This window comes from Labrus bergylta, chromosome 15 (genome assembly GCF_963930695.1).
Source record: "Labrus bergylta chromosome 15, fLabBer1.1, whole genome shotgun sequence".
In the NCBI taxonomy this organism is placed as follows: domain Eukaryota; kingdom Metazoa; phylum Chordata; class Actinopteri; order Labriformes; family Labridae; genus Labrus; species Labrus bergylta.
Window position 1 is genome coordinate 22,019,392 of NC_089209.1, and position 56,559 is coordinate 22,075,950.

Consider the following 56,559-nt stretch of genomic DNA (forward strand, 5'->3'; position numbering starts at 1 on the left):
GCGTTCTAACCTCTCTCCATTTTTCGAAAGCATCTCTAATATTTATCCTAATTTTTGCTCGTGTAGTTTATTCGAAAAAATGCAGATTATTTTTAGGTCAAGTATAATCACTTCTATCTGAACCAGTTCTCTGGCTCGCTTCCATTGTTGCAACACCTGTTGGTTTGCCGTTTGCCCTTTGTTTGCATCAAAACAAATACAGACCATTAACCACCTGAATCTTAACTTAGAAAGACATACTGTCTGCTGCATTGTTGTCAGAGAAGCCAGCACTTCAACATATCATGATTCCCTAATGTCTGATGATATAGTAAGGTAATGTTATGATCTTACATATTGGAACATTAATTCAGACAAAACTAACACAATCAGAACATGATGAGAGGGGTGTATGATCTGATCTGATGAGAATGTGAGTGTGTGCAGTTTAAGAACCTCTGGTCCAGATGTGGATCTGTGACACTGATTTAGATTGAATAAGTTAATGAGCAGACGAGAGCCCATAGAGTTCCTTTTATTAGATTAAATCACAACACAGGGAGTAGTGCAGCCATGTCGTCAGGGACACAATACATGCTACAAAAGAACCCTTGTACACGGTTGCCTTTGCTTACATTTGGTATCTTGATAGCAATAATAGTAATAACATAGTTGGAATTAGAAACATTGTCTGGCCAAAGACGTTCATGTAAAGAAGTTCAGATTACAAAGTGACGGTGAAAAGCCACGCTGCAGGGCGATGACGATGGACTGGCATGCTCAATCTTTATTGCAATACTGATTACTCGTTACGTCTCCTTTAGCCTCCTTTAGCTCTTCAAACACTGGTAGCATTAATGCAGGTCGTTAAAGCGTCCGCGGTGCTTTCAGACAGGACCAGGTGAACTCATTTGAAGTTACAGGTGGGCTAAGAGGTCAAACTTAAAGTCGTGTTTCGGGGGGGGGGGGGGGGGGGGGGCGCACCACACTCCGCTGAACTTCTCTACATTTCCAATGCGTCAGGACGTGAACAATGTGTGAGAGAGGGGAGTAAAAAAGTACAAAAAGATTGACTGATTGGTAGGAGAGAAATACTTGTGAGGGTTAAGGGCGAATTGTATTTAACCTACTAAACACACGTCTCTACATAAGGGCTGTCCTCTACTAGTTACAGTGTTTAATGAAACGCCATTCACTACTGCTCCTCTCACCACTTTAGCACTCAATTACTTCCACTGAAAAAGACAGACGAGAAAGTTAAAATGCTGCGCGGGCCTTATTTGTTCTCCTCATTGACGCTCAGTCTCAAATACACTCCTCTGACTTGAATAGAATGATATGCAACCTGCAGGCTAACTGGAAAAAAGTGGTTCTGATGGTGAAACATACTGAAGGTTCTAACTTAGTCTGATAACAATGTTCTACAACTATAGAATAATATTTTGTTCTTATTTATAATCTCATTTATGTTCAGCTAAGGGACCTTTTCTTTCTTTCTCGAGAGTCTTCTTGTAAATGTTTGATCTCACTCGCCTCCAATGCCAATGTATCTCTTTATTTCCGATTCTGTATTCCTCCATAATCAACTTCTGCTAATTGTGTCATCATGAGATAGTATGTGTAAATGCAAAGGGGGCGGGGATTAAGTTCTTAGCAACATATACTACAGCTACTCTACAAGGAAACATGCTCCCACATTAAAGCAGTCAAAAGAAAAAACGTTTTCGACAGATCACAAAAAAAAAAATCACATCCCATACGACAACACTTGTAGAAGGACTCACTGTTAAGATGATTTTTTTTCTCCCTTATGCGCTTAAAATCTTTTTTTCTCACGGCTTCTCCCGGACGAGCGTCACCGCCACTTGCTATGATAAGGCTTTCCGTCTGCAATCACAGGATGCAAAATGGGGAGATTTTTTAAGGCAGAACCTAAAGGCATGCAAATTAACTACGTTTACATTGTCGTTACTGACAGTACAAGCATGTTTCTTGGAAGGAAAAGTTGGACAAATGCTAATCCATCTCTTCTAGCTAATAGTCAAGACGATGGATACTGTGTCTTCTCGGAGGCAGATACATTTTCATAGGAATTTGGTTCGACATTACTCAGTATTATGAAACACATACAGCTAGCGTCAGTAAACTTGGAACAATAAATAGAGTAGCGGCAAATTGAACGTAGCACATCACTGATGCGCAAGCTCCAGTGGAATGAAACCTTATGGAAAATACTTTGCACACTTCACATTTTGGCAGTTGATCTTTGAATAATTTAAATATATATATTCATATTTATATACTGTATCTATATATATCATTTGTGCAAGGTGTTTATATGTAGTGAGAGGCGTGTGTGTGTCTGAGTGTGTGTGTGTGTGTGTGTGTGTGTGTGTGAATGTGTCTGTGGTGTGAGTGTGCACCTGCACTCTTGTACCAGCACACTGTCGTATGTTGTGTGTAGATCTTTTTATAGCAAGTAACATTCTCATGCACACGAGTGTTTCAAACACAAGAAGCAGATCCATTGAAAGGTAGTCCAAGCATAATTTTTTTTTTTTCAGTGGAAATAGCTGCAAACTGAATGGAACATGAAATTCTTTCTGTGCAGTCCGTGGTGGCTGGTGGAGCGCTCCGCTCGCTCGCCCTCCGGCCTATTTCTGGAGGTCACACTGCAGCAGTAATACGATGGACGGGTCGCTCTTGGCCGCTTCTTTGAACTCCTCCAGAGAGATCTGGTCGTCGTTGTTCTTATCCATCTTGGAGAAGATCCTGTCCACCCGCTGCTCAGGCGTCAGGCCGTCCTCGTTCATTTTCATCATGATCACCGTGCCGACCATCTTGTAGATCGCCTGCAGGGGGAGAAAGAGAGCAGGAAAACGACTATAAATCTCTTAATATACTGAGGTTTCCTTCACTTCAGTCTTTTTCCAAGTGATGCGCTGAAAACTAGGGCCCCACCAAAATGGGATTTTTGGGTCAGATAGCGATATCGACATTAGAGAGAGAAAAAATCTGATACCGATATATCGGCCGATATCTTTCTAAGATCTACAATATGTAGAGATAGATAGATATAGAAATACACATTTAGAGTGTTGATCCCTCAAATGCAGTTATCAAACACTTGTGGAAAAGATATATAACAAAGATAAGATGGTCTCTTAAATGGAGAGTAACTGCACATGTAGGCGTATCACCGCTAGACACTCTGGAGAGTGATAATGCCTGCTGTAATCCATATAGCGCCCTCTGCTGGTGAAAGAGAACTGCTAGTGTAATAAAATGAAAGTCAATTAAATGCAATTTGACTGGTGAATGAATCTAGTAATATCAGCACATATCTGCGATAGAATTAGCTGATACTGACAGTCACTGTGTAAGTGAACATTGTCCGTTATTATCGGCTGACTGATCAATCGGTCTGGCTGTATTGAAAACAGATGAGAAGGGAGGACTTAAAGAAAATGGCTGTGTGTTATAATGAGGTGTCCTCTCCTCATGTGACAGCAGAGCAGATGGAGCACAGCTGGATTGCCTGTCAGTGGGTTTCAGCTACACTCAAGCATCTTTTTATACCTCAGTGAGTATTATCTAATTATTCAGTATGCCCTGCGCTGTCAAAATACACAGCACGGGACGTGATTTGACAGGGAAGAAATATAAAGGAACAATCTGCTGTTTAAATCTTCTGCATTGAGAACACAGTGACACAGCTAACAGTAATAGTGACTGCAATCGGGGACTGGTGATATAGTGACCAGTTAAACAAAACAACCAGAAGAAGGTCTTCAACAGGAGGGGTCACACCACCACGAGTAGAAGAGGAACAATCCCAGAAAACTCTCCCCTTAGTCTGCGTGTGTTTGTGAGCAGAGCACATGATTGTCAGTCGACTTTGCTTTAACAGCAGAGTGAACAGGTATGTGAGGCGAGGGGAGAGAGAAGGGAGAAAGAGGGGAGAGAGAGGGGAGAGCGATCAATCCTGGGTGGCTTTTCTCTCTTGGCTGCTTGGATATTTCACATGTAAGATACTCACTATCAATCCAAGTTATAATAAAAATATCTTAAAACTTGTGGGAATAATGTCTAAAGATATGTTTACGGAATAACAGTACACTCTTCCTTCCACCAGATCATAATATCATGTATGAGATGGAGAAAAAGATGCCCAAACACCTGATAACATGCAATAAAGCTGCTCTTTTGCTTCTTGTTTATAGTTTCACATTATTCCTGTATTCAGATAATAAGTCTTCTGTCTGTCCCTTTAGACTCAAACCTCAGCTGTTAGGAAACATTTTACTAATTACAAACAATAGAAATTTCTGTTAACTAGGGATGCACCATCGGTTCAACATCGGTATCGGATGATGTTGGCCCTAATGACAGACATCGGCAAACCATGTTGCATGAAGCGATGTCAGCAGCTGATGTTTATTTGTTGTGCCAAATTAGTTTAGTTCTGACATCTAGTACACCTAACGACTGATTCAGAGAAGAGGTTTTTTATTGGGCAGATTAAGTCACCTGTTGAACAAACTCTAAATTGTTTTCATTGTCAAACATGAGAGAAGTTGGTGGCATTATGGGAGATTTACACCAAAAGAAGGCAGGAAACAAACATCGGTATCAGAATCAGCTATCGGCTAAATTGTTATTCAAACATCGGTATCTGTTTCAGTCCTGATTTTCCCAATCGGTGCATCTGTACTCTTAACCACACAGAGCTAGGGGAAGTGTAGTTCATGCTTGCCAATTAAGAACCTAAAAGAAGTAGTTGAAATTTACTTAATAATCTTTTTTGCTGAGTTAGATGTGAAGATTTATATAAGATTGATAAGCTATTCAAAAGATTCTTTTGAGGTTATTCTTTGCTGTGTTACCTCGATGATCTCCAGCATCTCCACCCGTGTGATCTTGCCGTCTCCGTCCAGGTCATACATGTTGAAGGCCCAGTTGAGTTTCTGCTCGAAGCTGCCTCGAGATGTGATGGACAGCGCACAGATGAACTCTCTGAAGTCGATGGTGCCATCGCTGTTCTTGTCGAAGGTCCTGAAGGCGTGCTGAGCAAACTTGGAAGCATCGCCGTAGGGGAAGAACTAAAATGAATTTTTAAAAAAGAAGAGAGAACAGAGGAAGACAAAAATAATGATCAGTAATTTTTCCTTTGCGTGATCAAGTGTTTCAAATTTAGCTTGTTCAATAAAACTCTCAAAAAATGGATGAACCTGTGTGATGATGTCAGTCATGGTGGGATGTTTAGTCTCTCACTCTGCAACTTCAAAATGATGTTAAAATCAAAAACACTTTTAGAATCCTAAGCTTGACTCCCCTGCAAACAGAACTTACAAGGAACAGATACATTTGCCCGTTCAGCTCAGACACACAGCAAATGTAATTCAGTGATGATTAGAGGCTCAGATCTCTGTTGTTGTAAAATGATGCAGGTCATGTTTTTGCGTATACAAACTTTGTCACAATAAGACCAATGTCAGATTTTGCAGGATCATGCGATGTAATTGCAATAAAAGTGCGTATCAAATACAGCTAGACCATTTGATTTTCCAGCTGATAATATCGGCCGATATTAGCATATCAAGTGGCTCTAGGTATCGGCTAATTAAATCGGAGATACGTGCCGACATTTCATTTGAGTTTCATTGTATAACACTCGCAGTTCTCTTTCAACAGCAGAGGGCGCTATATTGATCACAACAATCATCATCGCTCTCCAGAGTGTCAAACGGTGACGCACGTACATGTGCAGTTACTTTCCAGTTGAGTGACCATCTTGTCATAATAATAAATATTTTATATTATATATAATATTAACTGTATATTAACTGTATACATGTGTATATTTATATCTATCTATCTCACCAGATCAAACATAGATCTTATAAAGATATCGTCTGATTTATCGGTATCTAATTTTTCCTCTCCCAAATATCGATATCGGCCCCAAAAATCCCACATCATTCAGGCCCTAGTATCAATGACAACAATGCTATTGGAAATCATCTAAAACTGACAGCTTTCAAATCAATGGCTGGTACTTTTCCAAGGAAGCTGGACAGGGAGCTTGAAAAACGGGACAGGTCCTGTCAAATTGAGACGTATGGTCAGTCCACCTAGCTGTACAGCCAATCTCTTTAAAACTTTAACACAGAATATGCATCGTGACACGTGACTGAGTCCTCTTCCTCACAAATACACTTTGCAGTAGTAAATCCCGATGTTTCAGTGTCAGTGATATTTAGTCTGAAACAACCTGAAACCTGCTAAACCAAAGAATTTTAGCACTGTCATTTTTGAATGTTAGCATGCTGATGTTAGCTTAGAGCTAATAGCACCAGCTTTCACGTGCTAACAAGGCTAGAGACATATTTTTCTAATTCACGTCAAAAAAGAAAAAATGTGCCAGATATCCACAAAAGAGATGACAAAGTACAATTTTGTCTTCAAGTAAATTTCAACAACAATACCAGGACTTAACAAGGCAACCGTAATAGAGAATGAATAATCCTATATCCGGCTCGTCAGCCGACAAACTATCAGAGATTTCAGAGTAACAGTGAAAAGGTTAAAGGGAAAACATGTTCTAATGATTAAAATGTTTCTTTGTGTCAGATATAAAATGATTTTTGCTTGAATGTATTAGTGTTGACAAAAACATATTGCCGTAACTGATGCTGAAAGCTAAAACCCTAAGACTGTACTGTACATGATTAAGTAAATACTATGGATCAGCTCTGTGCTCAGTCAGTATTTTCCTAATCTTAAGCCCCTCAGCCTGTTAGCAGTCCATGTCATCACTGCATCCTCACCAGCTCAGAGGTTAATGCAGTAACGCAGTGGATGACCGCAGAGCCCCCGCTCTGCTCGTCATCTTCCGTGGACCATGAGCCCCGTGGGTAGCTGTGAGAAGCTGAGCGATTCATTAGTTACAACCTTTCACTTGACCTCTTTGGTGAAAACTCTCCGAGCTGATGGGCAATCTAAGCCGAGCGGGGTGGCTCTATGAGGACGCGTGTACACAAAAGAGAGCCGGTGATGCGGCAGCAACAGCATTCATCAAGGAAATGAGAAAACTAGAAAAAACAAATCTGTTTGAATAAATTAAGTCAAGATGATTTTACATGAATAGAAACTATAAAACAACATCTTCACAAACCACGGAACGGAAGCAAAGGAATCACTGGAGGAGGAGTCACTCCTCTGCACTTAGATCTTCTCAGTTGATTTAATAAATCAACTTAAAAGCTTTCTCTCAGTACTCTACATCATGTTATTATTCAATTTGTCATTTCAGGTCTGTAGATTCTGTTGGTCCTTTCTTTGAGCTCTATGATTACAGGAAGTGTAGGATGTAGGAGGCAGGAGAAAGTCAAGTCAGTGAGTAAGACGGGCTTAAAAAAAGGTTTCAACCGCAACAACTGATTTCATCACAAATAATTGCAAAATTTCAGTATTTTTTTCATCAAATGTTTGAAATACTTTTTTTGTACTGTCTTAACCTGAGAGTACCTAGCTTTCTGTTTGAATTTAACCCTGCTTTTATTTTGAAAAAAGTAAGAACCATCCATGGTTATGACATTAACTTAACATTAACCACAGAAAGGAACTCATTACAGATCAAAAACAAAATGAAAACAGCTCAAAGGAACAGCAACAAAGGTAAATGTGTGATGTCATAAAGTGGATATTACTTTGGACTCGTCAGCTGAGCTGTTTGAGAGTTTAAAGTGAAATGAGACATTCAAAGATGCAATAGTGTCCTTCTCAATCACCGTGACTACAGGGAGACACTGAGGAGGCTTATCTACGGTGCGCCTAAAGGGACAAAATAGCATGTGATTAATCTTGATTTAAAAATGAATTAATTAATCAGATACCTTAATTAATTGTTATTAACTAGTTAATGCTGACAACCCTAATAATCACTTTTGAGGTTGATTAGGGAAATAATTGGCACAAAGTTGCTGATTTACAAATTAAGCAGCAGTCAAGAAGCAAAAAGATCATTTATTTAATGATGTGTTATTGGACACCTGATGAAGGATTGGTTTAATGTGATTTTATGACAATCAAATCCCTGTTACAATGTTCAACATTTGATTCAAGATTCTGTCTTATTTCTGAGGTGTGGCTCGGTGGTTCAGTCAGTCGTCTATCAACCAGAAGTTGGGGTTCGATCCCCAGCTACTGCAAGCAAATGTTGAAGTGTCCTTAAGCAAGACACTGAACTTTAAATTGCTCCTGCTGCTACGCTAACAGTGCGTAAATGGAAAAGTACTGATGGCTAGTTGGGTCAGAAGACTATTCAAGTCAAAAAAACTATTCAAATCCATTTATCATTCATGGACAGTTCATAAAATATTAGTGTCATCGTGACCAAATTGGCCAGAATGCTAGTTAACTTATGTAATGCACTGCCAAAGTACTACAGATATAAAAACACCTTTTAAAACAGTAGCTATGATGTCAAGCATATATTTAGCTATGATTTTATTCGACATCTATTCCTGGCTCCTCCTTGGATGAGAACTCCTCCACAGTGTTAACAAACTGTGTTTTAAATGTTTCTGTGTGCTAAAAACTTCTGTCAGGTCGAGGGGAACTGCAGAATAAGGTGACGATTTCACCATGGAAAGAGATCCACTTATCCATTTATCCATAATGACTCAAAATATGAATACTTGAGCAGCTTTTATCGCCCCAAAAAAAGCCAATGCTTTAAAAGAGGTTCAGAAAAAATTGACCACAATCTCATGCAGCAAGCAATCACTTCAGGTAGTGACTTCAAGTGTCACTTCAAGTGTTCTACATGTTGTCTTTGCTTTTGTACGAAGCAGACGCTCTCGTTATACAGGGGCAATGAATGCTGCCATAGCCTGTAATAACAATAACCCCCCCCAGCATGCACAAAGTGTCTGCAGTCACAGCAGGGGGAAGACGAGTCCCTGAATCCTTCAGCGAGAAAGAAAGAGGGGAGGGGCAGAAAGTGGAAGAGAAAGAAGAGGAGGATGAATAAGACAGGGTTAGACAGTGGGAGTCAGTTTGGGTTGTAAAGCTGCCCATCTGCACCAAGGTCCCACCCAAGTAAATTCTGCTGCAGCAGCAAACCGATCAGACTGCAGTGAGAAGTTAACAGACAGAAAAGAACGAGGGGGGGGTGGGTTGTTTGGGGCGGAGAGAGAGGAATGTCAATGAGCTAAAAGATGAGAGACAGAGGAATGAAAACAGAGAAGATGAAGCAGGAGACTTAAGTGAGTGTGACAGAGCAAGTGGTAGAGAGAGTGTAACCGCGATGGAGCTCGGTACAGGTTCCTATCTGCCCCTCGGCTGTGCAGAAGCCAAACTAATTTGAGGAAGGAAGCCCCCTCGAGATGCATGAGGGGGTGCTGGAGCAAAGCGGGCAAAGGACCAACGGGACGCTGCCTGATGGTTCCTGCACAAATTGAACGTGGCTCCCCTCCTACGAGCCCTGCCTCCTGTCCCCACACGGCCTCGCTTCAGCTCGACCCCGCGGGGCCCGGGAGGGAGAGGCGGCGGCACATGGACGGCCGGGGACAATGTGGCGAGGAAGAGTCGATGGGGCGGGAGAGACGGGGAGAATGAGGGAGAGGAGGGAAAAGGTGTCAGAGAAGTGATGAGGGAGAGATGTGGATGAGGGAGGGGGAGAGAACGGCACTGCGGCTCTTCGACAATCTGGCAAGTTATGAAACACTTTGTTATGTAAAAAAGAGAGCGAGAGAGAAGGAAAGTGGGGCAGAGTGGTGAGACTGTGAAATTCTACCATCTGAGTTTCTTTAGTTAATCTTTCTTGCATGTAAAAGCAGATGACGGGGAAATAGATAGCAGCTGTCTTGGGCGAGAAACAATTCCCATCACTAGATGGCACAAAATGACCGTTTAACGATCTGTAAAATGACCAAGTCAGGACCTGAAACGCCCGTTTCCTCGTCTTTACAGCCGTGGATATAAAGCTGTTAACCTATTCCTCTCTTGATTTTGCCGTCCGTTCACTGTTACGGCTGTTTGATACGGCTGTTTGCAATCGGCCATCAAAGGACCGGCTGAACGCCAGATCGCTTTTGTCCACTCAGGGAAGAGCCAGGCGGACAGGCACAGCTGGCTTAATAAAAGGCTAATGTGGCCGTGTTCTTGTGTGACAATGAGCGTGTGGCAAAGCCTATTCTGTGAAACAGATACCCTACCTTCCCCCCCCCCCCCCACACACACACACACACACACACGACCCAAAACATGCTGCTGTTAAATGGAACATTAAAGCCTTCATAATCAGCAGGCAAGCTGTCACTGGTGTTGATCCAAGGGCTGTGAGAGGGAAAGCCAGAGAGGCGGGGAGGAAGGAAGGGGAAAAAAAAGGGAAAGGAGAGTGACAGAAACACAGGGAAAGAGTGAGAGAAATAGCATGGAATATAAAGACACACTCTCACAAGTCACACTTAAATCTAGGCTTTTTCACACCAGGAACAGCGGCTGACTGAGATCAGAGAACAGATGAATAATACAGCTCCAAACACAGAGAAGTGATTCAACAGCAAATGAGACGCTCGTCAGTGAGAAGCAACAAAGGACTCGGTTTTAAAATAACTTCATAATTAAGTAACGGCAATGTTCATTCCAGATTTTTTTGTGTTTCCTTGGCCTGTTTTCGTTGCCAACTCTTCAGATGACAGCTTAGCTGGACGGACATCTTGTAGCTTTAAAGCTTCCAGTGATGAGCTTGTAAGGGTTCGGGCTTTAAATGCTGTAAAGATTTCTTTACTTTATAGATATACAGTTTGGAAAGCTGCAGATTGCATTCACCTGGCTAATACAGATAGAACATGTGTTAGACAAAAAGGTCACTAGCTGATGCAACCTACAGTAAGTCAGAAGTTTTGCTTCTGCAGTGTTTTCTTGAGTTTGAGCTGCAGAGACTTCCTGCTATCACAAGGCAATATGAATCAGAATCATTGACTATGAATTACTTACACTGTTATTTTATCTCTGCATGATTTTTATCATTGGTTTTTATTTTTTATTTTGTCATAAAATGTCACATCAAAGCACAGCCGTAAGGTTGATGGAGAAACGTATTATTTTGATCAGCGGCCAAAACCTCTAAACGTCGATTTAATAGCTTTTTTAGCGCCCCTCAACCACAACTTAACTTCTGTCTAATAGAGACAGCATCCTCCAAGTGGGCACTGAGGAACACTGATGGACATGTTTCAATACTTTGCACAGCTATTAAGCGGACGTAGAGTCAAGGATTCTGTCAAAAGTCAGTTTAAAAGGTCAAGTTCAAAGGAGCAATATTTAAGATATCTACTGAGTTAAATCATAAAATGACTTTACTATATTATCGGATATTATAGAAACAATGCAGCAGCCAGTATTTCCTCTTCATATGTTTCAATTCCAATCTTGAATAGTCTGTTTTTGTTTTGACCAGAGAAGGTAGGTGGTTTTAAGGCACCCCCACCGGCCGTTTTGGAAGCCCCTCAGTTTGCCTGATAAACAGCAAACCAAAAGGTTTTGCAGTGATGGAAGAAGGCATTATGGTTCAGATAGAACTGATTCTACCCGACCTAAAATGCCTCAGCTTTTTTCTAATAAGCTCCACGAGCAGATACGTGGTAAAACTAGGATAAATATTGGAGATGTTTGTAAAAAAAAAAAGAGAGAGAGGTTAGAACGCAGAAAGGTTTACAGACTGATGCAGACTTGGCTAAACGCTGAAGCTTCAGTGTCCGCAACATGACAACCTGTGAGTGTGCATCCACTCTAGAGAGGAGGGGGCAGGGGTAGACTGCGCTCTCCAATGTTTTTTTTAATTTGGACAGCAGTACCCATTTTAAACAACAGGTGTCAGAGTTACATATTGCTCCTTTAACCAATTGTTTAAAAAGCTTTTTTTTTTAATAACGGAAAAATGTATTAAAGCTGAAACCATGAAAGTTTACCATACAGCATTACGTTACTTTATTCTGGTAGTATACCTTGAACTTTCATTCCCATTTCATGTGTACAGACCACTGGGTGGTCTCGAGCAGCTACCCTGCCAAGAATGTGATTGAAGAGAAGCAACTCATCTACTTGTTGACTGTGCAGTCAAACAACCTGAAGTTAACATGTTGACAAAGTCTTGGTGGTCTCAATGTCTAAATACGGCACCATGCATAGTTAGTCTGATTTTGATTGTCTTCACAGTATGTGTTAGCTGTGTATTATATTCCTCCTTCCTATTAAATGCTTGTTATACAAGCCCTGTGATTGACAGGTGATCAGTCCAGGGTGTACCCCGCCTCTCGCCCAATGACAGCTGGGATCAGCCCCCCGTGACCCTGAACGGTAAATTGGTATCGATAATGGATGAATGGATGGACCAACTATAGAATTCTGATTGATTGATTCTGTCTTTGTCACACAATACAATAACGAGCCAAATGTGTTCTGTATTGCCTGCTGTAATATATCACAGACAACAGAGAATAAAGACAGAAAGCTGACATGCTGCAGGCCTTTCAGAAACAGACCTCCCCCCCGTCCGTCCTATCTCCCAGAAGATGACCCAATAGGTGATCATTCATGCGCACACTGTCCCATAATGCCTGCGCTGGACGGCTGCCATGGTGATGCCACACTCAGTCTATTTTCCACTGAGAGTGTGTGAAGCCAAATCCAGCCCACTCCATATCTTTCTGTCCTCCTTGCTGCTTCAACAGGCCAGCATGTACCCCCATTTTGGGAGCCTCTGAGCTCATTTGTGCCAGATTTCCTCTCCCTCAGCAATATGGAAGCTTGAGCATCATTTAGCCCCGTGGTTTAATTTTATCATTACCTTCAGGGCTTGTGCCTACAGAAAAATGAGCCCTCACTGCGACTGCTCAATGACCACTCATCATCTGAGAATAAACATAGAGTGGAATATAATAGATCTGATCCGTACATCTTTTAATACTTAAGTTTCTTAAGCCTATTAATATTTCGGCTCAGCTTTTCATGAAGCTTACAAGGTCATCTCTCCTCGCTCAACGGTGCTACAGACACAGCCTCTAATGTTATCAACGATATGTAGCAGGTTTGCCATTGGCCGTTCGTCTCCCAGTGTACCAGCGCAGGCTTTAGAGGTCAGTCTGAGACTGTAATTTGCCCTTCAAGCACTCGAGGTCTGCATTTTCCCCTGTCGTTACACGCTTAAAAATGAGGCTTTAGCTAGGACTGGCTTCCTACAGTTCCACTTTGGCACAAGAGGGCTGCGTAAATAACGCCTTATGTTTCATGCATCCCTTCGCTAACATTGTCAGATGCAGTCAAGCCTATTTGGAGAAACACACAGGCAGGACCTTGGCTTGACAGCGCTGGCTGTCTCTGCATATGGCTGTTTACATTGCTTTATCAAAGAATCGCTTAGAAGCTACTTCACAGAAGCGAATGCAGCCGCTTCGAGAGGGAGAGGGAATACATGCATAATCCATTGCCGGGGTATTTACAATGTGTGTGCGTGTGTGTGTGCGTGTCTGCGTGAGAGAGACGGAACCTGTGTGTGCTCTTACATAAACCCTCAGTGACATGCCAGGCAGCAACAGAAACTTAGCCAGCACGCTGCTGTAGCTGCTACTGCTTCCAAGCCTCCAGGGTCTACACAATAGAGAAAACACACACACATACATACACACACAAATAGACACACACACGCACACAATTCCCTCTGCTCTGCGAAATTCATTTTTAATCATCCTCTTGTTCCCCTCAGATGGGTGTCTGCTGTGATATCAGTGTCATGGAGGGTAAACAGGCTAGCGGCAATTCATCCCTGAGTGTATTTTTAACAATAACTCCTAAAATAATCACTTCACTTTGTTCTAACCTTCTTAAAATAAGAATTCTCAATCAAAACCTCGTTTTTGAAAGTATTTATGGTGTCATTCAGTGTGCTTCTACTCTGTAATTAACTCAAGCCGTTTTCACAAATACACTCCTGAAAATACCTAGATAACTTCAGGAGGACTGTTCTGGATGTTCTCCTGACCTGGCTGTTCACATTATGCTCGTCACAGCAGGAGACTATCCCTGTCAGACAGGATGGGGGGGGGGGGTCTGCAGAGGTAAGACGTGATGTAAAAAAAGGCGTGGAAGTAGCGGACAGAGCAACAAAGTCTGCTATATGATGCTATAATGAGAATATTTGCCTTCATGTCAATGCTACATGTGGTTCGGCGCAATCACAATGTCAACAAAACAACAACATACTGACGTACAGAAAACACAATGCAGCCGTTTAATTACGTACGCGGAGATCGTAGTGGTCGTGGACAGACAGTCAATGCACTGACTCCAGACAAAGTATATAAACATCTCCCCCCCCCACATTGGCTCGAGCTGAATTGTCTTTTTCTTTTTAACAACAGGAATGTGTTTGGTTGCTCTGTAAACTGACACAGTGGTTACCACGAGTTCTAAAATACCTAGATAAGAGTGTTTACCAATTTCAAGTACTTACACAAATAACAGTGGAGGTATATCATACTGTTGGTTTGCTAAAACCCTGCAGATATCCCCAGCAGCATGACATTTTCCATCAGACCGGACAGGAAGGGGGGGGTGATGTGAAAAAGATTTGCTGAAGTCCAAGAGGGCCCAGGAAGAGATACAGTCCAACCCTATAACGACAGTCTTTTACTGTAATATAAATGCTACTTGTCTACTGGCGAGATTAAAAGACTATGAAGCTGCTTTGTAATGTCTAATGGGTCTTATCAGTCTCCTCGCCTGCTTACCCGGGAATTTTAAAGAATATTATATCCTGGGTAGAGTAGGGGTGAAATATTGGGACGTGTGCTTTCACACATGAAGCTCAGCATGAAAACTTTCTGAAATTTTTCAAGAAGTTTTGTGCATGTGTGAAAACCTTTTTGCCGATGTTACTCTCCTAGAAGTTAATTGTTGTTGCTTTCATTGCATAGTCAACTACCTTAGTCTAAATATGGCATGCATCCATTTGCACCTACTGCGGAGTCACCTGACTGCATTAACACGCATGTGACCGTTTGTTAATTCAAGTTCTTTAAGACTGCTTTGGTCTTGAGGGATGAGCCTTTGACTCCATGAGACAACAGGCTTTCAGGAAGAGAGGCCACTTGGTTAAAATATAAACCACCAGTGATAAGTGTAATGAGAACTGGTTTTGTGTCTGTGTTGGAGGTTGGGAGCAGATACTGAAGGGCGGGAGTCCAGACCCTTGCTCTGAATGGCCCAATAGGGATCTCTGCTGTTCAGAGTGGTTGTGGTTGTACGCCAACGAATCAGCCACTGATTCCTGGACTTCAAATAATCATCGACTTAAGAGGAATTTGGAGCAGTCCAGGGATCTGACCCGGGTTTATCTGTTGTTACCAAACATCCATCTGGCAGCATTAACACTGCTTTAGGAGTGTCAATAACAGCAGATGGCACTATTGAGCTTGGCAACTGATTTCACCACTTCGGGCAGTTAGGGGGAAAATTATTGGCATTGAAAAAAAAAGACAAAGACAAAAATGAGCAGGAAGGCTTCATTGAGAGAGATACTGTATATGTTAGACTCACTGCATACAATATTCCTTATCAAAACCCTGAGATCAACTACTTTCCATTCTGGTGTAAACCTGGGCCAGAAAACCATGAATTTATCAATGACAAGAAATGTCAGGCAAAGGGTTTTCCGCTGGTGCTATTTCTGCTTTTATGATACCGACTCTGTTAAATCAGATACAGGAAGCAACCAAGCGAGGCAAGAAGCCGAGTGTGACTCACTGCTGGCTGCCAGGTTCTGCAGGTACACCTGAGGTTATCCTCTACTCTTTGTGATGCAACTAAAAGCGAGACAAAGTTTCAGAGAAAAGAGGGAGCCTCTTTTTTTTTATCTTTGCTGGCTAGTGGTGTGTCTAGAATGGCTGATCTCTAAAGTGCTGGGGAAGATAAATCCACAGCAGCTTTTACCGTTTGAAAGCCCACCTTTTAAAGAAGCTCATAATCAGCAAGCAAACTTTTCCGGCTGAGCAAAGTCAAAAGACAGCGCCAGAGAGAAAGACAAGAAAAAGAAAGGGAAGAGTGAGAGGAGAGAACATCTTACACAGAAACACGACTCTTAATTGCACAGCATGAATGTGTTGCATTAATATAAATGCACCAACCTTTTCCTGTCATTGTCACAGTGAGCACTGTCCACTCTCTAGTGACAGGCTGAGTTTGCCTGAAGGCCCATTAAGTTTGTTTATCACAAAATCATGGACTGTAAATACATGGACATAGACTCAGTGACATCACCTATAGGTTTCTGAAGCAGACTTTTGAAGCCCATTGATGTCGTTTGCAATATTGGAGATTCTGTCTGAAAGAAAACCTTCTGACAATCAAGAAACAACCGAAGAGCTCAAGCTCAGGTGGGCTTTAAGCTTCCTGACAAACAGCTACAACGCTACAATGTTGTTATTTTATGGCCTTGTCTCGACAGTAGAAGCCAGGCTCTCAAGTAGAGACGAGCTCCCCCAACCTCCAGCAAGGTGATTTGGCACTACTACCACCCGAAGTCCCTGACACCCAGCCACTACCAACGGACCGCGTCGTCCCAACCACCACCCGACGCCCATCCTCCATTATCGGACTGTGTCATCCCAACCACCGGCCGATGCTCAGCCTCCACCATCGGACTGTGTCGTCTCCAACCACAGCCGTCCTCATTCATGCACGGCCTGCCTCGACCTCCACTTCAGCAGCAAGGAAGTGTGGACAACAGGAATGCGAGGAATACAAAGGAGAAACCCTGCCTGCACAGTATCCTATATGCTTTTTTGTAAAGCGTCTTGAGCAATGAAACGTTATGAATAGGCGCTATACAAATAATGATTGACTGATTGATTGATAAACAAGTAAAAAATGATTGAGTTGAGTTTGCCACTGGAACAAATTGCTCACTTACCGGTAATAACCACTATGTCTCTTTTACTTTTAGTTTTTGGGGACAAAAAAAAGTTTAACCAAAAGCTTCCCTTTTGCCCCAATCATGCAGTGTTGGCATTAACCTCACACATTTATGGATACATTTACTGATCAAAGTGACAATGTAGGTCAATCTGTACTTTGGTATAGTCATTACATTTTGAATGACTTGAAAGCCTCCCAGAGGTTGAATCCCTCTCATGAGCAAGTCGTCCAAAATTTCTGTTTGCCCATTACTGTGGTTTCTGACCAAATATCTGCAAAACTATTGATGTTCTCCTCAATGCAGAACATTTAAAGTTCATTTTGAAACTATTGGCATTAGACTAGACACTTCCTGGTTGGCTTACAGTTTTAACAACAGTCAGCAATAACAGCCTTAAAAACAACATAATATTACTTCTGAAATAAACATCACCACCAATTAAAAGGCAAGTAACTGTTACATTCATTATATTTATCCCAGTTTTTAGTCATTGGGGTCGTGTTAAATTAGGCTGTATAACTCTATTCTGGAAATCTTACAGCGATATAATCTGATAAACTATGGGGGAGGAAATACAGATGATTAATGATTTCCTACATAACTAGATTTATAGAGCTTTTACTTCACTGTTTATTCAGCTGTTAATACAAATATGACATTATCTAAACCACATCAGAAGCTATAAAGTTGTTGCTTTAGCCCTCATCACGCTAATGGTTTTACTTTGAGGTCTACTTCTGTGACTGCAGTAATGAGAGCAGTTGTTGTTTCAATTAAATATTAACGGCTTAACTGAGTTGTTTTCATGTTAGAGGCGTCTCCCTGAATGTGTCTTAGTGTAAAAGCTTCTTGGCTTTTAACCCGCCTGATGGTTCAAACTAGAATGACTTCCTGACTCCAAAAAGAAAGTTGGCAATGGAAAAGGGAGAATGTGTGAAACTTCACTTTAAAGCTAAACAGACAAGATCAGAGTCAGAGGGCCTTTGACAATCCCGAGGCATAAAGGTAAAAGGAAAGGACCCCATTGCTGAGCCCTGAGGAACACCACTATCAGTCAGGTGTGTAACTACTTAGAATCGAAATTGAATATTGTAGAATCTATGTGATACCAGTTAACAAGTTAATGCTGTAATACCTTTTTAGAAGCCATCATAACTCTAGGCCAGTAGTCTAAATCCATTTAGGGTAGATTTTCAATGTTTAGCTTTTTTTTATTATTCATTTTCGCTGATAAAAATACTTTGATGTTAACCTTGCTTACCCAAGCATCTTGATTGAAGCCTATAAACCAAAACTTAACAGACATTCGTTTTTACATTTGAAAGTTGTCAATAACTAATGAAATGGGATTTAACCTGTTTTTTATTGAACAGAACCAGGTTAGCTTTTGCCCATATGGTTTAAGTTTTTATGCTACACTTAGCAAACATAGCCTAGCTGTAGATCCAGATTTAGCGAAAGTGGTATTGATTTCTTACTTGGCTACAAAGCAATGAGCTTTCATCCAGAATGTGAGACTATCCCTTTAACCATCAATACCTTTGACCAACACTAATATTAAGAAAGACTGAGAGAAAACAAGTATAAGGAAGAACACAAGGCAAGGACAATGTTTACAAATGGAAAGACCAAGACAGGGAAACAAAGACTAAAATTAGACATGATGCTATGAGGACAGTATGAAAACAACCAAATGGAAAGCAAGGCCCCTAACCTAATATTGGGCTACTTCAAAGCACTACCAGCTGGCAAGACGAGGGCCACTCCATTTATTAACAAGGACAATTTTATTTACTGGGTACTCTGTAGAACGCAGGACCTGACCTGACCTGACCTGACCTGACCTGAAGTACATATTTAAAATGAGCATCTAATCGTTTGTGTTCAACCTCCATTAGTTTAGATACTAACAATATCCTATTCTGAGAGATTTTGAAGCTTCTTGTGTAAAAAAACATTATTGATCTGTTATAATGTTTAAAATCCATACTTGAAATAAAAATGTTATGTAACTGGACATCAAATTCCTTTAACAGCTGTTTTCTCTTTGCCTGTGTTCCTCCCCACCGAGGTCAGAGGTCAAACAGATGGAGATTCAGCATTGGTCTCATGGGTAGATACCTTTTAACACGGTGGCTTGTTACCAACTGAAGGTCATTCTCACTACTATCCCGCTGCACTAAGGGATTAAAACCTAATAGTTTTTTGTCCTCTAGTTTTCCCCATTCAACCCTGTTAACTGATTTATTCTTGCAGAGGATGTGCTAATGATTATAAACAGCTCAAACTGAATATGATTTCCCAACAGAACTATTATCTGACTTTGTGTATGATAAAAACGCTCCCCAACTTCCCTTTACCTCTTCTCACCCTGCAACAATGGTGAGACTTGCTAAAATGCTGAATAATTAAATTACAACCTCTAGGTTCTTGCCAAGAGGCCTGAGAGAGGCTGATAGGTGAAAAGCATTTCATTATCAAGAATCCAACCATGGCAGTGTCCCTTTGTTCAAGAGCCTGACCGATTAATCAGCAAGCCAATAATATCGGCCGATATAGCATATCAAGTGGCTATCGGTATTGGCTAATTTTATCACAGATATGCGCTTATATTACTAGATTATTTATTCACCAGTCAAATAGCATTTCACTTGAGTTTCATTGTACTTCGCTAGCAGTTCTCTGTCACTAGGAGAGTGTGCTATATGGATTACAACAAGCGTTACTCTCTAGAGTGTCAACTGTTTGATAACTGCAACTGAGGGATAAATGCAATAAATGTGTATATCTATATCTAAAGATCGAATGTAGATCAAAGAAAGTTATCGACTGATATATCTTATCGGATTTCTCTCTTGCTAATATCAATATCAATATCGGCCCCAACAATCCCATATTGGTCGGGACCTACTTTGTTCCCAGCATTTTTGCATCTATATTGGTCTGTCTTCCTGTTTTCCTTTCTGCCTCTCTGACTCAATTCATGTGTCTGTTTCCTTCATTACCGCTCATTTCAGCTGCATCTCATCTGCAAACACTGACACAGACACTTGCAACAATTAACACCAATTTTCTGTCCTGAAAGACTGAGGAAAACTTGCAGCGTTTGTCTTGTGAAAATTACAGTCTGTTAATTCAGTGTTAGATCCCCTCCCCTCTGTGCTTTCTAAACATTGCAAACGACTCACTGTCATAATGAGTGAGTCATTACGTCTGGAGTTTATTCTTACTATTTGTCTGACTAGAATATTCTGAGCTCTGAATGAAGAGTCTGCGCTGTTTGTATGTTGGAGTAACGGGTAACTTTTCAAGTCTTTTCAAGTATACAAGTCTTTCATGCTGCTAAACCACATAAACAGACTTTCTTGTGCAGTTTGTGTGTGTGTGTGTGTGGGGGGGGGGGGGGGGGGGGGGGGGGGGGAGTGTGTTGTTACAGCGATTGAGAATGGCATGAGAGAGCTTGTGAGATGACAAAAGCTATTTTTGGTGCAAGGCAGCCACAGGCCCACTTGGACGGAGAGGAAGAGAGGTGAGAGAGGAAGTGGGGGTAAAGAGAAAAAGAGAGTGAGGGATGAAAAAGGAGGTTTAAAGGAAGAGAAGCGACAGAGTTATACATAGAGGAGGGAGAGCATCGTCTGATGTTATGTAATTTTATGGGAGAATAAGGGGTTTGACAAGCTTTGTAATGCATACACACACACACACACACACACACACACACACACACACACACACACACACACACACACACACACACACACACACACACACACACACACACACACACACACACACACACACACACACACACACATACACACACCATTAGCTATGGTGTTTGTGTGGACGGGGAGAGGGTGCAAGGTTGCTGGTGTGAACAGACAACAAAACATCAACTTGATCTAATTTTAGTTTTGAAAAAAAAAGAGCCCAAAAATTTACAAGAGCCTCTTTTCAGATTAAATGATCATTGATCTCCTTTCAGCTCTGTTTCAAAGTACCATGATTTTAACACATTTAACACAACATTTTAACAGTTTTTGACACAGATAATCTCTGATTTAATATAAGTCACATCAATTGATGTAGCCGTATGTACAGTATATTAAAGGTCACATATAATGTAAAATACACTTTACCATGTTTTTCTGACACTAGAATGTGTCTCTAGTCTGTCTACAAACCCCCCCAATTATGAGAAAAGTCCATCCTCTCCGTCTTTTGCCTGCTCCACTTTTCAAAAAATGTGTGCTCAAACAGGACATTTGGAGATTTTTCCTTCATGACATCACAAAGGGCAGTAACCCCTCCCCCAGGTGGGTGACACTCCCACAGCTAGGTGTTTGATCTGCCCTCTGAGTCTGTCTCTCACGGTAAACAATAGGGCATGGAGCGAAAGAGCCAAAGCCACTCAACCCTTTCCAGAGAGGGGGCGTGGTCAGACACAGCTCATTTAAATTTAAAGGTACAGACACAGAAACAGCCTGTTCTGAGCAGGGCTGAAATAGAGTTTATAGGCATTATACAATACAGGATTAGAGAGGATTTATATCAAGAAACTTCACAGACAAGTTTTGGGGAGCTCTGAGACGTATTTACAATTACAGAAGAGGAGGATAATATGTGACCTTTAAGAACAGTCTAACTTTGATATCATAAAGGTATGTTTATTTCTATGAACTTTATTTTCTCTAATGAAGGAACATGTGCAACTCCGCCATACAAAGCACGGCTCAAAGCAGACTTCTTTTCTTTTTAAAGTACATGAATTAAAATGTGTTTGTTAAAATATATCTGACATCAAGTTATTTATTGTTGTATTATTATTTTATTGTACAAAAGTGAACCACTGTTTTAATACTCAATGATTTTTTAAGTAATAATATAACTATTGTGATATTGACATGTGCTATATTTTCCATCTGTTGCGTGCATTTGTCTGGGAGTCAATATATTACACTGCATTAGTGAACATAAGCATGCTCACCACACTATGTCATCACTGGCTGCCTCTACAGAGGCTTAGCTCCACTGTGTTTTATCTTTCCAAATTATTACTGAAGGATTTTCCAAATAACTCCTCCTGGAAAAAGGCGAGCTTTACAGCTCATCCTCCACGCCATGCTAGAAACGCATCTTTATCTTTCCTGTCTTTTTGTCTCCTGTGATCAGGCGACATATGTTTCCACACAGTAACAGGCTGTCAGCCAGATGATGTCACTGTCTGTCTGTCGCTCCATTTACCATCCTATCATTCTGCCCGACGAACTGTCTGTCTATCTGGGGAGGGCGAGGGGAGTCTCACAGTCAGCGCTACTAAATGGTGGAAACACACACACACACACACACACACACACACACACACACACACACACACACACACACACACACACACACACACACACTACACAACCGTCAACAGCAAAAGCCTTGAGGCTATGCAAGCGAGACGCAACAGAGCGGAATCCATCCATCCATACATCTACATTCAGGTCAGCATGTGTGTGTGTGTTTGTGTCAGTGTGTGTGTGTGTAAGAGTGGGCTTGTGTCACAACAATGCTTCCAATTTACAGTCAGGCCTTCTCTCTTTATCATTTCACTTCTCATCTGAAGCGACAGAGAAGAGTTTAGTGTTCATACTTTTCTTCCAAAACGCTCTTCTTTTATCCTTTGGTCGATGCATTACTATAAATGCTGCCTGTCTTAGCCAGGACGCTCTTGAAAAGGAGATTTTTACTCTTTCTTTCCCGGTTAAATAAAATAAAATAAAAATACTATTTATTTAGATGTTACAAAATACATTTTCAGAAAGGTCCAGTATGTAAGATATCTACTGAATGAAATCCTAAAATGACGTTACTATATCATCAGATATTAAAGAAACATGCTATTAAAGAAGTGTTAATAAAGATATTAAAGAAGTGCTGGCTTCTGTGACAACAATGCAGCAGCCAGTATGTCCTCCTTCTGAGTTTTGATTCTGGACGAGATAGGCGGTTTTACAGCACCGCCATGCGGTCGTTTCGGTCGCCCCCTCGGTTTGCCAGGCAAACAGCTAATCAACAGGTGTTGCAGCGATGGAAGCGGGCAAGAGAAGTGGTTCAGATATAAATGATTCTACCCGGCCTAAAAAGCCTCAGCATGTTGCTTCACGAGCAGAAACGTGCTCAAACTAAGATCAATATTGGAGATATTGCGCCTCGACTCTCGGCAGTAGGGGGTGGGTGGAGACAGATCTCTCCAATGTTTTCAATATTGACTGCAGTACCAGTTTTAAACACTATGTGTCAGAGTTACATATTGCTCCTTTAACTATTTGTGCCTTCACAGACATAACAGAAGCAATGAAAGCAGCTACAAGACTACAAGCTTGCTGCTCTTTGTTTGTAAATCAGGACATGTTTCCTCTGTAGAAATAACAGAGTAATATGAGTGGAAGAGACAGGGACAGATAGCTGCTGTGTGTAGCAGAAACCAGAAAGTCCATTATAGCCTACTGACGTTGAAATGCTAGTTCATCACAACAACAAAAACAGAACATCAACTGGAAGGTGACCAACAATATTGATGCTTATTTGATGTCACTATAAACCATCACACTAACAAAGACTGACCTGCAACAAGTAGACCAGGTCTTATCAAACGCTCCCTGTAATTCTATTTTAAAAGTGTTTTCCTGTTGAGAACAAAAGAATGAGTAGTGTTGGTAATGTTCATGGGTCACTGTTAAATGTTTGTGTGTGTTTGTAGATATCTGTGCGTGTGGCTGCTGTCTCTGCATGCATCAAGTGCAGGAGGGAAAAAAAAAATACTTCTAGCGACAAAATCTATCACCTTAACATCTCAGGGAGCGTCGTTATCCTGTTACAAATGGCTCCCAGAGCGGCAGGCGTGTCAAGGATGAGAAATTTCACACACTGAGGCATACAAGCACTGGAGTGTGAATTGTCAACGAAGCCTCTCTTCCATTTTTACATCACTGTCTGGCATCGGCAATGCCAGTTAAAGTGGAAATCCACTGGGAAACAAAATAAAACATAATTTGATTCTACGATGTTCAGCCAAGATTTATAAATAGGTGACAACCATGACAGGAGCAATGAGACTGTAAAGAATGTGAGGTCATGTTCTGAATTCAGTATTATGTTTTAAAGCTCCTGTGAGGAGTTTTTAGCTGACTATAATATTAATGACCTTCATAAGGAGACGATCATTAGAGGAAAGATGAATACTGTAGTTATTGTGTACGCCTGTAGCCCTGCTGAGTAAAGGTGTCACATGATGGGATTAGCAGCGTTCTATCCGAAACAGCCTTTAGAGTTGCCAGAGTTGCACATGAGACATTTAAAATAAATAAAAAAGATAAGATTTGTTTTTGTCAGAAAGTAGTATACATACATTATGTAAATGACAAGATCAGCCCAGTGACATACTGTCCTGCTTTGTCCGCAGGAGTCACCAAAATCAACCAAATATGAAAGTTCCTCATTGGAGCTTTAAATATAGGCAAGTGATAAATGGACTTGAGCTTGTATAGAGCTTTTCTAGTCTTCTGACTACTCAAAGTGCTTTTACACTGCAGGTCACACCTATACATTCACACACTGATGACAGAGGCTGCTGAGTAAAGTGTCCATCAGTATTAACTAATCACATTCAAACACATTCATATGCCGCAGATGAAGCACCAGGAGAAACTTGGGGTTAAGTGTCACATCGGACATGTAGCTGCAGGAGCTAGGGATCGAACCCGATAGGTTGAGAGACGACCGACTCTACAAGCTGAGCCACAGCCGCCTCGAGGTCTGCTCAGACTCTAGGAACTGAACATTCTATCTTCAGCTAATTATCAAGATAATAGCAAACGTTTTGTGGCTCATAGTTATTAGCAGAATATATGAATGTCTGAATATTGAGTTTTCGATGTGACTGAATAGCTTTGTTTCCCCTTACAATGAATAATCCAGAGAACAAACTACCCACTGCTGAGCTACAGCCAGAGAGCCGCACTGTTATTGATAAGCACTTAAATGTTTCTGGTTGATTGGTGTGCTAATGGTTAGCATGTCAGCTACATGAGTTAACCAAGCAGCTGTGTTGGTGGTGAACATCCCACCAGGTCTCCATCGAGGTCTTCTACATGGATGCAGTGTTGAACTCTGCTGTGAGAGCGAGTTGATTATGACGTGACAGAATACGTGCTACATTGAGTAAAATAACAGCAGATTTGTAAAATGAAGCTCCAATGAAAAGTCTTCAGTTTCTAACTTCTAACCACATCTGTCTTTCTATTCATTGCCATCTTCCTTTTCTTCCCTTTTTCATCAGGAAATATGAGAAGAACTGAGTGTTTCAATGAAAAATATGCATTTAAATGAGCTCATTCATTTGAATGGACATTGAAATCACACTATTATCACTTGGGAACCATTTCAACTACGTCCTATCACACAATCTTAATGCATATAGCTTTTTTACATTTACTTATTTTTTTTCAATTTACATTTGAATCCAGCAGGAATTAATTCAAAACTCTTTGAGATTGGGATTGCTTTTGGAGAAGTTTTATAATGACATACTAAGAAATCAATGACCCCCCTCATCCAGATCCACTGAGAGTGTAAGAAGGATAAAGCTGGTGACAGTATACAGAGAAGAACCGCAGATTATATGCTGCGCCACTGCATTGACTGTGAATATCACACACCGCCCTGAGATACATACACCTATTATTTCCAGCCGACATGCCTCACCTGCTTTCTCTCCCTCTGCCTGATCCTTTCTCTCCTCCACTTTTTTAATGCCTCAGCCTCTTAACTCGCCCTCTTCATCACGTTTTCTCTCTCTCTCTCTCTCTCTCTCTTTTAAAAGCCTGAAAGATTACCTCCACATAGGCAGATAGAATTAAACGAGCAAGAGAGAGCGAGAGAGAGAGAGAGAGAGCACAGATGGAAACAAAAATTAAAAGAAGCCAGAGAACAGTGTGTCTTCTTTGAAACGAAAAAAGGTACATGAAGTCCAGACAGGCGACCGAGTGGAGGAAACAACCCTCATCAAGGGTCTCAGGTGCAGGTTTGTGCGGATGTCTGCGATCTGAAGGGGCAGGGATGATTGAAGGAAGTGTAGAGACATTAAGATGTGAGTGCACAGGTGTAAGTGGAGCCCTGCCTATGTCTCATGCATGTATGAGTGAGGTCACAGGCTCACACGTCCACATACGACTCTTCCCGTTCATTTCTCAGGTCTCTGTTGCATGACTCCATCGCAGCTAATGACTAATGAATAATGTATATGCGCACTTTCTTCCTTTCACTTGCTTACTCTTCTCATCTCTGTTTCTCGCTTTCAACCGACGCAAACACTCTGTTCTGTCTCCCTCTCCCACCCACTAAACATATGACCCCCCCTCCCACAGCAGCAGAAACACACACTTACACACACACACACACACACACACACACACACACACACACACACACACACACACACACACACACACACACACACACACACACACACACACACACACACACACACACACACACACACACACACACACACACACACACACACAGACTCACTCTTCACAGGAACAATCTGTCCTGTTAATGTGAGGTCGCAGCAGACCGTTTTTCCACTTATCAGCTCTCTGGATTTAAATAAAGCCCTATCACTGATACACAGTTGCCTGGAAACACAATAGGATGCATCAATAACAGGATTTACCCAGAAGCCTACAAGACCCCTTTAGATGTGAGATGTGTTGCCCCCTTTAGCGCGGCTGCCTCTCATATATTGTGCTGTAAAGAGATTTTCAGGGATATCTCTATTGTGTGTTTGTATCCCTCTATCAGAGCTGCCAACTTTCTCTTATTTCCCAGGAGCCCGGGTTATCTTTGCGATTCGATTTGAAATGATTTTCAGCAGGTTTTAATGGAACAAATTGGTCCGAATGGAGAATGTCATTCCCACCGGTGACAGGTGCCCTTTAGTTCTGATTTATCTTGAAACCTTGGCAGCCGTACCTTCACTTCTTTCTGATGTTTTTTTTTTTTTTTTTTTTTTTTTCACTTTCTTTTCTGATCTCAGCTGATGCATGAGCTCTGACGGCATTTAGAGGAAGTGCACCCATGACCTTAGAGTCCAGGCGTGTCTTACATAACTGCAGCCCCCCCCTGGTTATGAGGCATTTCCTGGCACCAGCGATAAAAAACAATGAATGCATCTTCTTACTCTACTAAGAGCACTTTCTTCAATGAGGACTCCTAGGATTTTAAAGAAGACCATACAAGAGGATGCGGGATGCTGAGATTAGCCTGATGTAATCGCACAATGAGATAAGAGTTGTTTTTTAACTGACTGAAGAAACATAACAGCACAGAAAGTATGCTGTTTTTCTGTTATTATAAGGAGGCCGTCAAAACGTCCATCTCCATTTTACTCAAAACAAACAACAGGAACAATAGGGGGGGTGGGACACAAAAATTGACATGGAAATATATTGTCACCCTGATACATTGTCATGTGATACAATTACTAAACCGCTGGTGCCGAATCTTGATATTTTATTTCAAAATCTCATGATGGTCTCAACCGATTTCTCATCCATTTAGACTCATCGTGAACTACTTCATGTTTTCTCACGGTGGCTCTTATGACATACACGATGCTAAAGTGAATAGAAGTTAAATGGCCAAAGAAGAATTGAAATTTGGATACAAGAAGAAGATAAAGTCACCGGGATATAGTAGGACAACAGTGAAAAGTGAGTTTAAAGTTAAAGGATGAAGCATGAAGCATGAGAAGAGATGATAGTGACTTTTACTGAATCAACATATGAATCCTGCACCTTCACTCTTTCGTGTTAACTTTATATTCTTCAGTTAATCAGATGCTGTAATGTATCATAACACGAGTGTCTTGCAGTCTATATTGTGATGTCTCGTGATGATTCAATCTGCTTGTCTGTGTCTGCTCTACTGTGCTGCATAGTCTGTTTTACAGTGTTGTTTGTATCATGTGTGTGATTTCCTAAAAGCCTAACAAGGGAAAATAATTGAAAATTAGCCATGGCTAGAAGTCCTACTTATGTTGCACTTTAACTAGATGTAACAAAGCTGACCCAAATGACAAATACACTGATACATAAATAAATAGAATTATTGTTAATAATATCAATTATTATAACAAATCGTAATGTATTGTATATATTTAATGGTATCATTTCATATCATACTGTATCATATCATATGTATTGTATTGTATGGCATCATATCGCATACCATGGTATCATAGTGTAGTGTATGGTATTGTATCTTATTGTATCGTACTGCATCCTATCATAACGTATCATATTATATTGTATCCTATTTTATCATATGAGCCATCCTGCAATATCCATCCCAATAATATCTAAATAAAAGTTGAATCCAGGGAATCTTAGAGGTCAATTATTATAACTATTCTCAGGTTGTGTTTCGTATGAGTATTCATTTTAATTTACAACATAAATAAAAAGGTCTCAGTAGGTCACAGCTGAGGTGGAACAGTTACCTTATTTGGACAGAAGACCAGAAATCAATTTCTCACTGTTAGAGCTCATTCTTTCATGTATGTTAACAGGAAGAAAAACCTTTTTTATCTGCTAGAAGACCTACAGAACAGATTTGTTCATGTAAAAATGGGTTTATTCTGATTTGATTATTCATGATTGTTTCCATGAGAGTGTGTCTCTGTTTTATAAAACTAAATGAATAAATCATGGATTAAATTCACACAGCTCTGTAAGAGGTAATGAGATACGCTAGGTTACATATTAGCATTAGAAGATAATCATCTGAGCGCCTCTGATATCTGCCTCTCTGTTGGTTTTCTGCCCAGATACAGGAGAGGCAAATAGGAAGATGGCAGGATGCCTGCACAAATCTAGCAGGGTGTATAATGGGAGTGAAATTTCCCTTGGTGGTCTTCCTGGTCTTTCAGAATGTGTTCATGTCAAACCAACCAGCCCTGTTCATATGAATAGAGGGGAAAACCCCACTGAGAATGTATTGGTTGTTTTTAATAATGAAAATACAGTTAACAGTAATGTCTCTGCTAATGATGCCATAATGCTATTAATAACACTTCTGATGCACCTGTGCTACTTTGACTCTGTTTATAAAGGCGGCTGCTACAGGACAGGAGCCCCCTTCTCATACAGACTTTGAGTTTAATTTCTTCTTAAATGATCCCTGCATTAACCTAAAAGCTGACATTATTACCAATTTAAAGCTAGATTGCAAAAAATCATGCAAATAATGGATGTTTTGATTATGTCATCGAGTCATTGTTATGTCCGATCATTAGAAAAACCATGAAAAAATAAGGCCTCCTGGCTGACATTAGTACCCTCTATCTGGCTCTCATCAGAAACAAGTTTGTTAACAAGTACTTGTTGGGGTTAAAGTTCCTATCCAGCTCCATCCTTTTCTTCTAATTTCTTTTCTGGGGTCTTTAATTTGTGCAGGTCCTGGAATGGCTATGCTGATTGGCGACATAACTGGCATGAAAGTTAAGTTCACTGCCAAGGCGTTGGCATTTTAAGAAGAGGGGGGTTTCCATTTTCAAACAGGCTACAAGTTACTGAAACAACAAAAAATAAAATTGGCGTTTTTGTCACTTTGAAGAGGTTAGGGTGAACATTAGGTCTAAAATAAATCATGTTCATTGTTGCTTAAAAATTGGGATGGACCCATGTTACTTTATGTAAACCTCCATGGTCCGGCCCCACGTGATTGGGCCCCAGAAAGCTTTCGCCTTCATCCCCTTATGGGCGGCCTTACCTACACCTAGAAAACCAGTCAACATTTGCTAAGCTGAGGCAGTTTTAGAAAGATTGTTGTTTGGGTTAAAATACTTAAAGGAACGTTTTAGAAGAACGAGGCATGTTATTTGACTCAAACAATCCCACCTTGGATCACACACAGAACATCAGCGGGGGTTTCCTGTGTTGGTGTGTGTGTGTGTGTGTGTGTGTGTGTGTGTGTGTGTGTGTGTGTGTGTGTGTGTGTGTGTGTGTGTGTGTGTGTGTGTGTGTGTGTGTGTGTGTGTGCTTGGTGAGCAATGCAAATGAGTGTGAGTATTGAAGCGAACAAGATTTGCATAATCCATCACGTAAAAGTGAGTCATGGAGTCTTACCTTGACATAGAGCTGCTGGAACTCCTCCAGGTTGAGGCGGCCGGTGGGGCAGTCCTTCAGGAAACCCTTGTACCACTGCTTGAGCTCATGTTCGTTAAACTCTGTGTTCTTCACCAGGTCCTCCATCACTTCAGGGGTCAGCTTGCTGTTCTGTTTCCCCATTTTGCCTGAAAACAGGAAAGAAACACAGACACATCAAGAATGATGTTTTTAATCATCTTACAATTTATAGACGGCCTTCTTTGTTAGGTACCTGTTGTCAACTCTCATGAACATATGTCATCACGTCATCAAGTCATCGCATCATCACCCAACTATCCAGTATCACAACATCATCACGTCGTAAAACTGGATAGTTGTGGGTTTTATTGAACTGACTCTGAATAGTTGCGTCTGCCTGAATTTCAAGTAAACACTCGACCACTGCATCAGACCAACATGAACCCTTTGCTGCTATCGTTTAAAATGATTGTAGCATCAATTAGGCTAGATGTGAAGTGTGCTTGGGCTTAGTCTGAAAGCAGTTTTCAAACAGGGATTCAAATGGGAAAAACCAAATCTCAATTTCAACATAAACTTTAAAAATGTCATGTGAGGACTTGGAATATGTTCACATGGCTGAAAATAAGTCCTGTAACACCAGTTCTTCTTGGATATTTGGGTCAGTTTGTAAGACATGCAACTTGTCTTTTTTTGGCGCCCTTTGAGCAGCTGCTCGCCCTAGTTTAGCTCGTTTGTTGTTGAGTCACTTTCAGAAGAGCTTTGAACCCTTAAAATACTTCATGAGGATTAGCATTACACTGTATGTTATGATTGTTATTTTGTTATAATATAGATTGAATGATACATGTCTACAGCTGTACTTCATATTGTTCTTTTTTAATATGTAAAAACCTTTCATCTCTGAAAAGAAGCAAACAAAAACGTCCCCATTTGGCATCAGATTCTTCAAATGTTTTTCAAAAAGGTTTGGTCTTCCCTCTGTTCAAGCCCTTAGCTCATTTCTTTCCAGATGGTGTGTATCTTACCTTTTCAATAATGCTCTTTAGATTTGCAAAAATGGTAATAATAACATTTTAAATCCATTGACCAGATGTGGCTATTTTAGAGAAACTTAAGTGTGCTTTGGTGTTTAATGACCCTTCATTTCTCCACTGGAGCTGTTCGCATCCAGCTGCCTCTGCAGATCGCTGATGTGTCTGCACAGTGCTGATGCTACCACTTTACGGCCTTGATTAGTTCATTAAACAACCTGTAATTATGATAATTTGGAAAAGATGTTAAGAGTTTTTGGAGCCTTCCTTCTCTTACTCTCTGCTGAGATGTTTTATTAGACCTCTTTTAGCTTGAAAAGACCAAGAGAGATACGAGGCAGCAACAGCATGTGTGGTGCCAATCTGTCTCTGTGTGCACAGTGTGAGGCGAGGAGACTCAGGCAGGCATCCAAAGAGGTGCTGCAGTCATATACCGAGCGCCTGCCATGCTGCACCGCTTTTTGGAAAGGTCCCTTTAAAGGTGCTTCTCTAAGATGACTATGTTTTGAAAGGACACTATAAGTTTGGGAGATTGATTTTGTGCCTTCAAGGTTGAAACTGGATTCAATTTATTTCAATATGCTTTGAATCTCAACAATGCAGGGACCTGAGGCTCACCTGGAACATATAATGCATCACTTTCCTGCCCTTTTTCGTTGGCAGAGTTCCATTTTCTGTGGTGAAGTAATGTGATTGTGAGCAGGGACTTTTTCAATTCTCTTCATTAAAAAACTCAACATGTAGCTCTGAGGTTGACAGCCAGATAGAAACATTTTCACTGCATTCCATTTTTTTCAAAGCATTGTGCATGTATGCTGAATTTTCATTATCAGGGCTCGATCACGTCATGAAGTTGCTCAAGAATCTAACTTGCAGCAACCAACAGTCGTGTCCCCAATGTCAGATGATATTGAACACAACGCCATGTAATTTTTCCAAAATGGTAGCGACTGAATAAGTACAGTTCAATAATGTAAAAACACAATAAAAGAAAGTACACAGGCAGTGTTTCTCTCCTTCATCATTTAGCATGTGAGGGATTAGTCGATTAAGCAATTACCTCGACTCACACTGCTAGTCAGCACAAGTACTAGTTACTAGTTGCTTACACTAATTATTAATATTTTGATGAATTCAGGCCTGCAATACCAGTCAAATGATGTGTGTGAGCTGTAACGCAGCAGCCCGCCACAAGCAGGGGCAGTAGCTCCTGTTATTGGCTGCTGCCATACTGCTCTACTTCCTGCACAGTGGCATCCCGTAGTGGTTTGGCAGTATTTTGAGCAAACGGAAATCAGTAAATGAAGGTTGACTTGCAAGAAGGATGTTAGCAACACATTTGGTTAACGTTAGCCAATTTGACACTGTTTGCTGCTGTGATCCTGTGTTAACCATGTTTAACTAATTGTGCTCAGGGTTTTCTGAGTGTCGTCTTAACTTTGAACTATTTGTGTAGTCTGAATTTATATTTGAGAGGGAAATTAATCGCTAGGAACATCCCTACTCTATATACAACTAGTTTTTTTGCTTTTAGCTTAGCATAAAAACAGCGAACAGGAAACAATGGTTTAGTTTGAAGGACTTGTTTGAAGTTAGAGAACAACATGTTTACTTCTAGTGTGGGCTTAGGTAAGCTGGCTTCTTGTAACAGCTTCATCCATAATGTGCAGACAAGACAATGGTAGCAATCCATTTATCATGGGCAAGAATGAAAGTTAACTTTTCTAAATGCAAATAAACTTTTCTTAGAGTGTGTGTGTGTGTGTGTGTGTGTGTGGTAGCTGATCTAATTTGGATTTCTAGTGGGAAGAGTGACCTAAAAAAATCAAAATAATTCATCTTCCTAAAAATGCCCTTCAGAACTTTCCCCCGCAGATGATACAGTGCTTACATTATCATTTGGAAACTATTGGTCTGAGGCAGATGAATTTACTTTGCCCTGAAATCACATTTTCCCTCAGCTTGACCGCAGTTTATTAAGAGATTCATGATGTACAAAATCAAGTTAGGACTATAGCCAGGCTTCTACTGCCAGTCAATTAAATGGAAAATACAGCAAATAAATAGTCATTTATAACCAATTAAGTCACTGCAGGTATGTCAAAGGCTACAGTTTATTGTCTGTGAGGGAGCCTGGGATAAAAAGGGACAAGAGATGCTGTATCTCATCCCTCTGGACCTGAAGTCAGGCCTCTTGCACATTTCTGATGACTTCAGGGATGAGCAGTGTTTTAGATCTGTGTTCGTCTGAAAGAGATCCCAGACTCCTATTGTTTATTTTTAAAAGGCTATTTGATCACGTGCTTTTTTTTTTTTTGTTGCTTTGTGACTTTAAAATACATAAAAATATAAACCTCTCAGCTCAGGGAGCCTTGGTTATAAACGCGACATCACATAGAGCTGATATAATGGTGTCTGAGCTACCATGTAAGGGTCTTTAATTGATTTGAGACACTTTGATCCATAAAGCCAAAGAGCTATAACATCCCATGATTCCACAGACCTTCCTCTTCCTTTCCATGAACAGTTAGTCACATTGAGCAAGGACTCAACGGTGATCAGGCAATATGAGCACATAACAGAGTTCAGATAAAAACCCTGTGTTAGTCAAATAGGGCCTTTTCAGGAGTAGAGAAAAGCAGCCTTGTATAAATGTGACCCGCAGGGCTTTTTAAGTGAATTCGTTTTCTTGTGAAAAGCGGAGCAAGTTGTCAGTTTTCTTATTCATAACTGACCCTCTTATCCTTCAACTGCAGTTCACAAGTCTAGAAATGTTTACAGAGATTTCCAATAGTGGCAATAATCATGAAGCCGGAGTGGATCAGCACAGCAGCAAAACTCAAGCTGACAAAATGTCCTTTGTTGAGTTTTTTTTTTTTCCAGTCAAAAATAAAATCGTGTGACTCATAAGCATTCAAAAATGTCTCGTTGATACTAAAAAAGTGACGCTGCAGCATTCACTGAAGGGATGATAACTCTGACAGGCCCTTGAACAAATTCCTTCGATTCAATATTTTTTCTTCAGCCAACATTAGTGGATGACAGTTTGAATTTTGGTTTGTGATTTCTGTTTTTAGAGGTATCTGACTTGGACTTGTTAAAAGGGTACTACAGTTTTTTAGCACTTCATGTTCCATAATGTTGGAGGACTCAAGAGATCTTGACTTTTAGTCACTCTTAGGAGTCAAGATCAGTAGGCAACCTCAGGGCTAGCAAATTGAAGTGCAGAAACGTAAGTGGCTGCTAAAGTGAGTCGGTCCTTAGAACACACGGTCAACCTCTGATATTGAAAAATGAAGTAAATGTGGAAGTGCAAAATCCTGCAGTTCTTCGGGTGTTCGCTTGAGGTTGGCTCCAGGAGCCCTGGAAGTCACATGCACACCACATTCAACAAAGCCAGTTTTTACACAGAAAGTAACTTACAGCCTGGTACAAATAGACAATATAGGTCTGATTAGTTATTGTCCACATGGGCACACACTGTGCAATGCGAGTTATGCATAGTTAGGCAAGAGGCTGACATGATTGACAGGTGGGCCAAGGTAACGGTTTGTCAAGAGGCTCAAAACCCGTCTCAGCTCCAGCTCTCAGCCTGTCGTTAGGTTGACTGATAGCTAGGCTGAGACAGCATTACCAGCATGGCGGCTGCTGCCGATGAGCCTCCAGGGCCCCCTGCAGTAACAGGTGGGTGACATCACTCAGGCTTTGTCCGTTAATATTTACAGTCTATGTTAGATCCCCCATAAAACACATAGCTCTACAGCAGAAATGACTGTGTTTACAGCCTGGTGGGAAAAAAAGGTCTTTAGCTGTATCTTGATTCATCATAACCATTCAGATTGTTTCTCTTTAAATAATTTATATCTATATCATGACATCAATACAGTGAGAAAGAAGTTGGTTCCCAAAAGGAGATTGGGAAGGGATGCCAAAGTTTGGGAGGGGGGGGGGGCTTAGCTTGTTTGATACAAGTGGAGGCTGGGCTCTGATGAAAAAGGTTGGTAACCTCTGACAGAGTGACAAGTGTGTGCTGCTTATTGTCTACAGTTGTCAAATCAGTTAATTTCAGCTGCTGAACTAGAAATCTAAGCTGTGTCAGTGCCGTTGGTGCCTTTTGCAAAATGTATCAAATGAATATTGGACAAACACAGTATAGCGCTTGCTTTTGCAGTTATAGTGTATTATAATAAACCTCCCAAGAATCCTGTGCTCCAGCTGTTTATGAAGAGTTATATTAGAATACTAATTGAATATGTGCTAATAAGCAGCAATCTATGTCCAAGCTGTCCATACCTGCATTGTTAACGTGCTCATTGTGTCTAATACATTTATGTCTGGAAGACAGTGTTTGAAAAGTCAGGATTCCAGTTGGCTTTGGCAACATCAAAGACAGCAGACTTTTTAATGTTCAAGTCATTTTGGTCCATTGATCCCTCCTGCTGTCCCAGCAGACATCTGTGTGACTGTGAAGCAAGTTTTCTGCATTTAAAGTAGTCTAAACATCTGCTTCATTATCATAATAAAATGTCACTCTGTGGTAAACACTGTGATTAACTAACTAATCTGCCAGACAAATGAACAGTCTAGGACTGTATAAATTCATATTTATTTAGCGTTAGACAACCGCTTGATACTTGATGGAACACATCCCCAAAGTACGCCCCCTTTACCCCATAATGCACAAAACACACGAGCCAGCTAGACGTTATGAGTTGTCTAGTCCCTTCCCTAGCTTTTAGTTCTAAAAGGAAACACACGTGCAGGAATACATTGCCTTCTGCTAGCCATTTCATGGGAACATTTTTTTTACAAAAGTGAATGCAAGAGTAACGTTCTTTAAAAGCACCCCCTTCTAATAACAATCAAAACAAGATTGTGTAAAGGATTAAACTGGCCCTGATTCGGATTCTGAATCAGTTCATGCTTCAGGACCAGAAGTTTGCGCTTTGCTGTAATGGTGTGTAGAAGTCATTCCCCCGTTAATCCAGAGTCCTGACACCAATACCTGCTAATAGAAGTCACCAAAAATAAGGAGCACCAACTTCTTGGATGGCCTCTTATACTTGGCCATACAAGAAGCCATATTATGTATCCAACATTTGCAAGTTAAAATCTTTAAAAAGGCACCACAACACAACGGTTTTATGGAGGTTGCCTCTTGACACTGACCAGATTCTTCTATGTAAGTAGAGAGACTCTGCAGCAATCCTTATGGGTTCAAAACAAATAGGTCTAAATGTGACAATGAAGACCTGGCCCCCTCCTCTATCTAAATGGGGTTGAAAACATCCTGTTACATGAGAGAAGACTCTCTAAGTGCTGCAGTGAAACTGAGGAGGCAGTGCGCTTCCACAGCAAGTTGCCAACACTTTAATGTTACAATCCTGGCTGTCAGAGAAGATGGGCTGTGCCTGAAGACTGAAGCTGCAGCAGGAGACTGATGTGTCTCAGGAGAGATGTGAGCACAAGGCGGATAACAGCCTCTGCATTACATCACTGTGCAGATGTGTGTGCATGTGTGTGTGTGCTGTAGACTGTGCATGAATGGAAAGGTTACAGTTGTGTATCTCATACAAGTCAAAATATGCAGCAAGCACATGCACTTTGACTCTGTGTCTGTGATGTTTCTGAATCTGTGAACACATTGCATTCCAGGACAGCAGAAATCATTAAGAATTAAGCTGCATTTCAAGGCCCTAAAAGCACATTTTGAGCAAACTGTCTGTGCATGTGGTGTCGAAGTGGACACACATAGAAACCTCTGAGGAGTTCATGCATCTTGTGGAAAGCCTCTCATATGGTACTAAATGTTGATGCACTAACTGGTACGTTCACAGCATGCACACACCACATCAAAATGCAACTGTTACACATGTCTCGGTCTTCTTTCCTGCATGCAACAAGACAGAGCTGCACCTCGTCTGACTCTGTACATCCAGAGCACCTTTTCCACATCATACAGGTCCAACCCTTGTTTAAACTGACAAAACTATCTTATTTATTAAGAAGCAAATACTTCAACTCATTGTGAAAGAATGTATCTTAAGTGTTGAATTCATGGTGTGAAAACAAGCAAAGCGACACTTAAATAAGTCACACGTTTTTTTAACACCCGCACCCCCGCAGCTCACTCTATATAAAACATGCAACTGCACAACCTTTAAAGTGACGCAAGTCAAAACAAGGTGCGGCAGGGCAGTTTTATATCCTCTTCCTACACAGTTTTTTTACACATTTGAAAGATAGTTACCTTGTGCCTTACAGAGTTGAAAGAGGGTTACTATGGCCGCATGCCAGGAAGGATTCTTTGTTTTCATTTCCATGCCTTCAACAACTTTCATTTCTCAGAGCTGTGTAAGAGCTCCTCTTATCTGCTCTGCTCACGGTCAGCCTTGTACTGGAACCAATGAGACGTAGGATAAAGAAAAAACTATCTGTATGTGTTAAACAACTAAATGTCTCTCCACACGGCAATCTTATTGATTGCGATAATTGTGAAATTCCTTCGACATTCTTCAGCTCACTCGGTTACATTTTACGGCCCCTGCAACAGGAGGGAAAGTGCATCAGACGAATGTAAGACCGGAAAAGGGATAAATTCAAGGAAAGTGATGTGAGAGTAATCAGGGTGTGATTTGAGAACGGTGTAAAAGAATGACACTCTTGTTAGTACAAAACAGTGAACACCCCGCCCCCTGTTAGCTCTTAATTGTATGCATGTTGATGTTTTTTTTTTTTACATCTACAGGATGTATATCACACTTTGTTCATGTATAGATCTAAAAGGGGGCAGAGGCTGGGACAAACCCTCTGGGTCAGTCTGCAGTGCAATGCAGAGCAGAGCACCATGCTGACTCCAAACCTGAGTCATAGCCCTTTGTCTCCAAGTCCACCGAGGCCATGGCAGAGCCAAATGTGTGTGTGTGGGGGGGGGGGGGGGGGGGGGGATCCTTGCTTTAGTTACACATCAGCACACAGGTGCGGGATGCTGGAAATATATATTGTGAAATGAGTAATTTCTACAGACCTGTGACAACCAGCAGACCTGCCCCTGAGCCAGGCGGTGGCTGTTACATAACACTGTCCCTCCACCATCATTTGCCAACAGGGGATGACCTTGAGAGGCAAGCAGAGCCCCGGCAACAATAGGAACAATGGTTAATGGTTTTGGCAAATCTGGTATCTGGTAACAGGGTGTGTGTGTGTGTGTGCAGAAGAGGTGCTAGTATAATCAGCATGGTGGTGCAGTTGCAAGGGGTGTGTTAATGCCTGCTTGATTTGCAGAGGTACCCTCATGCTGAGGATGGTGTGGATTAATGAGACACACCACACCCCCATCTCACTTCTGCACACGCACACGCACACACACGCACAAGCACACACACTCTCAGCCCCTATACCAAACTACATCACACCACATCGTGCCATGTCGTGCCAAGCGCAGACATCCCACGCAAAGGCATTTTTTTAATCGATAAAAAAATCCCACAGCGCTGCGTCGAGCAGCATGAATCAACGGTGCTGAATTTGTCCGTCTTCACACTTTAGTTGTTGAATCAAAAGCCTGTTGTTCGTCTGTGTGTGTGTGTGTGTGTGTGTGTGTGTGTGTGTGTGTGTGTGTGTGTGTGTGTGTGTGTGTGTGCGTGCGTGCGCGCATGTATGTGTGTGTTCTTGTATAGGCAGAGTAAACCAGAGCAAGACACAACCATGTTAATCTGAAGATAAATCGCATTTCTTCGTGCAAAACGTGCAAATGTTGCACAAAACGGTACATCTATTATAATGAAAAATGAGATGTGCAGTTGTCATGAGCCTCTCATTAATACGGACACCAATACATCCATCAATACTTGGTGTGAAATGAAGCGCATGACGCACCAGGTTGCATCATGTAGGACAATGTGCAAAACACACGTTATCCATGCACATGAGGAAAACTCACACATATTGATACAGAGCATGAATCTTACCTTGCGAGAGTGAGGAGTGAACGGGAGAAGTCCGGTCTGCTGTCTGGACTGGTCAAAAAAACCCTGCGAGGACGGAAAAAGACGCGATTTAAACGTATGAAGATGCTCTTCTGTCGAGCTTAAGATTTGTGTCGTGCGATTTGTCTTGATCTCGTGTTATTGTTTTATTTCTCTTGCGGGAGGAGAGTCGGACTCGACTGATAGTAAAGCGGTGTGGGTCAGGATGATGCTGCTGAACACACACTGCTGCTGAAGCACTGAGAGGAGGAGACAGAGACAGGCAGGAGAGAGAGAGAGGGGGGAGAGAGAGAGAGCGAGTGTGTGTGTGTGTGAGAGAGAGAGAGGGAAAGAGAGAGAGAGCGAGTGTGTGTGTGTGTGTGAGAGAGAGAGAGAGGGAAAGAGAGAGAGAGCGAGAGAGTGTGTAAGAGAGAGAGAGAGAGAGGGAGAGAGAGAGAGAGGGGGAGAGAGAGAGAGAGGGAGAGAGAGAGAGGAAGAGAGAGAGGGAAAGAGAGAGAGCGAGAGAGTGAGAGAGAGAGAGAGGGAGAGAGAGAGAGCGAGAGAGTGTGTGAGAGAGAGGGAAAGAGAGAGAGCGAGAGAGGGGGAGAGAGAGAGTGTGAAAGAGAGAGAGAGGAAGAGAGAGAGGGAAAGAGAGAGAGCGAGAGAGTGAGAGAGAGAGAGAGAGAGGGAAAGAGAGAGAGCGAGAGAGAGCGAGTGTGCGAGAGAGAGAGGGGGAGAGAGAGAGTGTGAAAGAGAGAGAGAGGGAGAGAGAGAGTGAAAGAGAGAGAGCGAGAGAGAGAGAGAATGGCAGGAGAGAGAGAGAGTGAGAGAGAGAGTGAAAGAGAGGGAGAGAGAGTGAAAGAGTGAAAGAGAGAGAGTGAGAGAGAGTGACGGAAGTCTGACTTTTTTTTTCGCGCCACAGACAGGATGGCGGGAAAACACGCTCAGCTAACCTGAACTAGCCACTGATAGACCAGATACTCAGCTAACTAGTTGATAAGGTGAGTAACCTTTGTGTCTAAACTAAATAGATAACAAGGTAAGATATGTCTGCCTAAAACGTCAGAAATTGTCCGTGTTAATCTCTGAAATTAAGATTTAATGATTGTTAAAGTTTAGTTTACCTCTAGCAGCTGTATTGTTCAAATACAGCTTTGGCTAACTACCTCTGCTTGAGTTATTCTGTGTAATATTTGCAATTATAACAAGTCATGATATGTAATAAAGCACCAATCTTTGAAGCAAGAAACTAATGTTTAAATTTATGAATACTGGCCTGTTCAAAACTGTAAATTTAGAAGTTTTTGGAATAGCAACTAGCTTGTGTTGAGCTTCATGTTCACTCACTGTGTGGATAGTGAATACACTATTTTGTAGTGGTGTAAGAAATCTGAGTGATTTTTGTGAAAATGTATAATAATAGTTATCACTCACATTTATTCTGCTATTTACCTTTATTAATGGTATTCATGTCCTCAGTATGAGGGACAGAAAATGACTAAAGTATAAATAAATTAATAAATGTTGGGAGAAATGCATACAATAATGTATAAATAAATAAATAAATAATTAAATAAATGCATCAATAAATATATAAATGCTGAAAACAATACATCAATGAATAAATAATAAATACACTTTGTTAATGAAAAAGGCTATTTATATATTTTTACATGTATTTATTCATTTATTAGTGTATTTCTACAGTTATATATGTATCAATGCATACATTTCCACATTAATTGAGTTATTAATATTTTTCTGTATTTTTACATTAACACATCTATTTATTTCTGTGTCCAGGTCGTAAGAGGAAAAGTATATATGTAAATTTGCTTCTGTCTGTTTTTCAAAATTGACCAATCCTACTTCAGTAATGTTAGGATGGCACACTTAATTTACATATTTACTTTTTCTTGTCCAACATGGACACAGAAATACATAAATAAATATATGAATATATTTATGTATTTATGTATTGATGCTTTTATTTAATTATTCATTTATTTATACATTATTGTATGCATTTCTCCCAACATTTATTTATTTATTTATTTATACTTTAGTCATTTTTTGTCCCTCATACTCAGTGGGTGTTAAGCTGCACAATTTAGTTTTGTCACTGTGACAGTAATGAGGTCACTGTCGGAGGTCAGTGAGTAGTTAGCTAAATATTTTTTTAAGAGTGCTGTATGAGTGAACTATATAGTCCTACACAGAACTCAATGTTTAGGGAGTAGGGATTGAGTGTGTGATTTCAGACATATTAGCCTTGCTGTGGCTGGCTCACTGCTTTTATAACATTTGTTATAATTTATAACAAATGTTATCTCAAGACACAAAAGAGCAGGTTCAAGACCTTACTCTTTGTTATATTATCTACAAAGACCCAGCATTAATCCATCATGAGCAACATTTAGCAAAGTAACAGTGGCAAAGAAATCTTCCTTTAGGCAGAAACCTCGAGCAGAACCAGACTTATGATGAACAGACGGCTGAGACTGTGCTGGACTTGGAATGTGGGATAGAGGGAGATGCAGGAAGAAGAAAAACCTGTTGTGATATGATGTAACAACAAACCTAAACGGCAGCTAAAAACTGTAAACAACTTGCTAAAAGAGGTGAACTTGATGCCTAATGTAATCTTATAAAAAAGGGAGGTGTTTGTCAAAATATTACTAACTGTGGAATCCTTCATTTATTTTACAAATAGTTCCACAGATCTCATTCGATTATATAAGCATGAAATGTACGTCTTGTTTGACATGGTGGTCTATCAGGAAACAGACACATCACATGGTTGATGCCTTCACATTCATGTCTTAAAGTTTTACTTTTGGTTGATCGGGGAGGGGGGAGCACAAGTGTGAGACATAAGTTTTTCATTCAAAAGAAATATATGTGAGTCGTAGTTGAAAAATCAGAGGTGTAAATTATAAAGTTAATGCAGGCTGCATTCCATTTAGCTGCTGTGGTTTCAGGTATTGTGCCTGTCTGCTCACTGTTATTCGTCCATGGTTGACAGGGACATTTTAACAGGAAGCAGACATTGTTAATGCGTTTAGTAACACCTGTGCTTTTCCATATGTGACAAGGCAATATCTCCGGTGTGAAAAAGGCCTATTATGCTCATTGTGACAAAGCTAGCATTGTCAGAGAGTGATGCGCCACAGCTTCTGATAAGGGTGTTAAAAAAGGGATGCGACAGTGGCATTTCTTTGTGCTGTTTCGTGTATCAACATCATGATGTGTTACAATCTGTTCGATATCAGAACTCATTGAATATTATGTTGCTGTCTTCCATATTTTTTCCAAAGGTCTAAAGCTGAATAACTTCCATATGTATTGATCTGCAAGTTTGATGTAAGGTGAGTTGTTGAAGCTTTTATACATCAGAGCACATCGACTGCAGAGTATCAGAATCCTTCCTGTAATGATTGCATTTATTTTAATAGACTTAACACTTATTGATCCTAGCAGCATGGCTATCATGTGGCACATTTACACTAACACTGTTTCTATTTAAGGTTTAGAAGAAAGAAGACAATGGATCAAATCTCACAAGACGATATCAGTCCACCAACTGAGAGCAAACTTTATTCACCACTCTCCCCCAAACGACCAAGAATAGATTGTTCAATGCCAGAGGAACAGAGTGAGAAAAGCAGGTTTGACTTTCCTGAGCTTTTGACATTTCGGAAAACCTTCAACGCACAATTATCCACAAACATGTTGCAGAAGAGTGCTGGTGTACAATGCACAACAACATGTGGGGGTATGGATTTTGTAAAACCCGAAACTCAACCACAAGACTCTAATTTTCTCGTCAACCCAATAACTACGTCGTCCACTTCAGACAATGACGAAGTAAACACAGGATCATCTAATGCCTGTTTTATTGCTCCTGAAAGAACTGTCCCCCTGGTGAAAGATGAGGAGCCTCCTCTTAAAGAAACTGACAAGCTCAGCTCATACCCGCCAGATGATGCAGGTGGGGCATTAGCAGAGTCTCACTCTTTAAAAGACGTCAGCGCTGACACGTCCAGTCATCCTGATTGCGACCGTCTGGGGAAATCACTTGGAGACGAGACCCCCTGCGGTTGCAATCTTCCTGCTGGAGATGACAGAGATGGGAGACAGGTGCAAAATACTGTCAGTCAAATCCAAGCATTCAGCCTCAGTTCGAGTGATGAGGAGGTCAGATGTCTGTCTGATTGCACTTACAATGTCAAACTTTGTAATACAGGTTTCTATAACACGTGGAGCCAATCTGCTGAAGCTGAAGAGAGTAATCAGAGGGATGGTGAGGATGGATTTAATGAGAAGGCACTTTTAGGAAAGGTAAAGGAAGAGGCTAACAGTCTCATATCTTTCATTGATTATGCAAACTCTGAATCATTCTACTCAATCCCTGAAGAGGATCCCTCAGGGAAGATGGCAGAAGGTGTAAAAGATAAGGAAGAAATATCAGACTTGCAGATTTGTGCAAATGAAAATGTTGCTGCCTGCAATTGGGAAACAAAAGCAGAGAATGAAAATGAAATGAGCAAAAACTCAATTCCTTCTGCTGCTGAGTGGGCTGAGGGATCAGTTCTTTCTCATGATATGGTATTAGCCACAAATATTGTAACTAAGACTGTCAGTCTTGAAGCCGATGACTTCTGTGGGGCAAAAGAAGCCCATGCTGCTGGCAAGATGATAGCCAAAACCGAGAGTGAAACGGCTGATCACACAACAGAGGCTCCAATGTCGTCAAGAATCAGTCAAGAGCCGACTGAAGGAGATAATGATGCGGGCCCAGTCGGTGTAATTGACCCTGCAATCTGGAGTGAAAGTGACAGGGAGGCTAGGCAGAAGTGCTGTAACTCAGAGAGCACTGAAGGTGTACAATTATCTCCATTTGTAAAAATCTGTGAGATAGAAATACCTCTCTGTCCTGAAGTCCAGCCATCACAGGAGGATTCAGGTCTTGATCAAAGCAGAACACACCTGTGCCAAGATGAAAAAGAGGGCACATGTCAGACATACACAGAACCACAACCATGTCCCAACACCACAGAAAATATACTCAACAATACAAGCAATGACGACAACTGTCAGTGGAAGTCCACTCCCAGCAGCAGCCAATGTGAGTCTGTACAGGCTCCTCCTGCTGGGGACAAAAAAACACAAGGGAGCCCCGACGCTGTGGGACATCCTTCAACAGAGCAGGACCAGTCTGGTCTTTTGCCTGACAGTCTAGACCACCTGCTGACACAGGAGGTTGAATATTTATGGGCTGAAATTGCAGAGATGTACGGATTGACTGAGATAAATGAAAGAGAAGACACAACAAGATATGAAATGAAAAGTGATGAACAAAGAAAAGAAGAACACTCAATGGACTCAAAGGTCAAACCTCTGCAGCAAAGTGAAAAACACAAAGAAGACCCATGTGAAATGTCTGTTGGTGATTTCTTTAATGAGTGGGAAGAGATCAAAATAAGTAACACTGGCAAAAACTTAACTCATATTGAATTGGGAAATACCCATGAATGCTTGTGTGATCACCCATACACTGCTGTAATACCAGTGATTGAAGTGACAACAGAGGGAAATGAAAGAAAAGAAGAGGAGGAAAATGGTGTTAAAGATATCTCAGCAATGTCAGTGGAAGTAGTGGACAGTCAACAGAAAGAAGATCAAACTGAGGTTTCACCTGATGAATGTATCAGTGAACAGACAGAGGCTACCATGAGCAAACAGGGGGACACATTAATCCTCAATAGCCAACATGAACAATCAAATGAGCTCTGTGGTTTCTCTGATGACCAAATCGGACCAAAGACAGACGCCCTCTTGTCTTTGACTTTTCCTGCCCCCAGTGATGCATTCTTCCCAGCGACACAAGAATTGAGACATTCACAAAATGCTGACAAAAACCCCACAGCCATCATATGCAGTGACAGATTTTCCCCAGAGCCATCTGCCTTCACGTTTTGTGCCCGCGTTTCGGGGGCTTTTGACACTTTCGAAAAGATCCAGCTCTCACTAGAGGATGACGGTGATGATGATGCTGGTTTCAGCAACAACCCTCTGCTCAGCAGCCTGTCTGAGCAGCTGCTGAAAACACCCCAGCAACAGCCCAACCACCTCAAGCTAGAGGCCGAGAGCAGCGAGCACGAGGAGGTGCCACAAGAGGAGGATGAAGAGGGCAAGGAGGAGGATGTGGAAAGATTTGAGTGTCACACTGACTACGTGGCAAATGGATTATCAAGCTGTGATTACAGTTGTGATGAACTTTCTAACCCTATCTCAGCAGCAGATGTTCCTGTTCCCGGCCTGACGGAGCACAATTCACACTGCTGTGAATCAGCCTTTAAATCCTCTGAGGGCATCCAGGATGAGTTACAGCCACAGTCAACGTCCTGCATTGCTTCCTCTAAATGTGACAGTCCAGCCTCTGATGTGAACAACAAACCCAGGTTTGAGATGAAGAAAGAATTTGACAACGTCCTGAAGGAGCTGAACTTGTTTTTTGATGTCAGTAAAAGTGAGTTTGGAGGCTACAGCAGAGAATCCTCACCGGTGCAGTGTAGTGATGTCACTGAAGTGTGGGAGAGCGACCACACAGACTTCAAAGAACCTCTCAGAGGATACCAAAAAGACACTTCATCAGGTAACTACAAAAACAATAAGAAAAATAATACAACAATAGTATGGTAGTAAATAACAATAGTTGAAGACTAATTCCAGCAGTATTCAGATACAGCAGTAAGCCCAATAAAAGGCTTTCACACCCACTCTGATCAAATTACATCTCAATGTTAATTAATTCTTTACACAATATGATATTTACATGCTTACGTTGAACACTACAACCTTAGTAATGGAGATCATATGAAAGCTATAATTCCTAGAAGAACATTATTTTCTCCTGCTGACTGTTGTATCAACATTCATACAGAAATCACAGAAGAGAATCTCCTTTGGGATTTAACGGCTCATTACCCTTCTTCACAAAATGTCACAGCAGTACAAAGAGTTGATATTTATGTTTTTTACTCACAAACCATAACTGGGGAATAAGAAGGTCACATATTATCCTCCTCTGCAGTAATTGTAAATAAGTCTCAGAGCTCCTCTAAACATGTCTGTGAAGTTTCTTGTTCTAAATCCACTCTGATCCTGGATTTGATCATGTCTATAAACCCCTCTATTTCAGCCCTGCTCAGAACAGACTGTTTCTGTGTCTGTACCTTCAAATGTAAATGAGCTGTGTCTGACCACGCCCCTCTCTGGAAGGGCTTTGGCTTTCTCGCTCCATGCCCTATTGTTTACGGTGCAAACGCAGACTCAGAGGGCAGAACAAACACCTAGCTGTGGGAGTGTCACCCACCTGGGGGAGGGGTTACTTCCCTTTGTGATGTCATGAAGAGAAAATCTCCAAACAGCCTGTTTGAGCACACATTTTCTGAAAAGTGGGGCAGGCAAAAAATGCAGAGGATGGACTTTTCTCATGATTGAAGGGCTTGTAGACAGATTTGGGACACATAAGTGTGAGAAAACCATGGTACAATGTATTTTTTACAACATGTGACCTTTAATATAATATATACAACTGTGTTATGGGGGAATAGGCGTATTGTTTTAATTATATTATACTTTATTTTATTTATTTTTTTGGAATCTTGCAGAAAGTTTTGTATCATTTTCTGGTAACTTCATGGTAAAACAAGATTAAAGGAATAATTACACCGGGCTAATAACATCCTACTAATCTGAATCCCACAAGGATTTCTTCAAAATGGTAATTTGCTTATGGGGTGTTTTTGGGCAGTTTTTATGTCGGACAGACCCAGACTGCCTATTTGCCTCAGATTCTTGTATCAGTGCTAAAATAAGCTTCTCTGCTGATGGCTGTAGCCTGAAACAGAGCGGAGAGCAGTATTGATCTTCTTATTTCACTCAAGTCATTCCAACCTAGTGAGCTTTAAACTGCTGTATCCCTGCAACATGCTGGGATTTTTACATTTCACAGTATGGGAAAAATAATTTTAGGCTTGAGAAGTTTTGGTATACGGCCAATTACAGTGGAATCAGTACCTCCATACAAATTTAACAAAATGACATTCAAGAAGTGGTCGGCTAGAGTAAAATAATTCATTAGGTAGTAAGGAGCTTTGAACTGCATTAATGATCTCTAATGACACCGTATGAAACCACACATACACTGCTCTGACTCTACTGTGTCTTGCCTCTGTCTGTGCTTTAGATGATGTTGATGAAGTCCGCACTTTGGATGAGTGTGTGAGCGATCCAGTGGTGTCTTGTACCCCTGGCAGTGGTGATGATGAGCAGGAAGTGCCCCTTGGCAGCTGCCAGGAAGCGCCCATGTACACTGCAGAGACACACAGAGGTTTGTAGTTTACTCGTGAAAAACAAAGACAATTACATAAAAGCTTAATTTATAAAAACATGAAACTAGAACTCAACAATCATTGAAGATAATGAGAATGCCAATTTAAAGTCTAATTACCTTTTTTAACTGGAAAATTCTTCAAAGCAAATTCTTCAACATTCACATGAGGAGCCATTACGTGGACGTAGTTTAATTAGAGCCTACTTTTCTGTCCCTCCATTGTTTTGCAGTATTGCCCTTTTAACACTGTTTTTCCAGAGTGTTGGTGATAGACTCATCGAGGTCAGCCAGGTTAATTCAGAGAAATACAATTATTGATTTGTCTTTTTCAAGTTGACGCAGCTTTCTCTTATGAATGTTCAAATATTCATTTCTTCTTCCCCAATAAGCTGCAGTGGGACGATAACACCGCTGTGAAATGTAGTTTAAGGGTACAGAAACAAATGAGACGGTGCTGTGTTTTTTTTTCTTTCAGAGCCCCAGGAGATGGAGTCCAAAAAGAAAACGTGGTCCCCGTCCTTCATGTGTCAAACATTCCTGGAACAACTGAGCCACAGTGAGTCGCTTCTTGTTGTAGCAGAAATGCCCTTTCACTGTGAATATTTACTGTGGAAAATGTAAAGGAGCTCTGTTTCTGGATTAACTAGCGTTGTGTGACACGTACCTAGTGGCAGTGATTATTGGCATTAATAAACAGAAATGATCATGTTTGTCCCTAATAGTCTTGTTTTCTGCTAAAGGTCATCAGTAGTCATTTCGGTTTATTCAAAACCAGTGTTGGGACCAACGTGTTGCTATTTAACACGTTACTGTAACACTAAAAACTATATGGGTGTTGGGTGGGGGTTGTTGATGCTGTATAAATCCAATGATGAAATCGCGAAACAGGCTGTGGATTATTCTACGGTTTAATCGGCCGAGGTCAGACAGTTACAACAGAACACAAATTGTTAACAATCACAAACTGACAAAGTTCAGACTAAACAGACTTGCTTATATTCTGCTTGAAGGTACATCCTACAAATTCTTGTCCACTTGGATATATCTCTATAAGGCAAGAAAGAAGACAGCAGCTTGACTCGTAAATGTCAGACATATACATTTCACTTTTAGCAAACCTTTGCTTACAACAGATAGTTGGCTCCAAACCAAATATAACTCTGCTGCTATGAGATGTTTTACATAGATATTGTTACAGCTTCAACCTAAGAGAAGAGTTACTCTTAGATGGTAGATGGTAGACAGATTTAAACAGTTCACTCACAAAGTTACCAAAATGTATGAATTCATGAAAATTCGTACTAACAATGGGGTATGGATTAGTTGCTTTCCAGATTCAATAACGCCGTTACAGTTGCTGACATTTAAAAGTACTCGTTAGTCGTTACTTCATGTGAAACAGCTGACAACAAGCAAACGAGGTCAGCACAGCTGCATCCTGGGAGAAAGAACGTCACATGCTGTAAACGGACACAGACAGGCGATCATTGAGGCGTGAGCTCTCCGTCTAGGAAATACTGACATTATTTTCCCCCTGCTCGAGTTAAACGACAATAATATAGCGGGGAGTTGGAGTCTATGAGAAGAAAGGAAAACTTATCTCATAAGAAAGAAATACCGAACAATAGCACACGTCTACTAAGCTAGCTGTCAGAGAGCACGGCGCTGCAAACTTCATAGACCGAGGTGCAGCTCCCATTAGCTCTGCAGTCCATACAAACAGCCAGCTTGATTTAAAACACTGCCTGCTCCACAATCTGTAAGCCTGACTATAGACTGATACACAGGTAAGATGTTGTTGGCGTGCTTCATATCAACGGTTGACTCGGTTGCCTTCAGAGGTTAAATCAGTAAAATACCTACAAATTGAAAATGATGACAGTGTTATTTTTGAAATATGCAATTGTCTAATCTTGATATATAATGCAAACATTAATATGAGGATTGAAGCAAGTAAAGTAACTTTTATAACTCAGTAACAGCATCAGTGACTTTTTGAGTACACTTTAGTTTCTACTTTTCAGTAACGTGCCCAACACAGTTCATGACGAGTTATCATAGGAGCTTTAAACAATTAAAAATAGAATGTGTGATGGAAAAACAAACAATAAAGAAGCAAGTGACAGGCATGATCATTTCCAGTTGTGACATTTTATTCAGTGTCTCACAAGTCAAAGCTTTTCTTTCTTTCCTCTTATTTAGCTGGTTTCCAGTTCTTCATGAACCCGTGTGTGTCTGATGGGGGTCAAATCAGCTATCTTTTGAATATTTAACAGGAGAGTCAGTACGACAACTTTCCTACTTTGAGATGAAATGTGTTCAACTCGTCAGTATGAGAAAATAAATCAGTCTTATAGCATGACTTTCTGTCTCTACACATTTAAAAGAAATCTGTTAAACTCTGCTAAAAGCTGATATTCTCGAAAGATTTAAAGTTCATTTTTTGTTTGCCGTGGATATTTCCCAGAAAACAAATCCTGGCTTACCTACTGCATTATTCGGGATATCAGAATCACAATTGGTTTTTTTTTTGCACATAAAAGGAATTTGACTTAGTGTGGTGGAGTTGTAGCCCTTTTATTCATGAGCTCTTCTCTGGTGTATGTTGACATAAAACTGTGTTAACGCACATAAACAGACAAACTGGACATGCAGGACTGGTGCGTACAGTTATTTCATATTGTTGTGTTTTTGTGTGCAGAAGCACCAGAGCCAACCAGGAGACTGGAGCCTTTGAGAACGTGCACACGGCCGCTCCGAGTTGGACTTTCGAAGAGAGCCAAGACTAAACACCTTCACCGCCCACAGCCCTACAGAGAAATGTCAGAAATGTAATCAGGATGATGTGAATGAGTTTGATGACGCGCTCTTTGTTGCCATGGCATTCGCTTTTTTACTGTGTTGCTCATATTTCAATCTTTTTTTGTGAGTCATTCATGTACATGTTGGATGGTATTACAGTCTACAAAATGTAAGTTCGTCTCGTGGGAAGTTTCCATAAAATCACAAGTGTGCTGCTGTTGGTCCACTGAGCAGCTCGACCGCAGCAGCCAGTGAGCGAGTGTCTCACCTGAGGACTGTTGATGAAAGAAGCCCGCTTCACTGCTGGGGAAATGGTTTCAAAGATATTTCCCCAGTATTTATTTATTTATTAACTATTTTTTTTTCTGTATTTATCTATTTATATAATTGCTATTATTTCCAGACCTAAAGTGTTTTTTTAAAGTATAAATCCTTGATGGTCTTATTTATATATTTATACCACTTTTAAATTCATATTTATAGGATTTAGCCATAAATGAACACAGAACATGACCTACATTGTTGCATTAATGAAATATGTTAGCTTTGTATTCAGCGTTGTTGCATGTAACTGTTTGTACACGTTTACCTGTAGTTGTATTGATACAGTGTGCTGCTTGTTCAAGCTGTGTGTGGGCGTGTACGTTCTGTTTCTGTTCTGGTGTTAATGTTAAACTGTATGCAACGTAACCCTGAGCTGTTTTGTGGGAGGTGAGCTGAAGTTTCAAACCGGTCAATTCTCCAAAGGAATCAATAATTGATTTCAATAATAAATGTGTTATTCATGAATGTACGTCCCATGACTCTTTCTTTAGGCAACATAGATCTGTGTTCATTACAGTGAAGAACGAAAAGCTTTTACTTCACCTCAAATGTTTTCGCCTGTGGAGTTTGACACTTTCAGCAGAAACGTGTTTTTTTGTTATAAAGACTCTGAAGCTTTTTGCCTTTTAGAGATAGGACAGTGGATAGAGTCAGAAATCAGAGAGAGACATACAGGAAGGGAGCCACAGGTCTGATTTGTACCCGGGCCGCCCACTTGGAGGACTATGGCCTCTGTACATAGGGCACGTGCACTAACCGCTAGGCCACTATATTTTAATCCGTACCAAGTGGTGTACCTAAAATATGCAGGAAAGTTTTTGAATCTTCAGACATATGTAACATATAACATATGTTATTTCCATGACCCTCGATTTCCTGAAGGCAGCATTAGGCTGTGTGTTAGCATAACACCGGCTCTACACTTTAAAAACTTCTTGGTACACTTACTCTACTCTTTTTTCATCATACCAAACAAACACAGTAACAACTGAGGGACAACAAAACAAACTGCATTCTTTCATTTAAAATAATTGGTTATTCTAACGTGGTTTCTAAAAACTTCTTGTGTCAGGTAACGAGTTTAACAGTGTTTCCAAAAAAAACATCAGGGAGAGAAGCCGAGTTGATTTGAACAGGGTCACAGCAGCGAACGCTTCAGTGGCTGTAGGCTGTGGACGTGACACCTCAGCTCTACTTATAATGATGCTAACAAGATGTTCTGTTTGGGTTTGTTTACCTGCCAAACACAGCTCCCTGAACGGTAACTATGTTTGTTTTATTCTTTAGCGTTTCTTTCCTAGAATATGCAGTGTATGTCAGAGACTGGTCCAGTGTGCAGAGACAGGGATACATAACCACATTCCCAGTGCATACATATGTTCAATGTGCCATGTTTAATGCAGCATCAGTCAAGTACACAAGTTCAAACAGAATGCTGTTTGCCAGCTCCCTGCTTCTTTACCTGCCAATTCATCTTTTTGTATTATTAAATCTGAAACGCACTTGTTTTATTAACCGTTAAGTCCTCTTTAAAAAGAAGCTGGGTGAAAAGGAGATGTGACCCATTTTTATAAAGCCTAATTTAGTTGAATGTAATTTGTCATAACCCAGGATCAGTGAGCTGGACAAAGCCAAAGACGACACAGTTTTAAAGTCATTTTTATTCTAATAAAATGGAGAAAACTAAGGCAAAACATCCTAATAAAAGAATCTGCAGCAGTAAATCAGTGGTGACTGCGATTGTGAGTGATGTGTTGCGGAGGCAAAACGAAGACAACAAACCAAAGTTGGTGATGGCAAGAGAGAGAGAGAGAGAGATAGACTGAGAAGCCAGCTTTAAATACCAACACCCAGTCTGCTCAGTTGCATGAAATAAAAAGTTGATACGTGAAGTATTTTAATATCTTAAAATAAACAAAACATATTTTGCCACCCATGTGATAACGAATATGACGCCATGTCTGCAAGTCGGGGAACCAAATGATTCCAGAGTTTCTGAGTTGTTGTTAAAAGGCAACAGGAGGGGCACTGACACAGGCCGGGGTCGTCACAATGTGATGTGATGATTTATGTGCTGGATCAAATGTGAACTGGTTGGAAGTGATGGACTGAGATGAGGTCGTTTATTTGTTTTGTTTGTATTGATGTGTTGCGTCTTGTGTTGTGGGGCTGTGTTGGTATTGGTTGTATATCTTACCTCTTGGAGTATTATTATTTGAAGGATGGTTCATGTTAAAGGTGCTGTTGTCAGAATAATCTAAGACATTTCACCACTGTTATACTCCGACGTTTTTAAGGATTTTGAAATGATTGTTTTGTCTTTTTTACATCTCCGAGTCCAAATGGCCTTTTTGGAGGGGCCTAGTTTGTTTCAATGAGTGAGGAGCCTCAGCTGGCAGACAGGCAAACACAAATCAAAAAGAAACAACGCCACGGTATGGCTTTCCAGGTATAATTGGATACAGAAGCAACACATTCAATCTGCCTTTTTAATCAGGCACAGACTTTGAAGGCTGGGCAAGATGAATTAGATTTTCTTTTGCGGTTCATAATATCATTGTCAGTTGCTTCTGAAGCGTATTTGCCCGGTTTATTTGCTGATTCATTTCAGCGCCTAATCTTCATATGGACATTTTTTCCCTTTGGCTAAAAGTGTATTCTCCTCTGTGACTGTGATGTGAGAGTATGTTATTCCAATAAACTTTCCCATACATTATGAACATTCATTTTGTATTAGTGCAACAGCTCAATGATCCATTATTTGTATTCAGTGAGATCAAACTTTCATTTGCTGGTGCTGGAACAGTCATCTATTGTTATTTCTGAAAAACACAGGCTGCTAATGCTCCAGTTTCAGTTACACTACAGGTGAACTGAAGTGGGTTACCTGTGTACTATTCTTTAATAATCATCACGATTTCACATTAAAGCTTGATAGAGGATGACAACATGTTTTTTAAGGCTGTGGAATCAATTCAAGATAGTTTAACTGTTGATGATCTAGATTATAGTTAGGGATTATATGTGAAAATAAACTTTATGAAATGATTTACAGGTCACATATTATGTCAATTTCACTTTACCATGTCTACCATTTCTATCACTAATATGTGTCTCTAGTCTGTCTACAAACCCCCCCGTCACAGAAAAGTCTGTCCTCTCCGTCTTTTGCCTGCTACACTTTTCAGAAAATGTGTGCTCAAACAGGCTGTGTGGAGATTCTCCCTTCATGACATCACAAAGGCTGGCCCCTCCCCCAGGTGGGCAACACTCCCACAGCTAGGTGTTTTTTTTAATCTGCCCTTTGAGTTTCCCTTTTACTGTAAACACAATTGGACATGCTTCCGGGGGGGCGTGGTCAGACACAGCTCATTTGCATTTAAAGCTACAGACACTGAAATAGATGGGTTTGTAGACATGATCAAATAAAGGATCAGAGTGGATCTTTGGCCAGAAAACTTCACAGACATGTGAAGCTCTGAGACTTATTTTAACTTGTTGAAAAGGAGGATAATATGTGACCTACATATTGTCCTAGATAGCATCAGCCTGGCATCCAGCACCACAGTTAGGAATGTAATCAGGATATGTCCTTCACATTTCCAGGCTTCTTTCACCTTCGTAACATCACAAAATTCAGGACATCCTGTCTCAAAATGATGCAGAAAAACTAGTCCACGTATTTGTCACCTTTACGTTGGATTATTGTAGTTCACTTTCATCAGGCTGCCCTAATATCTCTCTAAAGACTCTGAAGCTGGTCCAAAATGCTGAAGCATGTGAACTGACTACAACTAGAACAAATAGATCACATTACTGCTGTATTGACATCTCTGCAATGACTTTCTATTAAAAAAAAATGTTTTTAAAATCCCTCTCACTTACAAAGCTCGTAATGGTCAGGCACCATCTCAACTTAAGAGCTATTAGTGCAGTATTACCCCTCTAGACCATTATGCTCCCATAATGCAAATTGTGGTAGCTACAGTCTCTAAATGTACTATGGGAGGTAGAACCTTTAGTTATCAGGCCCCTCTCCTTTTGGAGTCATCTACCAGGCAGACACACTCTGTACGTATAAGAATAGACTTAAATCTTTCCTTTTTGATAAAGCTTATTGTTAGGTCTGGCTTAGACTTGGACCAGCTTTTAGTTATGTAGCCATAGGCTTAGAATACCGGGGGAACTGGCGGTCAGCAATCAAATGTTCATAATGCTTTGATTTGGTTTTGAAGTCTTCATACAGTATGATGCACATGGCGGAAATATCCCATGAAGGGCTGAAGAGGGTAACATTTTGAATTTTGGGATGAAGAAGGTAGAGGCTTGTGGGTTCAAATACTACAGAAGGAGAAACTCAATTTGACTTTAAACAAATTGAAATCAAGATGTTTGACAGTGACATTTCTAAAGTCATCTCGCTAGGCTGTATTAGAAAAAGCAGTACTTTGAGCTATAAATGCCCTATTAGCATGCTAATGTGCTCACAAGGACAATGCTAACACACTGATATTAAGCAGGTATAATTATAATCCTATTTGACATCCAAGTTCTTGATGTCAGCATTCTCACTTGATCTAATCATTAAATAGTGCCAATCAGATGATCATGACTGTACACAAATGTCATGACAAGGCATCCAATAGTTGTTGAGATGTTTTAATCCAGACCAAGTGGTGTACCTTAAATATGCAGGAATGTTTTTAGATCTTCAGATATTTTATTAGTATATGTTAAGCTGTTATTTTCCTTACCCTTTGTTCCCTGAAGGCAACATATATTTCATGGACTGCAGGGGCAAAGAGGAGCAGAGGGAGAGGTAAGACGTTGTAAAGTTTCTTGACTGATACATCTTCTGAAGATGCCAAATTACAAAGAATCTTTCTACAAAAACATAATTCATGCAGAAGAGGTTTCATTTCTTTTCCCTTTTAAGTTAGATGCTATACTATTTTCCTTAAACTTGTATATCTGCTGCTCTCTTCAATGTAACATTAAAGAGACGTTACAGCTTTAGGAGCTGCAAGGGGACTTCAAAGGCTGCAACCGAGACAGAAGTTATCTCTTTTTTTCTTTGTAAGTTCTTACAAAATTCCTCCTCCTCCTCCTCCTCCTCACAAAAGCTTCCCTGCATGATTTACTTACCACAAATTAAGATCTCCCAGCGTCACCCAGGGATCCGGACGTGAAATATTACTAGAAGAGAAACCTGGCAGTGATTTACATTCCCCTGTTTTTAATTTCTACCCCAAAACCAAAATTAACAGGATTAGCCATGCACGCGTTTTGTTTATTTTCATTAGGCGGAATCAAAGTCGGGCATCGTCCCAGCATGAGGGTCCAAGTAACGTTATTATGCTGGTGAAGAGACCTTGAAGATGGAGAACATACACACAGCTCCTCCTCCCTCTATGCCCCTAAGAAGCATTTGCATGGCTCCTCTGTGTAGGAAGAACCATGCAGCCTATTCTTAGAAAGCGTCTTACTGGAAAGCTCCAGGATAATTAATGAGCATTAGCTGATATGCCTGCAATATTTCAACCTCAAAGAAGAGCAGTTATTATACAGCTTACGATTTCTCCTTGTTATTCAGGTGTGCACATGCAAAGGTGAACAAGCACAGAATGTATACATGTGACAAATGAGAATAACAAAGACTTTTTTCTGTAGTGCATGGACAACACATGAGCTCCATCTTCTCTCCACAGTCATAACACCTACAACCTGCTGCCTTCAGGTATCTGTCTGTGTTTCTGTATATATATAGCTGATGCATCGTTGTGGTTTTTTATCAAAGGAGAATCTGTGGTGTCAAACTGTCTGCAGACTCCAGCACCTCTGCAAAGCAAACAAACAGAGCTTTAGAGTCTCCCATTCACGCACACAC

General features: G+C 40.8%; 2 protein-coding genes across 2 annotated transcripts; one reads left to right on the plus strand and one right to left on the minus strand.

The window, feature by feature from the left end:
* Positions 1 to 498: 498 nt before the first annotated feature.
* On the minus strand, positions 499 to 39,377 carry vsnl1a (visinin-like 1a). Its single transcript, XM_020631508.2, has 4 exons — positions 39,149 to 39,377; positions 30,145 to 30,311; positions 4,866 to 5,081; positions 499 to 2,831 (listed from the first exon to the last, which is right to left on the minus strand). The coding sequence occupies exons 2-4, from the start codon at positions 30,304 to 30,306 to the stop codon at positions 2,634 to 2,636; spliced, it is 576 nt and encodes a 191-aa protein (XP_020487164.1). The 5' UTR covers positions 30,307 to 30,311; positions 39,149 to 39,377; the 3' UTR covers positions 499 to 2,633.
* Positions 39,378 to 39,596: 219 nt separating this feature from the next.
* LOC109982315 (uncharacterized) lies at positions 39,597 to 51,137 on the plus strand. The gene is made up of 6 exons (XM_065963502.1): positions 39,597 to 40,146; positions 42,463 to 42,513; positions 42,673 to 45,803; positions 47,400 to 47,543; positions 48,022 to 48,102; positions 50,248 to 51,137. The coding sequence occupies exons 3-6, from the start codon at positions 42,692 to 42,694 to the stop codon at positions 50,379 to 50,381; spliced, it is 3,471 nt and encodes a 1,156-aa protein (XP_065819574.1). The 5' UTR covers positions 39,597 to 40,146; positions 42,463 to 42,513; positions 42,673 to 42,691; the 3' UTR covers positions 50,382 to 51,137.
* Positions 51,138 to 56,559: the final 5,422 nt, after the last annotated feature.

Coding starts and splice junctions, on each gene's coding strand:
- vsnl1a (XM_020631508.2), bottom strand. CDS start 30,306: ATGGGGAAACAGAACAGCAAGCTGACCCCTGAAGTGATGGAGGACCTG. Junction 5,082..30,144: donor TCCAGCAGCTCTATGTCAAG/GTAAGACTCCAT, acceptor AATTCATTTTAG/TTCTTCCCCTACGGCGATGC. Junction 2,832..4,865: donor AGATGCTGGAGATCATCGAG/GTAACACAGCAA, acceptor CTCCCCCTGCAG/GCGATCTACAAGATGGTCGG.
- LOC109982315 (XM_065963502.1), top strand. CDS start 42,692: ATGGATCAAATCTCACAAGACGATATCAGTCCACCAACTGAGAGCAAA. Junction 47,544..48,021: donor CACTGCAGAGACACACAGAG/GTTTGTAGTTTA, acceptor TTTTTCTTTCAG/AGCCCCAGGAGATGGAGTCC. Junction 48,103..50,247: donor CCTGGAACAACTGAGCCACA/GTGAGTCGCTTC, acceptor TTTTGTGTGCAG/AAGCACCAGAGCCAACCAGG.